This window comes from Vigna unguiculata, chromosome 7 (genome assembly GCF_037176805.1).
Source record: "Vigna unguiculata cultivar grain cowpea cultivar isolate G323 ecotype 2 chromosome 7, ASM3717680v1, whole genome shotgun sequence".
In the NCBI taxonomy this organism is placed as follows: Eukaryota; Viridiplantae; Streptophyta; class Magnoliopsida; order Fabales; family Fabaceae; genus Vigna; species Vigna unguiculata.
In genome coordinates, this window is record NC_140798.1 from 22,454,032 (window position 1) to 22,526,120 (window position 72,089).

At 37.9% G+C, this 72,089-nt stretch overlaps 4 protein-coding genes and 2 pseudogenes across 5 annotated transcripts in view; 5 read left to right on the forward strand and 1 right to left on the reverse strand.

Annotated features, from left to right (window-relative positions):
* Positions 1 to 14,131: 14,131 nt before the first annotated feature.
* LOC146884680 (protein FAR1-RELATED SEQUENCE 6 pseudogene) lies at positions 14,132 to 14,680 on the reverse strand (annotated as a pseudogene).
* Positions 14,681 to 22,699: 8,019 nt separating this feature from the next.
* LOC146884681 (uncharacterized) lies at positions 22,700 to 24,656 on the forward strand (annotated as a pseudogene).
* A 1,942-nt stretch (positions 24,657 to 26,598) lies between these two features.
* On the forward strand, positions 26,599 to 41,189 carry LOC114191572 (dihydroflavonol 4-reductase/flavanone protein). Its single transcript, XM_028080818.2, has 9 exons — positions 26,599 to 26,899; positions 27,666 to 27,786; positions 27,896 to 27,993; positions 33,616 to 33,741; positions 33,840 to 33,960; positions 34,087 to 34,171; positions 34,679 to 34,792; positions 34,908 to 34,947; positions 40,839 to 41,189. Exons 1-9 carry the CDS (start codon positions 26,723 to 26,725, stop codon positions 40,989 to 40,991), a joined length of 1,035 nt encoding a protein of 344 aa, XP_027936619.1. The 5' UTR covers positions 26,599 to 26,722; the 3' UTR covers positions 40,992 to 41,189.
* A 20,558-nt stretch (positions 41,190 to 61,747) lies between these two features.
* On the forward strand, positions 61,748 to 63,109 carry LOC114191222 (uncharacterized). The gene has a single exon (XM_028080398.2). The coding sequence runs from the start codon at positions 61,748 to 61,750 to the stop codon at positions 63,107 to 63,109; it is 1,362 nt and encodes a 453-aa protein (XP_027936199.2).
* Positions 63,110 to 63,186: 77 nt separating this feature from the next.
* LOC146884682 (uncharacterized) lies at positions 63,187 to 63,540 on the forward strand. Its single transcript, XM_085675971.1, has one exon. It carries the CDS (start codon positions 63,187 to 63,189, stop codon positions 63,538 to 63,540), a length of 354 nt encoding a protein of 117 aa, XP_085532097.1.
* Positions 63,541 to 68,192: 4,652 nt separating this feature from the next.
* LOC114190169 (co-chaperone protein p23-2-like) overlaps positions 68,193 to 72,089 on the forward strand; it is a 6,959-nt gene continuing 3,062 nt past the window's right edge. The window contains exons 1-4 of one of the 2 annotated variants that reach the window (XM_028078962.2): positions 68,193 to 68,373; positions 70,452 to 70,610; positions 70,928 to 71,111; positions 71,536 to 71,644. In XM_028078962.2, coding sequence (XP_027934763.1) covers positions 70,606 to 70,610; positions 70,928 to 71,111; positions 71,536 to 71,644 — 298 coding nt within the window. In that variant the 5' untranslated portion in view covers positions 68,193 to 68,373; positions 70,452 to 70,605. Of the gene's footprint in view, positions 68,374 to 70,451; positions 70,611 to 70,927; positions 71,112 to 71,487; positions 71,645 to 72,089 lie in introns of both variants that reach the window. The other variant, XM_028078961.2, reaches the window with a different exon arrangement.

The following is a 72,089-nucleotide window of genomic DNA, read 5'->3' on the forward strand; positions in this document are numbered from 1 at the left end:
ATTGTTTAGGCTTTGCTTTCTAGAATAATAAGTCAAACAATGAGTAGTTCAATTGATAAAATTGGGCTTGACTAAGCCCAATAGGAGATTTGGCCATGAGATATCAAAAAAAGCCAAGGTGGACTAAGTGGAAGTCAACACTTCTTCCTACACCTCATGGATCCAAAGCATCCAAGGGTTAGGAATGCTTCCTCCTTTTCCAAGGCATCATCCAATGGCCAAGATCAAGCCTCCTTCTCCAAGCTTGATCTAAGGGCCAAGATCAAGGCCCACTCCATCCAAAGGCTCTCCTTTCTCATGTGTAAATGGCTTCATATAAAAGCCAAAATTTCACTCATTTGTAGACACTCTTGAAATTTTATGCAATAGATGCAACTTGAGTTGAGAGCACTCCTCCCTCTATTGCCTTTGAGAGTCACCACTTTCTAGAGATTTCCTCTCTCTACCTCTAGCCACCTTCCTTAGGCTAGCATAGATTAGGAAATCCTATCACCTCTTTCACCTTCCATTGCTTGCAAGTGCCTTCCAACTTGCCTCCATTCCTTCATCCATTTCCGCTGCCCATGGAGCTCTTCATGCACCTTTGGAGCTCCACCACCGTCACTGCCAAGCGTCAGACAAGCGCCAGCCAGGCGCCACTGTAGCTCACCGCCTGGCGGGACGTGGACACTATTTGATAGCTAGCGTCTGGCGGTGGGAAGCTTACGGCAAGCGCCAGTTTTCACTGATGTGTCAAGTTGGTCCCTTTTCTTTTGTTTTCGTGAAGGAAAACTCATCTTAGACAGTTTGGAGCTCGAGCAACACGTTTTGGAGCGCTTTGAGGTCTGCTAGGGCTAGTGGGAACTACCCTTTCTTCCTCTTTGTATCTCCTCCCTCTTCCACTTCCATTTTGAAAGCTTGAGCTCTCCATGACAATGGAGAGCTAAACCCTTTTTGTTGGGGTTAGATGTAGCCACTGAACTTTCATGTATTTTTGAATGGTTTGAATATATATATATATATATATATATATATGCTTCTTCCATTGATTTCTAGTTTCTTTGTTTATGTATTTAAAGCTTGCTTTGTTTTAACCATTCATTGCATTATATTTGGGTCATTAGGTATTAGAAAATATCTCTTGAAACCTAGAATTGGAACAAGATACCTAATGGAACTTGTATCTAGGAATAGAACTTGACCCATTAGTTGTCTTAAACCCTAATTTGTAAAGCGGGTTTGTTTATTTAGGGATTCAAGGAATTGGCTCTAAATAAGGAAACCTAGGCTCATTCAACTAAGGGATTAGGGTTTAAGTAGACTTGTGGGTTGACATTAGTAATTAATGGAGAAAAGTTTTATTGTTTAATATACATGAGAGTGAAGTAGGTGAGGTCTAACTCCAACAATATCAATCCATTGCATTTCTAGTCTTTACCATTTTCTAGAGTCTTCAACTATCCAAGTTCAATTTTACTTGTTTATGAAATATTTAAATTCTTAAACAAAAATCCAACTTATGGATTTATTCATTAGTTTAAATTAGTCACTAATTACGCAATTATTTAGTATACTCGAGTCTCTTGGGAAACGATATCCCGGTCTTACCGGTTACTACTTGCGTGACTTGGTGAACTTGCTAAAGTCATAACAGCTGCCAAATAAGAGGGTGCACTTTATGTGCTAACCTGTGCCTTAAGAACTGCTAAGCAGTATTACTTTCTTTTCAGTTATATTAATATTTTCAGGAGGCATGTAATTGTCATTGTACTCCATCCTGCAATATTTAATAGTGATATATGCGCATGGTTTTGTGTATCTTAATTGGTTATGTATGTGCAAAGCAATGACATAGGTAGTGCTAACCAAGGTGAATGACTTTGAAAGAAATGTTCTTTGTGCTGCCAAATAAAAAGGTGTAGTTTATGTGCTAACTTGTGCCTTAATAACTGCTAAGCAGTACTACTTTGTGTTCAGTTATATTGATATTGTGAGGAGGCCTGTAATTGTCATTGTACTGCATCCTGCAATAGTTAGTAGTGATATGTGCGCATGGTTTTATTTATCTTAATTGGTTATGTTTGTGCAAAGCAATGACAAAAGTACTGCTAACAAAGGTGAATGATTTTGAAAGAAATGTTCTTTGTGTCGCCAAATAAGAGGGTGCAATTTATGTGCTAACCTGTGCGTTAATAATTGCTAAGCAGTACTACTTTATTTTCAGTTATTTTGATATTGTGAGGAGGCCTTCAATTGTCATTGTACTCCATCCTGCAATAGTTAACAATGATATGTGTGCATGGTTTCGTCTATCTTAATTAGTTATGTACGTGCAAAGCAATGACATAAGTACTGATAACCCAAGTGAATGATTTTTAAAAAATATTCTATGTGCTGCCAAATAAGAGGGTGCAGTTTATGTGCTAACCCGTGCCTTAATAACTGCTAAGCAGTACTACTTTCTTTTCAGTTATATTTATATTATCAGGAGATCTTTAATATTGTTTACAGTCATATATGCGCATTCGTAAGTTTGTCTTCACTGGTTCAGAAAGTGCAAAGCAATGACATAAGTACTACTAACCTAGGTGACTAATTTTTAAAGAACCGTTATTTGTGCTGCCAATTAACAATATGCAGTTTATGTGCTAACCTGTGAGTCCGTAAATGCGAATTTGTATGTGTTATTTGTTATTGATATCCATATTGGAGTTAAAAAATGAAAGGACACAAAAAAAGCTTAGCCATTTAATGTTGTTTGGAGTTAACGGAATTTTTTTGTTTAACATTGTTTACTTCGTTTAAAATAATTGTGAAGCTATGCATAATGTAGTGCCATCCTGGTCTACAATTATTTAGGTTATGTGAAGTAAAACATAAAAAGTTTTTCTTCAATAACGTTTTTGCCTGTATAGTTTGTACATGTCAGGTATACGACCATACAATGTCAAGATGTTGTAAATCTAAAAGATTCTAACAAAGCGTAGACAAGAAATTATCTGCAAACCTACAACAACGTATGTGCTAAACTATGCTGGAAATAATATTTGTTAATACTGTCTGATACAAAAAAGTGGGCATGACAGCAGAAGCGCAGAAAGAACCTCCATCCACCAAATCAACCTTCATCCACCATTTCGTAATGACAGATATAGAACACGTCCAAAAAGACAATACAAAATAACCCTCCAAATGTTGTCAGTCATTTCTACAAAGAAAATTAAAAGTCATGACATATGTTCAATGGTTTGGATGTTAATAAATAACAGCAGCGTGATATATTACCTAATGTTATCTTCATTTGTAGATATTCGAGTATCGATATTGTGCTCTAGTGACGCTAGGAGAGACATAAAACTTGTGGAAGGTGAGAGTGATAAAAGGTTTTTGAATTACCCATGGTCGTGGGTAGCTAAACTGTGGGCGCTCCACTTTCCATATTAAGGGTAACCTGGTGCAAAATGTAACAGCGTAAATTGGGTGTAATGAATTAATTTTAATTCAATCCGTTTAAATATATTTAGGCTTAAATAGTCATTTGGTCCTAGTTTTGGTCAATTTTTTTCACTGTGGTCCTACTTTTGAAAATGTTTTCAATTTGGTTCTACCTTTCGTAATTTGTTTTCAATGAACTCCTTTTCGTTAACTCTGTCTAAATCGTTAACGGAACAGTGCTAGCATGGTGATTTTGTGTGACGTGGATATTGTTCAGTGACATGTTCGTGCTGTCATAGCCCAAATTTTAAATTGAAATTTAGGGTTTGTGTTCATTGTGGTTTAGAGTTCCATTAAAGTTCAGCTGAAAACGAATGTCTCGTGGGGCATCTTCATCTTCTTGCAATAGCTGGGTTCACCGAACTTGCAATTCCTGCCATGGTGGTTCTAGGGTTTCAGGCTCACCCCCAATTTGCGATTGCAGAGACATTGCAGTGGTACACACAGCTAGAACTACAAAGAACTTGAGTAAACAATTTTGGGGCTGTGCGAACTTTAAGGTTTATTTCCCAGTGTTCGGCTTTGGGTGTTTCTTTCACTTTCAGTGTTTCACTTTCATCTACATGGTTTTTTATGTTGTAGAGATGTGGTGAAGATGTGTTGGGATGCAACTTTTTCAAGTGGTGTTACGAAGAGGGTGCTGATGAGCGAGATGCCATTATCGCTAGGCAAAGGCAGAAGATTGCTTATATTGAAAATGCATTGAATGTTTGGAAGAAACGGATGCAACTGTCATTAGTTGTGATAGGTGTTCTTATTGTAATGAATGTAGTGGTTTTTATGGGTTGTAATTGCCATTGGCAATCTTGAATAATTACTTGAATGAATGAATGATATTCCTTTATCTTTAATTACATATTCTCAGCTGTTTAAAATTGTTTGTTATTTTTTGTGTAATTTGAATGAACTGAAGAACGAACAATTTGAAAATGAAGAAGGCAGATAAAATTCTAAAAAGTGAAAATCATAATGCATTACTAATTAAGGCTTTTAAGCCTTCCATCAAAATATCAGTGATCAAAATCCAGAAATTCTTAAAGTACATCTTGATTTCCAATTATCACATTCATAATACATAACAAAATATTCCCCTCCCCCAAAATACATTCAGTAATCTCATGATGGACATGGTGGCCTTCTTATTTGCATTTTTGGCCTCATCTTCTAATTCCATAAGTTGGTTGGCTGGGTTGTTGTACTATAGTGTTGGGTGGTGGTCCTGCAGGTGGAGTGGGTGCTGCAAGTGGAGTGGGTGTTGCAAGTGGAGTGGGTCCTACAGGTGGTTGACTTGGTGGTGGTTCACTTTGTGTGGGTTGAGTTGGTTGTGGTGCTGTAGCTTCAGTGGGACATTCTTCACAGCCATGGACAAGAAGTGCTGGACAATTGTTCCTCTTGTGCCCAAGTGCGCGACAAACTGAACATCTCTTTCTATGACCACCTGGCCTCATTTGGGTGTTATCTTTTCTAAGTTCCCAAGCTTCCAGCCTTCTCTTCTTCTTTGGTCTCCCTGGCAGCCTTCTTTTAAGTGGTGGTAGAACATCAGGAAAGATAGTTGTTTCCCAGAAAAGGTGACCATTGGCAGGAAGAACTATGGAGTTTTATATCTCTTCATATGTTGTACATCTGAACCAATGTGGAATGCAATCTTCTGCCTTTCAGTTGAGGAAGTTCAGTGCAGCAATTGCATGGAAGCATGGGATCCCGCTAATAAGCTGTAAGACCCGTAGAATTTAATTAATTAATTAATTAATGCGGGTAGTGGTAGCCTTTATGACATTAAATTCTAACTTGTATGATGTAGAAAAGTACTAGCTCAAGTGGTTGAGAGTACTTTAATTATGTGAGAGGACTTGGGTTCGAGTCTTATATATGCCAATTGTGTGTTATTTATTTGTTATTTTTTTAAATATATGTTGATCATGTTTTAGAATAATATAATAATTGAATTATATTAGTTAGTAAGAAACATGAATTGGCATGATGGTTTGGCATTGACTTGGCATTGGTATGGTTATGGGTTCAAGCCTTGGAGAACCCAAATTAAACTTTATTTTTGCTATTTTTGGTTTTGGCTTGAATGTGAAGGATTGAGTAAACCCTAGATGCATTGGCAGCCCAGGGTGGTTGCAAAACGGACCACGAAGAATCAATGAATGGTAATAAACATTATCATTAAACCTTAAATTCGTTTTTGGGTAATTACATAGCTTTAAGGCACCTTTTAAAAGACCAAAGTGAGGTAAGAAGAAGGTTTTAGCAAGCTATGAGTGCACTCAGAAAACAGAGCACAAATTTTGAGAGTAAGCAGCTTGGAGTGAAGCTTTGAAGCTGAATTGGGAGAGAAAGAAAAAGGGAGATCATTTGTGATCAAGAAAGAATTCACAACAATTCTAAATTAAGCTAAGGAGTCCAGGTTAGGGGAGCTAGAAACGCTACTTATTTGTTTTAAGTTTAATTGCATGACGAATATACTGTATACTTATCATTTCGTGCCTGTTATGTTGAATTTCTAAGTTCTGGAAAATTTCCAGGAACCGCCTGGCGGGAATTTAAAGCCGCCAGGCGACCTATGCCTTTTTCGTGTTATTTTTGGGTTCCAGAGGTGGACCCGCCTAACGGTGTGAGCCTAACCGCAAGGCGACGCTTGGTTGTTTACCCAGTTTAGTGGGTTTTGGTTGAAGGATCTGGCGGTGATGAACACCCGCCAGGCGACGCGAACCAATTTTGGTTCGATTTTGATGTTGTGGATGTTTTGGGATGACTCTAATCGGAGGGAAAGCAAACTTTAATGGATAAGGGGTGATTGGATGTCAAACATCATTGCAAGTCATTTAATTAATGGCTAAATTGGATGAAATAGTAGGAATATTATCTTAGGATTGATGAATTGGGAATTTCTATAGTGGCAGCAATCGAAGGGGAAAATGTGAATGAATTCCTGAATGGAAAGTGTTAGGGATGAACCATAATCCCAATAATTGGGATTGTATCCTATGGAGTCAGAAATTGATGGAAATCAGAGTTGTTGTGAAGGGGGTAAGGTTCGCAAGTGTAGGAACCGCTTGGCAGCACCCTTTTGGCCGCCAGGCGCCATACAAGAGAGGCATGGTGTTCTGATTCACGAAAAAGGCTATTTTTCGTATTTTAGCGGACCAGGAACCGCCCGACGCTGGGTTTGTATGCCAGGCGCCACCAATTTTTCTGGTTCGCGTAGTTTCCGTAAAATTGCATTTCCTTATTCGTTAAACGTCTGATTTAGGTGAAATTTTGACATGTGGTCCACAACATGTAGTTCTTCAATTTGAACGGTGGAGATTTGATGTGGAGGTCAGTAGCTAGAGATATGCGTTACTCCATATTGCTGATTTTGGAGCCTGTAAAATACATGAATAAGCCCTTGACTAGTTCAAGTAACTTCCAATAAAGCATGATTGGGTTATGTGGTAAGTCTCTATCAACTTGTTAGTCACATGTGGAGAATTGGTTTGGTGAAGGCATGGGTGTCAATATTAAATTGCATTTGTGTATAAGATCATGTGCTTAAAATTGTTAGAGTGTTGTTGCTTATATTTTGTTTGAGCATGCTTGGGATGGTCAATATGACTGGGGATGAATGCACATGTGAGGTGCTGTAAGGCCTGGAATATTATAGATGACAATGTTTTTCATTAGGGGTACTCTAGAATGAAAGCAAATTAGAGCAACCAGTGTGAAGTGTGCTTGAACCTGAACTTAAACCAGTACTACGCAAGTACTGGTGTAGCGCCTGGCGGTGGTGATCGACCCGCCAAGCGAACACGTAGAAATAAGGGTTCAAGATCACGGTGGTGCCTGGCGATAAGGTGGGGTGCGCCAGGCGGAGTCTACAGTTCAGTAAATACTAGACACGTGGCACCTGACGATAGAGGAAGTTCCGCCAGGCGATAGTTACAGTGGCAGTGAAGACTAAGGCGCTTAGCACTTGGTGCTTGGCGGTACGTGTCCCCCGCCAAGCGATCTGGAAGCGGCAACGCCTAGCGGTACGTGTCTCCCACCAAACGATTTTGTTGCAGTAGATTGGTGTTATGCTTGCTATGATGTGCCTGATCTACAAGGCTTCTTAGATATCTTAAAGGTCGGGTTGCTGGTGTTCCTTGAGTTGTGGCTCGGAACGCATCCCTTGAGTTGTGGCTCAGGATAGGGGTTAAGCACGTGGTATTCCTTGAGTTGTGGCTCGGAATAGCATCTCTTGAGTTGTGGCTCGGGATGGCGGATGACCACGAGGAACCCTTGAGTTGTAGCTCGGGTTGGCGAGTGTTGCCAGTGTGAGTGTGCTAGTTGTGGCCAGTACGGTTGGGTCCAGATAGATTGCCCTCTTCAGTAGTTGGCTGACGAGTTTGGTAGTGTTGGGACGATGCGAACTATGTTCGTATATGGGGACTCCACCTGGCGTTACGGTGTTTCCCGCACGTGCTCTATCGGTTGTGGCCGATAGGTATGGCAGTAAGTCATCTTGAAGTAATCACTAGGAGACGTAGAACACGGTTCACATGGTTGTGGCCATGTGATGTCAAATCAAAGGACGGAACTCCTTTGGTGTGATTGTATTATATATAATTGTACTATATATATATATATATATATATATATATATATGTGTGTGTGTGTGTGTGTGTGTGTTTATTTTGTTAGCTCACCCTATCTGCTTGTGTTTGGCGATGATCGTGTACGCGGTACACGGGAGCAGATGATGTTACAGGTGGATCTGGTGAGGCATAGAGCCGGAGGGGGGCTAGATTGGGATAAAGAGTTTTCTCAGAGTTTTATTGTTTTATGATTTGGAATAATTTTTTAAACATTTTGTGATACTTATGATTTAATCAAGTTTATGATTTGGATTTAGTTTATTTGACTATGTAATGAAGTTTTTAAATTTTCCCGCATTTTGGGAAATGAGATTTATTAAATGATGCTGACGTATTATTTTCTATTTTATTTTATTTAAAATCGTAATATCCGGACGGGATGTTACATAAGTCATTTCCTACCGCTGCATTCCTGGCTTTCTATGTTGACAGTGAACTTGTCTCCAATTAATGAGACATGTCTAACTTCAAACAACTTCTGACCTGACCAACTGCACGAGGACCAAATTGAAAAGTTATAAACCTAAACTAGGACCAAATTGAAAAGTACTAAACCTAAACTAGGGCAGATATCACCCTCGTACTTCTGCACCTTGGATATGTTCTTGGACCACCTATTCATAATGTATAAACGGATCTCTTCCAGCATTGAGATGATTGGCTTGGACCTTGCATCCACAATAACATTGTTGAAGGCTTCACTCATGTTGTTTACCAACGTGTCACATTTGGCTTGCATGGTAAACCTAGACCTGGACCAATATCTGGAGAACCAAACACTAGTGCAGAATAGGATTTCTACCTCGCCTTATAGGCCTCGGTTGGCCAGGAACCGAAGCCTATAATGGCGCGGTGGCAATTTTGCAATTATTGGCAACTTTTATGCCTCGGTTCCCCTACAACCCGAAGCCAAAACCAGTGATAGGCCTCGGTTGTAAAAAACCCGAAGCCAAAAGCCCTGTTAGGCCTTGGTTAAGAAGGCCCGAAGCCAAAAAGGATGCCCAAAATTTCAAAAATGCCATTCTCGTTTTGACTTATAGGCCTCGGTTGTGAGAATACCGGTGCCAAAAGTGGTTTTAGGCCTCGGATGGTGGGGACCCGAGGCAAAAGGTGGTATATGCCTCGGTTCTAAATTGAACCGAGGCCATAGTGTTTAATTAGGTCAAAACTGCAGCCCCTTTCTTCCTCGCGCGCGCAGCTCCTCCATTTCTCTCCTCCATTTCTCTCTGCAGGAGCAAAACCAGCGGCAGCAACAACCAGAACAGCCTTCCATTGCTACCATAGAACAACCTCCAGCAGTTCGAACCACGCACCTGCAACCTGCAAGCTTCCATCATCTTCAACCAACGTCCCTGCACCTGTTCGCAACACCATCTCCATTCACAGTCGCATCTGCACCGCACCACTGTTCGAGCCTCCTTCCACTTCTACGCGAGCCGGCAGCCACCGCACCACCGCGCCACCATCAGCGAGATCTGCACCACGAACTGCAACGCACCATCTTTTTCTCGCCGGAAACCACCGTGAGCAGAACCTCCATGCCTGCGCCATTCACGAACGCAACTGCAGTAGCCATGGCAGCAACTTCACGAACCAGCAGCGGCGCGGCCATCCTCCAGCAGTGTTCACCCTTCACGCCTCCGCAAAGCTTGTTCCGCGCACCACCATGGCCACCGTAGACCTGCAAAACACTGCCGAAAAGGGTTTCGAAAAACACTGCCGAAACCACCAAAAGGGTTTCGAATTTAAAAAAAAAAAAAAGCAGCTCATATGGCCTCGGGTGGCACAAAAAACCGAGGCCAAAAGGTGGGCTCTATGGCCTCGGGTTCGTCTGAACCGAGGCAGAAGGGCACTCTATGGCTTCGGGCCTTAACCGAGGCCAAAAGCTGTGCTCTTTTGGCCTCGCCCCAATATGCTTCGGTTCGCGAACCGGTGCAGAATATGATAAACAACCGCTGCCAAAGGCCCTTCCTGCACTGGTGAAATTTGTTAATATTTTGTTAATTTGGAGAAACCAATATTTGGACCAATGATAACAGAATCAATGATATTGATGACTAACCTTGGTGGTATTGTTATTAGGTATTTAAAGTCCTCCTCGTTCACTTCTTTAATATTATGCATTTCTCTTTCCCATGCTCTTGGGTACGTGCTGGTTGCAGAAGCTTTTAAGTTGCTTGCTTCCAAACTTTTTTCTAAAATTGTTGTATAGATGGCGCATACAAAATCTTTGCTCAACGCCAGGCAATAGCTCTTGTATGGCAGGAAGCAATCCTTGTGTATGTACTAGTGAGTTAGTTTTCATATTAAAAAAATAGAAGTACAATGAACATAAAAAAATATGGAAACATATTACCTTTTGTTGGTTGGACATAAATGTGCAGAACCTACATATATCAGCACCTCCCAGGTCCTCAATCAACAACTCCAGAAACCAGCTCCATGTGTGTTTGTTCTCAACTTCAACTACTGCGTAGGCTACAGGAAGCATCTAGTCATTTGCGTCACGACCTACTACAGTTAGTAGCTCACCCCCATATTGTCCTTTCAAAAAATAACCATCAAAGCCTATGATGGGTCGACAGCTCACAAAACTTTCCTTGCATGCCTTTAGACAAGTGTAAATTCGCATGAAAATCTTCTCATCATTAACATCTTCCACTTTAACTTTAACTGTGGATCCGGGATTTGATCTAATTATCTAATGAGAATAATCATAAATCCTTCTATACTAATCTTTAAAAGATCCTTTAACCACCTTTGCTGCTAGTTGCTTTGCCCTATGAGCCATTGAAACTGACACCTTTGTATTCCATTTCCTTGCAGCTTTATTACGTATATCAACCAAATTCAAATTAGAATTTTCTATTAATGTGTTGTCTAAGGTTTTACTCAACCATTTTGAATTCATCAAATTGATACTAAATTCTCTGCTGCACTTATGACGGTTTTGAACTTTTCTCAGCTGCCATGTTTGACATGAAACCAGAAATCCACAATAAAGGGACCAATCACACTTCCCTTGAGCCCCTAAACATCTCATGCACACTCTTTCCTTGTCATTTTTGTCAAACTTCAAGTTCCTCCCAGCATGAACAACATACGTTCTTACACCATCAACAAATTATTCCTTGTCCACGAAGGTTGTCCCCACCTCCCATCTGTAATCACCCATTGACTTTGGTTTCTTAAATGTACCAAAATAACCACTCATCCCATCATGTTTTGTCTCACTAGCATTGCCGTTAATGCTAAACAACTCTTCTGACTCCCAACTATTATCAGACAGTCTTCTATCTCTACTTATCCTATCATGTTCTGACTCACTTGCATTATCTTCACTATCATGGTTTTGTGAACTTGGACCAACTTCACCTGACCCCAAACCTTGACCATAATTAATATTTATTTCTACATCAACTACGCCTTCACTACCTCCATTACCACAACCCCAGTCCTTTCCATCATTATCTCTTAAATAGTCTGCATCAGAATCAATCCAACTATCAACCTCAACCCTTTCATCATCACAATCCCTTTCATCATCACCTTTATCAACTTCCGGATTACCCACATCCTCAACTCCCACTTCTTCTTCACCTGTACCCACATTCTTAACTCTCACTTCTTCTTCACCTGTACCCACATTCTCAACTCCCACTTCTTCTTCACCTGTACCCACATTCTCAACTCCCACTTCTTCTTCCAAATGCCCAATACCTTCACCCACAACATCATCAGTTACAATTTTAGGAGCAGGAGAAGCGCACCTCCTTAAACTGTCAACCACTTCACCTTCGTCTGATCCAATTTCAGTCTCTTAGTTCCTAGCATCTTCAAGTGGAGCAGACCTTACATCTTCAGGTGGAGCAGACCTGACTACAATCTTAGTTCTTAGTACCTCAAATTCACTAACAGCATGACTGCTTTCACCACTCTCTAAAGGTCTCACAACATCTCCTTCAGGTTCCACTATATTATCCTCTACCTGGGCTTCATCAACTCCATGCACAACAAACATATGCACTTCACCATAATGCCTTGCGATATGAAGCATATTAAGTGCACCCCTGTCATCATCCAAGGGGTGCAACAACATCTCAATACAATAACACAACCCCTTTATGCTATGATACCTCATTTCCTTAAGAGACCCCCAATATTTCGAAATAACTCCAGCGGTTAGGATCGCATGACCAATGAGTAGTTTCTCCACCAACATACTTACACCACTCATTTTCAACAAATTCACCATGGTGGTGGACCACAACCTCAAACCTTTCATCAGACATTGGAAACAGAAAAAAACAGAAAAAAACATGCAAATTGTAAACAATGTTTAAATGGGGAACAAATACTCCATCTACAATTGACAAACCAACAACTAACCATGAAACCCACCCCACCACAGATAGCGACAACACAAGCAATTAAAAATGGTGGGTCACCAACGAAAACAATAAACAATGCACCACCAAAAAAGCAACTACAATTTAAAATATTCCATGGAATGCATAAACAAAACCCTAATCATTAACACTAAACGCAATCAATACTTAGCAAAAATAAAACCCTAAAGTAGGACATACCTCCACGATGAAAACATTTTTCCCTCCGCAACGATTGTACAAAGATGAGTGACGAAATTGGATGCCAGAAATTGATCTCAAAGGCGAAATTCCAGAATTTCAAAGAGCGACGACAAAATCCCCAATTCGACCCCCAAATCCCCAATTTGACATAAATAACCCTAAACCCAATTTAATCCAACTTAAACCCTAAAATGAATCTGCAATTTCAATTAAATGGTCAGCATAGTGCAAACAGACATGTCACTAAACAGTATCCACATCACACAAAATCACTACGCTGGCACTATTTTGTTAACGATTTAGACGGAGTTAACGAAAAGGAGTTGATTGAAAACAAATTACGAAAGGTAGGACCAAATTGAAAACATTTTCAAAAGTAGGACCAAAGTGAAAAAAGTCGACCAAAACTAGGACCAAATGACTATTTAAGCCATATATTTATAATGTGGATGAATTACTTACATCAAGATTCCTTGTCGATTTATTCAATGTTGCCCTCCATTTTCGTTTCTTGGAAACCTTTTCCACTGTTGATTGAAGTCTATTTGTTCGGGGTCGACCCTTCCTCTTAAGATGTGATGGGCTTCGTACCATGTTGTCCATAGTGGGTGTTGGATGTTGGGTTAATTTTTCCTTCCCCTTTTGGGAAGGAAGACTTACTATATTCAATATAGGTAAGTCAAGAGTTGCATACATGGACTCAAGTTGGGTTAACATAGAATTTGTCCCATTCTCAGATTGACATGCAACTTCTGCAATTTCATAAAATCTCTTACACATGAAGTCATACCTTTCCACATGGGGATCGTCCTTATTATGTTTGTATGAAGTTCTTATGTAAGTGTGTCTTCGTCGAATGCGTTTGCTCCACCTCTTTAATAGGTACTTTGGTGATACACTTTTGACCTCTTCTTATGTTAGTACAAGAAAGTTGTGTCGGCATAAAATACCTTTAAATTCAAACAAAAGACAAGTACATCCAATTTGTTGCCTCACTTTATCAAGAACAACTTCATTCATTTTGTCATCACTTTGTCCATTACGTATGCACTCCTCTTTAACCATGTACTTTGAATAGATTACATCACATTCATAACTTTTGATAGTGCAATTGATCTTACTCCTTAACTCTTGCTGAACTTCAGCTAGCTTTGCATGAGTGTATTCTTCTTGGAACTGCCTTTCAACAAATGATTGAGTGACACAAGGTAGGGTGGTATTTAAAGAAGCAAAATCGGCTTCAATTTCGTTCTCGGCCTTCGACCGTAGCGCATTGTCATATTGGACGACAAATTGTTTCAATATTGTGGTTGAATTTACGAAACCATCAAAAAAGGCATTCATACTCTCACTTCTTTGAGTGGTCGACATATCAGCCCAAAATTGAGACTTCAAATAACAAGGAACCCATCTACTTCTTTCGTCGTAAAGTGTAGAAAGTCATTCGTTATGATGTAAGTCGAACCTGGATATGAATTGTTCCCAACCTAGCTCAAAATTAATTGTCGTGGTGGACTCGTACACCAATTGTTTCAAATCATGCTTTATGGTCTTGTACATTGTCAATCCACCAAATTTTCTGGGGACTTTCTTCATGATGTGCCAAAAACACCAACGATGCCTGGTGTTGAAAAATACAACAACAATAGCATTTTTCATTGCTTTACATTGGTCAGTTATGATGCCATCTAGTGCCCTGTTCCCCATGCACCTTAACCAACATTGAAAGAGCCATGTGAAAGTTGATGTATCCTCTGCAAAGAGCAGCCCACATTCAAGTTGAATTGAGTGGCCATGATGGTTAACACCAACGAAGGGTGTGAACGGCATGTCGTATTTGTTGGTGAGGTATGTAGTGTCAAATGATATGACATCACCAAAATCCACTGACGCGGCTCTACTCCTTGCATCTGCCCAAAACACATTAATGATTCTATTTTCAGCATCAGTGTCAATTTCATAATAGAAGGAATTATTCAACTCTCTCATTTTTTATAAATGTTGCATCAAAGCCTGCCCATCTCCCTCCTTGCTAAAAGCTTGTCTTTGTTGCCCGATGTAGTTCCTTGTGTCTCGCTCAAGAAACTGTAAGTTGTCAAAACCTCATGCATGACTAACCAACGACCTAAATGTCTTGTTCAAACGTACATCAGCCTTGTCATTAATATCAAGTGTTCGCTTTGCTTGGAAATTCAATCTTCTATTCCCACGTATTAACCTTGATTTGGTTGGACTAATGTCATGATTGTGATCATGTACCACAATGCTTAGTATCCATGCTTTTGGTTTTTGTACTACTGTTAAGCATGCTGGACATTGTCTTGTTTGGATTGGTGGGTGTTCAATTCTGGCGGGATTTGGGACACGTACTTCCCTTCCCTTGAGCACACTAATTTGAGGTAACACAACTGGTTATCGTCATCATTTTTTGATGTACGAGTTTGAACACCAAAACCACATTTCACAACATGTTGCTTGTAGAAACTCTTAACCTCTTCTACACTTTGAAATCGCATTCCAACAGTGGGCACAACACCCTCCTGATTGTTGTTAATGACTTGAGCACTATCATACATTTCATCCCCATCAGATGTGCCTATACCACAGTCTTCATGAAGTAAAGTTATGTCGTCCAAGCATATTGGGTTATCATGTTCCCCATTTTGCATATGTTCATCAAAGTAAATTCACATTCAGTTTACTTCATTCATAACTCCAACATCCCAATGGGCATTGAATCAGTTAAGGTATTTATTTTTTGGTCATAATTTTAGAACTTTGTTTGTGATTCATGTCAAGGTAGCATTTGATTTCAGAAATAATATTTCAGTTAGCTTAGGATTAGATTTCAGAATGTTTAAGCAAATAAAAAACCTACTAAATAAGTATAACGTAAATGGAAGACAATAAGAAGATTATAACGCACCATTGTAAGTGGTCGAATTGGTTGTTGGTGGCAGTTAAAGCTCATATTAACTTCTTCTCTAATGTCTTCAATGCTAGCCAAAATGTCAGCCCTTGTTACTCGCTCAACATTAATTCCAGCTTCAATCTACTTTTAGTGGCTTTAATGGTGTTTTTGTTTTCTTAATTTTTGTAAGCTGAAAATTCAGACCTTCCCCTTCTTTGCAATGAATGCAATTAAATGTTGATGGTTGACGGGACGGGTGTGTGTGGCTTGTTTAAAAAGTCATAGAAGAAGTGCAACGGGACCGTCTTTAGAGTGGGAAAATGTCACGTCACTTAAATAACTCTGCATCAGATAGACTTAAGTGATTTTCTTCAGCTCCAATTTGGACGTTGTGTCATTGGGTGATATTGCATTAGAGAAAATGGAACAATGGGAGTCTTTGGAGTTAGACAAAGCGGAGCTGCAAAGCTTCATGCGACGGTGCAGTGGAAGCACGTCTTTGATCCCTGGTCCAGTAAGAAATTATCAAGCTGTGATCATGAACCTAAGGCAGGAAGACAGTAGTCCATGTAGCAGTTTATGGAGCACATTGCTACTGCAACTTTTGCTTGTGACTTTGAATCAAATGCTTGGAAATGGACGACCATGTTCATCAAACACCACGGTAATTTATGATTCAAACACCATGTTATACATATATGCTACGAACCTGATTATAAGCTTCATGAGTGATAAAATATGAGTGGATTAAATAATGCCAAATGCAGGTTTGGTGGAAGGGGGTGACATAAAAAATGTTACTCCCATGTACACGAAAAAGTTGTTTAAAAAATTGCCCTTTGTGGCATGTGTTGTGAAGGAGTATAAAGGAAATGGGTTAGGGGTTCTGCTTGTCACTGTTAAGGTTTTTAAAGTTATATTGTGTTCTTAATTTCCTAAATTTTGTCCCACTCAAACTCCTAAACAAACATTATAATTGTGGTTAACTATTTAATCAGGACCCAAAGCACACTGCCTAGGCCAGCGTTCACAATAAAGCAGTTTCACATCCTGAATGTGGTCCACTGTTTGGTATTGGGGCTGTGATTTTACTAAAACAAGTGTATGTATTCAATCCTAAGGCAGATAAGTTGTACTTAAACATCACTCTAAGGAATATTGTTAAGGTCGTATATTTAATACCTTATTCATCATATTGTGTCATACTTAAACACATTATTGATTATGTTGTAAACAAATGCATAGGTCTTCAACCATGATATCAATGATCCAACAATGGAAGAGGTAGGATCTTCAAACAGGGTTGATATAGAAAAGGAACCACCCCCAACAACTTGTTCAGGCATAGATAAACCAAACTAAACCACTTACTGTAAATCCTGATGTTCAAGCAATTGTTCAGCAAAATGTGGAAATGAATGTGGATCCAAAATATGGAGTATCTGGACCAAATCCTTGTGCAGACTGTAGAAGATAGCAATGAAGATGAGGAAATGACCTACATGAGCATTGATGACAGAATTAAAAGGCTAGTTTATCCTTTCAAGAAATTCAAGAACACTCAAGCAGGGCAATCATCAAAGTCACAACCACAATACCAAGTATATGCCGTTATATATTATGGTTTTCGATGAAATCCCCAACTCAATGTTAAGTTTAGTTTTATTCTATCAAACGTTATGTTATGCAAAACATTATGGGTATTTTGATTTTTAATTTGACTATAATGTATGGCATGTAAGGACCCGTTATTTAGTTATGTCATTGCTTAAACTGTGGTTGTGGTACACATATCATGTTCTTTGGCAGTTAGGTTGTGAATGGATTGTGGACCTAAATTTTGCTTTGAAGGAAACTTCAGGTTCGTAGTTACGATAACAGAGCTTTGCACTTAAACTGCAACTCTTTCATATGCAATAAGTTTAAAACAAACTCCAAAACATATAAATATAATTCTTTATGATTTGTTGTGACTCTACCATTTAAACGAAGTCTATAATTTACTCATGCCTCCAAACGGGATACTTATCATGGAAGGGAATATTTCTTAAACATTTATGTTCAAATCATATAAGGGAGGTTAGGTGATATGGAGTATTGGGTTGCCACTTACATTGTGGATCATTTTTTACAGCACCACCTACTAAAATGGGTGCATTTTTTTACCAACCCACCTGATGAACCAAAACAACATGTTAAATTCCCAAATCATAAGGGATACTACTTCTATGTGTGTGAGGCAACGGAGTATTATGCAAAACAGATGAGGTTGGCATTTACGCCAACACAGGTTTGTACTTAAACTGGAAGTTTTTAATATGCAATAACTTTAAAACAATCTCCAAAACATTTAACTAGTATTCCTTATCAATTGGTGTGAGTTAACCTTTTTAATGAAGGTTATAATTTAGTCATGCCACCTAGCAGGATACTTATCATGTAAGCCAAAAAGTGTTAAACAATGTTTCTAAAATCATATAACACAAGTTAGCATAACAGGACACACGGGTTCGCATAAATATGCAGAAGTACTTGTGACACCAGCACATATTGAAATGGTTTCATGTTATACCAACTCAACTTATCGACCAAGAAAAAAATGTTAAATTATAAAAAATTGAGGACATGTAATTGTATGTGGCTGATATAAAAACCATTTTGCAGAGAACTTGAGGTTGGCAGTTATAAGAGAACGGCTTTGCAGTTAATCTGGGAGTTTTTCAAATGCAAAAACTTAAAAACAAAGTGGACAATTTATAATCATTTTCCATTATGACTTTGTGTCAATTAAATTTTATTATTCAAGTGTAAAATTTAATCACAACCCCAAGCGGCAAACTTATCATCCAAGGCAATTTGTGGAAAGAGACACATGGGTTGGCACTTATGCAGTGGATAACTTTTGGACACCGCAACCTACAGAAATGGGTGCATGTTATACCAACACACATTATCCACCAACAAAACATGTTATATTCTCCAATACTTAAGGGCTGGTACTCATATGTTTGTGAAGGAAATCAAGATTCTGCACTGAAGTGCAGGTTGGCAGTTATGATAACTATTCTTTACACTTAATCTAGGACTTGGTCATTTGCAAAAAATTAAGAACAATGTGGAAAACTTATCATTACAGTTGTTCCTTATCAATTCGTGTAAGTCTTAAGGGAGCCAATAATTTAGTCACCCCACCAAACGGGATAGTTATCATCCAACACAACAAGTGTTAAGCATCTTTTTTCCAATCATATAACACAGTTTAGGAGAAGGGGACACGTTAGTTCGCAGTTAAATCCAGAATCACTTCTAACACCACCACCTACTGAAATGGGTTGACATCTAACCAACCCACCTCATCCACCAAATGAACATCATAAATTCACTAAATTTAAGGCCAAAAACTTCTACGTGGGTGTGGGAAATCAAGATTCTGCACTGAAGTGCAAGTTTGCACTTATGATAACTATGCTTTCCACTTAATTTTGGACTTGGTCATTTGCAAAAAATTAAGAACAATGTGGAAAACTTATCATTACAATTATTCCTTATCAATTCGTCTTTGTCTTAAGGGAGTCAATAATTTAGTCACCCCACCAAACGTGATAGTTATCATCCAACCCAACAAGTGTTAAACATTTTTTTCAAATCATATAACACAGGTTTGGAGAAGGGGACACGTTAGTTTGCAGTTAAATCTAGAATCACTTCTAACACCACCATCTACTGGAATGGGTTCACGTCTAACCAACCCACCTCATCCACCAAAAGAACAACATAAATTCACTAAACTTAAGGCCAACAACTTCTACGTGGGTGTGGGAAATCAAGATTCTGCACTGAAGTGCAAGTTTGCACTTATGATAACTATGCCTTACACTTAATCTGGGACTTGGTCATTTGCAAAAAATTAAGAACAATGTGTTATCATTACAATTATTCCTTATCAATTCGTCTCTTTCTTAAGGGAGTCAATAATTTAGTCACCCCACCAAACGGGATAGTTATCATCCAACCTAACAAGTGTTAAACATTTTTTTCTAATCATATAACGCAGGTTAGTAGAAGGGGTGATGAGTGCGTAGTTTTGCCCCCATTCAGTGTTTAATTCTGGGTATTTAATTGAATTTGTGTGTTTAAAGATTGATTTAATTGGGATTTCCTATAATTGGGTTTATTGAGCATGAGATACAAAAACATGTTAAAAATAGCTTTTTAGTTGCATAAATGTCATTTGGATATTTTGAGGTGTGTTAGTGCAGCTGCAGCTAAGTTGAGGTCATGGAGGTGTGGAAATAAATTGATTAAAGCTTCATAACACCTTAAAGATAAATCCAAGAATAAGAAATTATCAAAAGTACAAAAATTCAAGCCAAGCATTGCATGAAGAGGACAAGAAAAACTTGAAAAAGTGAAGAAGTTTGGCTAAACCAAGAAGAGAGGAACAAAAAAATTGGACCTTGCGGTTTTCTTTATCTTTATGATAGAAGATAATTTGGGAAAAATATATCTTTAGATATTTTATTTGATATTTTTAAATAATTATCTTATTTAATTATATCAAAATATTAAAAGATATTAACTACCAAATCTTTTTAAATATGACAAGATCTTCTGGAATCTTTTTAGATCCACAACAAACAAATATATCTTGAAGATATTGGATTATTTAGAAGATAATTTGAGAAGATTGCAAAGGGTTGATTTGGAAAATTAATACAAATATTAATTGGTGATAATTTATCATATATCTTTAAGTAATTAATTAATTTAATTATATTAGATATTGATATTATCAACCAACTATATTTGTCAAATAATATATATATCTCCAAATATTTTTAAATATTTATATTTATCTTTATTTTAAAAGATATTTGAGAGATTTTAGCAACAGAAAAGCCCAATCCAATTCCTATATAAAGAGACCAAGGGAGAAACAGAAGACAAGCTCGGCACGTCGAAATTTAGGAACCCTTAGGGGGACCTAATTTCTTTCTTCTCTCTATTCCTCTCTCTTTATTTTGCATTCATGGAGTTCTAAACTTCTTGGGTTGATACCATTGTAATTTCTTAATTGGATTTTGAGGTTAGATCAATTAATTTCTTTGTTCTTTTTATTATTGTTGAGGTTTTAATTCATCTATGTCTTTTATCTTTGAATCACGTAAAAAGTAATGATTTTAAATCTATATGCATGTTGATCATATGAGTTCAAAGGTTTTTAAATTTAATTGAGACTTTACTTTGATTTTATTTAGAAACTTTCATGTGATTGAATGAGTTTTTACCAATAATTGAGACTTTACTTTGATTAAAGGTATTTACTCTAACTAAAATTAATTGAGACTTTACTTTGATTAATTAAGCTTTTTATTTGGTGAGGAGATAAAAGAATAAACATGATTAGGCATAGTAAATTTGATTGAGACTGTACTTTGGTTGAATTTACTGTGGATAATCTAAAAGTTCTCACTTTTAATTGAGACTGTACTTTGGTTAAAAGTGAGAACGCCAATAAATTAATGGAGACTTTACATTGATTAATTTGTAAATCTATAACAATAATTAATTGAGCAATAATCTTTAGATAACCGATGATGAATCTATTTTGAAAAAAGCAATGGAATCAATCTATTTTCTTTACTATTGTTTTTATCTTTTCTATTTCTTTCTTGTTTATCTTTATCCCTCATATTTTTATTATTTTATTTGATTAACTCTTTTGTATAGTTTTATAAGAACTAATTTGTTAAAAATCAATTCCGTGTTCGTTGGGAGACGACTTTGGGTTACTTTACTTTTTCTATTTTCTTGACTACTATCTTAGCAATACTGAAGTTGCTATAGTTTAGTAGTATTAATTTGATCGCGTCAACGACAGTGTTATCAAATTTGGCGTCGTTGCCGGGGAACACAGTTAGAATTTTTATCATTTTAGTTCTTATTTTTATTTTTATTTTTTTAATTTTATTTTTAATTTTTAATTTTTATTTTTATTTTTATTTTTCGTTTATCACTAACATTTTCTTTTCTCAATTTTTTGTTCTAACATTTTTTTTTTATTTTCTTTAGTTATTTTATTTTATTTTATTTAGTTATTTTTCTTTAAGCATAGTTTTTGTTTGAGGAATTTGTTGGGAAATTTGTGAAACTAGTTGGGAAACACTTTGGCTAAGGAAAGATAAGGTACTTAAGTTGTCCATTGAGACGCACCTCTCTTTCCTGGAAGTCTACTCAACAAGCTTTCAACATATTTCTTTTCAGAAAACCTCTTTCAAAAATGCAAAATAATTTTGCATACGAAAATAATCAACATTGTAGTTTTCAAATGGATTATAATTGCTATCCACAACAACCACGTGATTTTCAGCAACAAATTGTCACACCTACTTTTGCACCCGATATAAGTCGGTTAACTTTACGACAATTTAATGATCTATATCCTAGATCATCTTTTTTGGGATATGAGCAACAACCATATTTTGAGTGTCCACCTCAGCAACCATATGTTCCAAATAGTTTTCAGCAACAATATGTACCACCACAGCAAGTTGAAGCAACCAAAGGACCATCCTACAGGGAAGTTATGATATTAATGAGCGAAGTTATAGAGAAATTAGAGTCCATGGATGAAAGGTTGCGAGTTGATCAACGATGCAGAAATATTGAGCAAGAGTGGTACGAAAATAAGCAAATATTGTCTGATATGTTGAGGGATGCAAGTAAGAACAACTTCATAGAATTACTTGTAACTGTTAATACCACCCCTTCAACCCCATCAGAGATTTCCTGAAAATCCAGATTTTAACGAACTTCGTCATGAAATCAAAGATGTGCTTCTGAAGTTGGCCATCAGAGCTGACTCAAATGAACAAATGTCTGAAGATTTGAGTCAACTAATGAATGATGCAGTGAGAAATGTCACTTTGGAAGATATGATGAAAATGATGACTGAAATGATGAAGATGAATCAGACAAATCAAAAAGAGATGATGAATGCCACCACACAAAGCTTGCAGAGTCAGTCTGAAAAACCAATAGCGGAATCACATCACATTGATATATCTACTGATGGATATAATGATTTTCATAGTAATATGTCTACTGATGGACATATTTTGGATATTGCTGAAGTTGATGAAGAAATTGAAGATTCCCACACTAACATATCTATTGATGGATATGTTGATAATGCTCAATGTGAATATAAAGTTTTATCTGTTGATGATATTTTTGAAGAGTAAAGTTATGAGGACAATACAATAGAGGAACCAAGGGCATTTGAAGAGCCAACAATATTCGAAGATGCAACTGAAGCATCTACTATTGCAACTGACTTGGTTAATGATGAAGCAGCAGATTCAACTACTTCAAGTGCAGATTTTTGCTCACAAGATGAGATTACAAGGATTACTGATGATCCGGTTAACTATCCGAATGCACTTGATGATGCTCAAGTTGAATTGAAGCCACACACTCCACACATCAAGTTTGTTGATGTAAATGATGCAAATAAGTTTTCAGATGTACCGAAGCAAATTGGTACCCAGATGGTATCAAGAGGAGAGTGCTTGAACAGTCATGAAAGAATTCAAAATTCAAAACAAAACATAGCTATAGATAGTATTAAGCCAACAGATAGGATAGGTTAGTTATCGGTGATGTCTATTTTGGGACTCGAGCTAGTAAGGGTATTCAAGGTTGTCTATTTTTGGACTCGAGCTATTAAGGGTATTCAAGGTCCCTTTGATCAATACAATAATAGTAAGAAACATTCCATGTTTGCAAGTAAAACAAACAAGGAAAGTTCAGCAAGAAAAAATCCAATGGCATGGTCTAAGACTGATCAGAATCCGAGGAAAATGAGTTCTGAATCTTCCTATACACAGAAATCAGCTAGATCCAAGACCATTATTGCAAGGAGGGAAAAATCACCACCTCATCAGATGGTAATGAAACCAACCCTATTGGATCTCCAGTGACATTAAGGTAATTTCTCATAAACAGAGACAGGAGAAGGACTCCTAACACTAGTCATGTTGAACCACGGAATACAAGGGTTCTATAACAGCATCTTGAACAGGAGGAGTCAAGCTCAAGCTCTAAGTCTGACTTTGACTCTGACTCTTCTTGTTGGAGTTCTCAGCGAGGTAGTGCCAATAGTAATAGTAGGGACTTTGAGGACTATTCCTTGTCAGATGGAACACAGTGTCCCTCATCAGGAAGGATGCTGGATGCTGCACATGAGGAGGACAGTTCAGAGGAGACCAACAATTCATATCTCGAGATGGATGATGACCCTTCTAGATTTGAAAGTTTCAAATCTTATAGACATCACTATGAAAGATATCATAAGGAAACAACTGGAAGACTAAGGAGGTTTGGACTAATCTTTCACCACCATCATCATCATGATCATGGTAACACTCATTCTAGAGAAGGTCATGGACCTACTACGTGAAATCACTTGCAGAATGTCTTCCACCATATAGACAAGCATGGAGTGCTAACAAAAAAAAAGTTAAGAAGACAAAGGGAGGGGCTGCTGGAAAAGTTTTGTCCGAAAGAAACCAGGTTGGGCAGTTTAATCGACTTGCGGAAGGGGTACTGAGGCACATCCGGCATTCAAAGAAACCAAAGCATCCCAAGCTTGATGTGGTGAAACAGTCTAGGTATAAGCCACATGGACACAATCAGAAGAACTTGCTTTGGTTGCAAATCCTTCGAAAACAACGGGCAGTGAAGATGAAAAACCAAGGCAGAGCTAAAATGGAGTTTATCAGCCAAAACTCACTAAAGAATTATTGATTGATTTTGGTTGTGTCTTAGAATTTCTCATCTCACAGCTGTTGCCTTTCAGCTCGTGGCATTAAAGCTCCTATCAGATTGGCAGAACAGGTATATCCTCTGGTTTTCTTCTATTTTGGCTATGTTGAATGGAAACTTTTGTGACACTTGAAATTCATAGCTATGGATCCGATCATGCAGCATTTTGTTAGTAATTTCATGGTGCTAAGTATGTTCTTTGCTTGTTATTCTGCTTACTCAAAGCAGGTCCTTGCATTCTCTGTTTATTTGTTTTGAGTACTTTTAGAACTTCTTTACATATTAACTTAGCTTTCAACAAAAAATAGATTGAGTATTTTAAGTTATTTACGTGTTTCTCTGAATCATTGTGTAGTAGTACATATTTCACTAAATATTTCAAAATGCAAAATGTCTTTTAAGTTGACAATATCAACTTCAAATGTGGTCTAGACCATTCTTTCCAAGTTCATTTAATTGGTGATAGGATCTCGCTAATTTATCTTATTATGGCCAAAATCATAGAGAATAGTAACAAAAAGCATGACACCTTTATTTTTTCTTCAGCTGCTACAATTAGGTTCTACTTCCCCAAGTTGCAATCAAATTTGAATTGAATGAACAGAAACAATTGTGAAATTCTCTAATTCCGTGTTGGTTAATTCCTTAATGAAATTATTGGGTACCCTAGTTTCTTAAGGTGTCAACTTTGACCTCTGAGACATTGAAAAGATTGATACGGTATGTATCCATATGCTTTTTAATATATAATTTTTCTTTATGCTAAATGGCTAATAAACCAAACCTGTTATTAGAATAATATAACAGTCTCTGTCTAGACATATAATACAAGAGATACACACTTTGGAATGGAATGTAGAGAAAAAAATGTTCAGGATTATTAACTCCAATAATTTACTCATCATTTGTGACAAAAAGTTGTAATTCTATTTCAAACAGCAAAAGGTAACTCAGGCGCACTTCAATTTTACAAACATGTAGAGTGCAGCTGGTGGAGAAAGGAATAAAGGTGCACATGCTTAATTTTGAGGACCATCTGTACAATGTTACTTGTATCTTATGCTTTGTAATTCATGGCTACTTTTGATAGGAGGCAGTGAGTCTATCGAGGTCGGTCGGTCAAGGACAAATGTTCCAATCCCATGTAGTCTGAGTTAAGTATGTGATTGTAATATAGGCTAACTGGTTGTATGTTTGGTCATAGTGTCACTATTATTATTAAATTGATTAAGAGAAATATTAATATACTAATTTTACCATGTGTTCTTTAATCATTTTCTGAGTTAAAATCTTAGTTAGTTTTAGTACGAAATAAATTATTTTAAAAAAATAATAATTTGAGTTAAATGTATTTAGGATATTCGTGTTATCGTTTGTTATGATATCGTTTGTTATGATAAAAAATATTAACAAATTTTTTAATTTTTTTATCGCTAAAAATTTACTATGTATATTTATGTGCACGGGTAAATATGCTTAAATATTAAATAAAAATTGAAATATAAATTAAAACAGGTGGTTCAGATTCCAATTCATGCTTAATTTCTTTGATTAGTATTTGATATTACAAATATTATTAGTGTTATTTTAATAAACATTAATATTTTATATTTTATTACTATAAATGATGTTGACATACAGATAAAGATTATTTAAAAACAGAAATACATAAAAGTTCTTGTTAAACAAAATTGAAAGTACATAAAGTTGTAAAACGAATAATTCAAAATTATAAAACATCATAACATTTAAAATATTTATAAATATGAATTATATGATTATAACTTACAAAATAAATATAAATAATAAAAAAATATAATTATACTCTGACCATTGAATGATAAACAATAGGAACAAAAATATAATTATACTCGGCCAATAGGAAAAAAATATTTTACACTAATAATTTCTAAATTATAATAATTGACAAATAATAAAATCTGCTTTTAAAAGAGGACAAATTAAATATACTTATTCCAATATTATTTTAATTGTTAATGGAGATTAAAATACACCTCAATTCATTTTGAAAAAGAATTGTCTAAATAAAATATAATTTATAGATGTCTTATAATAAATATATATATATATATATATATATATATATATATATATATATATATATATATATATATATATATATATATATATTAGTTAGTGTACATTTTAAATGAAACCCAGACTACATCACACTGTTGTATCCGCGTTTACCATAAGAAAATCACCAAATATATCCAAGGGAGTACATAGTGTGTGGTGTTGAAACAGAATCAGCCGAAGAAGAGTGTGGAAAAATGGGAGAAGAGAGAGAAGATCCCCAGAGGCTGAAGCGAATAGCGGCGGATTCGTACGACTACGACAAGGATTCTCGATGGCCTGATTACTGGAGCAACGTTCTCATCCCTCCGCACATGGCATCTCGTAACGACGTTGTTTCTCACTTCAAGCGCAAGTTCTACCAGCGCTATGTTGTGCGTTTTTTTTTTTCTCCTTTTATTCTTCTCTCCCTCCGTACTTAATATCATTGGTTCCCTAATTTCCCGTCAAGTTTCGATTTTTAAGCCCTTTGGCCAATTGGGTCGTTCTCTTTTCTTCCAATAGGGGTTTTGGGGTTTCTGCAAAATAAAATACTTCATGCATTTTTTAAATTGTTACTTCATCATTAATGAGTATTTATGCCTTATAATTTGTTTAAGTTCACAATATTCATCAGAATGTTCTTTTGTGTTTATTTGCGAATTGTTCACAATATTCATGGGGATGTTACTGAGCCATTTGTAGGTGTGAGTGATGGTTGAAGAGCTCATATTGACTAGTGCTATGACCAAAATAGTGTATTTAACCGAGGGGCGGCTCTCATCCATGAGTTATTTTTTGGAGTTGAGTGAGACTTAAATCCAAACTCTAATGTTTATATATCTGAGTGGGCTTGGATTGGGAGAATGTGTGTTATTTTCATTTAAGTGGTAAGTCGGTTGTGATTGTAAGATTTGTGATTGTAAGATTTTGAAGTGTGATGGAGATCTCATATTGACTACTATCCTGATATAATAAAAATAGTTCATATAAGTTAGGGACATTCCTTTTTGTGAGCTAATATATGTGTGTGTGTGGGTGTAAGTGTGTGTGTGTGGGTGTAAGTGTGTGTTATCATGTTATATCATCATGTTGTAACGGTAGAATTTCTGGTATTTTAATTGATTTAGTAAATTGTTGTAACTGTTGGATTCCGAACAGGATTCTGATCTGGTGGTGGAACCAATGTCTCTCGGTGGCAGTTCATCCCAGCCTGCTCGTTCATCAACAACCTCAACAACGACACCCGCAACAAATAATCAACCTCGTGCAAGAAGTTCTGGTAAATATTAGAATACCTAACACAGTGATGCTTGTCTTGGTTTTGTGTTTCTTAGTTCTTTGTTGCATGCCTGCCCATGTCTTATTGTATGTGTTGAATTTTTCTGCAGCATCAACTAATAGAACATCAGGGACGACATCCTCAACTGCAGGTGCAGCACCTTTGCGCTGGGATCGACAAACTATTATGTTTTCTGTCAATGCTTGGGTATGCTCTCTTTATCAGTCAAGGCATTAATCTATCCTCCGGTTAACATATGCCCCACTACCTCCACTTTTGTATGACTGTTGACCATTGTGATACCACATTTGACTTTTTGATTAACTTAGTTCTCTTTCTTACTTATGTCTGTGAATAGTTTATGTTGAACTACTTCCAGACTCAAATGTATGCAAAAAAGACCTAATTTTACACTGATTAAGTTAGTTCATTTCATTCAATTTTATTGATTTTATAAAAAGAAGTACATTTCCTAAATTACCCTTTATTATATTTATTGGAGACTGATGTGATGATCCTAATCATAAAAAATTATGTATCTTTTTTTTAGCCTGGCTTGAATGTTCCTATTATTAGTTTATTTCTATGCTTTGTTTGGACATAGGATTAGGAAAGGGAGCATAACCCCTTCCCACCACAATCTTTATATAAGGAGAGCTCATTTGATCATTTTGTGGTCAAGAGTCTACATTTCTGCAATCATGGCTTGTCGCCGTCCAAGATGATCAAGTGCTTCATTCACATTTTCGAGAATGACAACAAATGACACTGAGGATAAAAGGGAGCAATAGGAAGGTGACAATATGTGATAGCTAAGAAAGTTATAAATCGGATATGGGTTTCGAGTGGAACGAGTACCTTTTTTGAGAGCAATGGATCATCCTGAATCACCTTCACCCGAAGTCATGATATTAAGTGAGAGGGAGAAGAATTTGAAGTAGGGGATTCACCATGTTCTTGGAAAACTGGACTATCCATTGGGTCTTGTGTTGGAGAGTATCAATATGTGGAGATGATGGTTAAAGGGGACTTTGATCAAGACTTGGATTGACAGAGACATTGGAAATATTGAACTCAGCCACAAGAATAGAGAGGACCTGCTATATGACATGAACATCTTGAACAAATGGAGAGAAGTAAGGAGTTTGTTCAAAGAATGTAACATTGGCAGACATGTGATGTACTTTTTGGTTTCAGGAGAGTAACACCAGTACCCTTTCTAAAGTCGTGAATAACCCAAGAAGATACATTTGATAGCACGAGTAGAAAGCTTGTCTAATCTTGGAGACAGTCATGAACAAAACATACACAACCAAAAACTTGAGGAGAAAATTGATAAAGAGGATTATTCTCCTCCTGTTAATAAGAAAACATGTTGGTAAGATGGCATCCCCTAATGATGGACGAGAAGATGGGCACCAAGCAAAAGGGTATGAACAGTTTCAACCAAGTGTCTATTTTTCCTTTCTGCTATACCATTTTGCTGTGGTGTATGAGGACAAGTGGACTAGTGTAATATACCATGTGAACTCGAAAGTGCAAAAAAGTGGATGAGAAGTACTCTTTTACATTGTCACTTCTTAAGATTTTGATTACTTGACCAAATTGATTATTGATTTCACGGAAAAAAGATGTGAAGATGGGTAACAATTTAGAACTATCTTTCATAAAATAAATCTAAGTACATCTTAAATATTCATCAATGAATGTAACAAAATACCTAAAACCAAAAGATAAGACGCGACTAGGTCTTCAGATATCAGAATGGATAATAGAGAAACTAGAATTACACTGTCATTGAGACCTTTTAGGAAAGGTAGATCTAACATGTTTTCCTAGTTGACATGACTCACATTTTAAGGTTTGGGGACCACTAAGTTCAAGACACTTTTTTTTAATTTTGTTAGATGAGGATGGCCAAATGTAACATTTTAGGACTAGGACTTGCAACATAGGACACACGTGGACGAGATCCTAAATGGTATAATCCTCCATCTTCATATACTTCTCCAATCCATCTCCCCGAACCACGCTCCTATATAAGAAAAGATTTGTTATCAAAGGTTATCGAAAAATTCAACGTTTTGGTTAACTGGCTTAAGGAAATTAAATTTAAAGGACAATTAGGTACAAAAAAAACAAACTTTAAATTTAGGGAGGGAGACAGGGAGACTTGATCAACTCCCTTTGAGGAACTTTTAGAGCCATTTGCAAGGATTATGAAATGATGTTTTTCTTGAAAGGAAATGGTTGAGAACAAAGGTATTACTAGATATGTGATTAGATCACCTGAGTCAATTATCTATGAATTTTGACCTTCCATGAATTGAGAGATGCAAGTTGTTGATGTACTTGGAGTTTTAGATGTCTGTGTTAAGTTGTTAGCATTGAGTCGTAAATACTCTTAATATTCGTCCTTAGTGAACTTGGATTCAGCAGTCTCAACCTTAGAGACATTGGCTGTTTTGGAAGGAAAATCGTGCAAGGAGTAACAGTTTTCTTGGGTGTGACCCGTCCTTTCACAGTATGTGCTTTGATGATGCCCACGACCTCCATGTCCGCCTCCTCTAGTTCCACATCCTCCTCTTCCTCATGTGGCAACCTTGATAGAATGTTCCACTAGTTCATGAGCTTCCTGATGGGACACGAAGAAGGCATGTGGTCAAGGTATCCATGGAAGGGACCTCATGATTGGTCAGAAGTTCTTCTCTGATATGATGGAAGTTTGGATGTAGAGCACAAAGGATCATTACCATATAATATTTGTCAAGTTTTTTCTTGATATCCTCTGAAGACTCGACCTCCAAGAACATTATCAGTTCTTCCACAACTGCTTGGGCTTTAGTCATGAAGGACACCATATCATGGTCTATCATTTTAAGAGATGCAAGCTTATTTGCAGAGTCATAAAGATGTTAGATATCGTTGGCATAGATGGTTTGAGCTTTCTTCCAAAAGAAGTGACACGTTTTGAAAGCTCTAAGGGACATTAGAAGCCTTGGTTCCACATATTGTCACACCAGGGCACAAACTTGGAAATCTGCCTGTTTCCATTGTTCAGCATTTTCAGCAGGCACATGGCTTCCATCTTTCTCAAGGTAATCTTGATGTCATTGGCCAAGAAACCACATTTTGACAGCAGCAGACCAAGATAGATAATTTTGTCCATTTAGCTTTTCAGAAGTAATGGAAGGACTTCCAGAAAATGAATTAACACTTCCAGTAGCCATTTCTGATCAAGGGAACAAAAAAACAGTGAGGAGATGCTACAACAGCACGGGAAAACCGAAACCCTAGGGTGAATTTCATAATGGTGGCTTCCGGACTTCACCAAAATGAAGTTTCAAAGGTCAGAGCCAATAGAGGGGGCTCCGGCGACAGCTACGGAGGTGGTGCGGCGGCATGTGGGCAGCATGCTCTTGGCTGCAATAGATTGAAATGGTGCACTCGACGGTGCATGGAAACGAATTAGCCTTCGACACTAGTAGGGTTGGCCGTCGCTTGGTTGACAGCGTTGGACAGTTTCAAAAAGGCCGTGGACAACTATATATAGAGATGGACTAGTGTGGACAGCAGTGACTACGTCCGACGACAAACAACCAGAGCGTGTTCGACCCGCTCTATTACCAACTTGAGATTTAACACAGATACATATTTCTAGAGAGCTTAAAGGACCCTTCTCATGTTTTTCTGTTTATATTGATTAACAGTTGATACAATATAAAGATGGAAGGTCAAGGGACTATCCTAGACACATAGCTACGGAACTAGGAACAATAATTAGAGATAACCCAACACATAGCTACGGAACTAGTAACAATAATTAGAGATAACCCAACACATGACTCTCTACTTTAGGCCTACTGACTGCACTAACATAAGTAGACCTAATAATTATTGCAACATTTTTCATAAGCACTTTCCTTCATGTTTAGTACCAGGGGCTTATCAAAGCAGATTGAATAGGAGAATCAACATGGTGTAATTCAAAGCAGCTACACTGCACACTGTTTATTTTGTTTCAATTCAATGAGTATTCAGTTAGTGATTTTGAATTTGGCACTGGCAATAGAAATTGATTGAAGCGCTTCATCAAACAATTTGGGTGCCTTCTTTGAATTCACGTGAATAAAGCATAGTAGTGCAGGTTTTGTTGATTCAATTTGGAGAATTCATATTATCGGTGGCCTTTGAATTAAAAATTGAAAGAAGATTTATTAATTCTAGCTGCTGGCACTAGTGTGATTAAATTGGAGAGTTGGAATGAGTTTTAGATGTGCAAAATTGACATGATTTAAAATCTTAGCAAGTTAGTGTGTTTAAGGTTTTAGTAATGGGTTCTTTTGTTGTTTGTGAATCAAAGTATGAATCATAAGCAACTTGGTTGATTGAAGAATTGTTTTAACTTGGTGATCATCTGGAGTAATTCAAGAAGGTAAGTTGGTGTGAGGAGAAATTTGAAGCAAGTAGAGAATTCAAAATTTGGGACAAATTTTCGTGAACAAGGGCAAGATTATGTGATCTTAGCTTATGTTTGGGGATCAAGGTATATGCATAGATGGATGTGGAGGGATGAATGTTGTTTGGATCAATGTATTTGAGAGAGAGAGGGTTGATGGATGGAGAGGGATGTACTGTTTCAAATTCAACATCCTCGCATATGGAAGGGATGGGGAGGGATGTACAATTGAACATCATGCAAAGATGAAAATAACCTTGGATGGCCTCTTCCTTATGGTTGTTTCCTTGTGGTTGGAGTGGTGGTGTGTACTATAATGGACAGGATATTCGGGATGGGGAATAAGGATATTCGGGAAGGGGAATAATAATAATAAGTTATATTTTTTTTAATTTTAAATAATAAATTTTATTTTATTTTAATATAATTTTCACTAATTGTATTTAAATTTATATCATTTTTTCTTCAAGAATTAAATGGTAATCATCTAATTTTATTCATTAAAACATTTTTTTAATCTATCATATTCATCAAATTTTACACGAACTTTCATTTCATATCTATTCAAATCATACTATCTTTTCCTTAATCCAAAGACCACAATCTCTTCTCCATACCTTCAATTCCATCTGCCCACTCACCCTAAAATCCTCTCCCCAATCCAAACACACCCTTAGGGTTTCTTATCTTGTGAACCAGGTCACAAGTCACGATTCTTCATACTTGCTTATCTATCTCATACGCTTGGGTGATGCAAGGTTTTTCCGAATCCCTAGCACTATCTTCATTTTTTGTATATTCTCAATTTTTTTTTTCAAAAAAATTGTAGATAACTTTTCAACTAAAAATCCTTGAAAGATTTGATTCAAGATCCAACCTAGAGTTTCTTCCTGGAAGTGGAAAGATCCTCCAACTCAAGCAAGCCTCCCTTGGGTTCTCATATGAGATGGTGCTCGAGTTTGGGTATAAGGGTATTTTTTAAGTAATAGTATTAAATAAGATTGAGTTAGTTGGAATATGCTTATATTTAAGTCCACTAGACATGAGCAGTTTTTTTTTTTTTGCTTATATTTGAGTCTTGAGGAAGTGATTATATTCTAATGGATCTTTCTTTTTAAGAATTATACACAATTGTGAATTAAATTCTACTATACTAATGCTGATCAGAATTGCTTTAATCACCATTTCAAATTTTGTTCTTGAGCATCTGTGAAGAAAAGACAAAAGGGTATTAAATGAGGAATAGATGCATGGAAATTGTGAACTTGCCAAGTTATACAATGGCTAACTCTTTATATACCCTGAATAGTATACTTGCAGATCTGCATCAGTTCTGTTGCTGATCCTTTAGTTTATATATTTTCTTGTAGGTGTTTGTTGTTGGTTTCCTTGCAACCATTCCACTGGTACCGAAGCATCTTTCTCATAGGGCTTATCGACTTTCTTTTCTGGGCACTGCATGCTCATCTTTGTACTCTATGTACTCGCAATATGGAGTAAGTTTTTGCTGTGATATTACAGTTAGCATTATGTTCTGAATGTTCTGATTCTTCTATCTCTAATATGTTGTGACTTTGTAATTGTACCATTGCAGAAGCCAAGAGCGTGGAATATGCAGGCTTTGCAAATTTACTTTCAATCGATAATTGCTTCAAACGATTTTATATACTTCATCTTCTGCCTTACATTTGTTACATCTCATCTTTGCCTTAAATGTGGGTTCCTTTGTCAGCTAATCCCTTTTTGCTCTTCTTTGCTTCTTCTTGAAGGAATTGATGTTACCATTCCTTTATGCCACATTCATGTCCTTCTCTTTATAATCTGTTTTTATTATGCTGCAGTTGCTTTGATACCTATCTTATGTTGGTCGCTTGAACATGTTGCCAAGTTCCTTAGACGGAATTTCAGTCGCTCGACGTTATACCGGTAAATTATCTTTGAAAATATTTTACTAGTAACGTAGATAGAAAATAATGCTCCTAAATGGGACAGCATCGCTCAGTAAGCAAGGAACTGACCCTGTTCTCTATCTCATATTTTCATTAAATTACTGTCAAACCCAAGAGCTTAAATACTCTGCCATCCCTAGTGTGCATTTTTTAAATGAACAGTTTGGCCTTTTGCACAAAGAACTTATTGTTAATCTTTATTGTTGTGAAGCCAAGCATAGAATTTCTTATATAATTTCAACGTTATTTTGTGATATTTCTGTTTGAACTGTTTGAATCATTTTTCTAGAATTAGATTTGATCTCTGAAAGGCCTAAACGAGTACTTTCTTTATACCATTGTCTGAATAATTATCTAAACATCTGTATGCATAATTGTTTATTGTATGTAAAATGAATCTCTGAATTCTCACTTAAGGACTATTTCTTTTATATACATCGACATCTAACTAATATTTTTTTTCCTCGCAATTTTGCTTATATAGGAAGTACTTGGAAGAGCCCTGTGTTTGGGTGGAGTCAAACAACACTACCCTCAATATACTGACATCGCATGCTGAGATTGGACTTGGATTCCTGCTTATCATCTCATTGTTCTCGTCAGTTTCTGCAGTTTTTTCTTTCTTCTCCCTAATATTTCTGTGGCACATATTCCTTCTGCATTACAAGGTATTATTTGACTCACTCCACTGTATTTCTTACCCACACATGCAGGTGGCAGCGGAACATAATACAAACATTCATGTACTGGCAGGTTTGTTTTCTGTCACAACACTGGTTCAGAATAAATGGGAAAACTTGTTAAATATATTTAGGACAATACTCAGCTCTAGCACAAATGCACAATCTCAGATTCGTACTCGAACTGAGTTAGAGATGATGAATACAGGATAAGACACAACTCTTAGGCATTGACTTGCGACGCACTTCTTAATTAATTATTCACCGGATCACTGTTATTAATAACTCCATGTTGCTACAATACTGTTACTACTTTTCCTCTTGCTGTAAACTTTTGTGATGAGGGGTTTACTGAAACATTGCTAGCTACATATATTGTCTTGAACATTTTTGGGGAAAATGTTGGTTTGAGCCAATGTTTTAAATCCTAGATAGCAGCATGTAGTGGAAGACTCGGCAACAGCTATATCACAACCGTTATTTTTATTTTTTTAGTTTATATAATGTATACTATATGCATATTGTAAAATAAGATGAAAAAGGGGTTTTGGGATTAATCTCCCTTGTGTAAACCCTACACAAAGGATAGTTTATTTATAATGATAATGGGCCAAACCCAGAAATACATAATGGGCTGAGCCCAACTACTAAACAAAATACTATATCATCTAACACTCCCCCTCAAGCTGGTGCATACAAATTGTATGTACCAAGCTTGTTACAAAGATAATCAATTTTAGGTCTTCGAAGAGATTTAGTGAAAATATCTGTTAATTGATCACTTGAGTTGACAAACTCGGTCTTGATGTCCCTGGATAGGATTTTTCTCGAATGAAGTGACAGTCAATTTCAATGTGTTGAGTCCTCTCATGAAAGACAAGATTAGAGCTAATGTGAAGAGCAGCCTGATTGTCACATATGAGTGTCATTTGAGTAATATCTCCAAATTACAATTCTTGAAGCAATTGCTTTAGCCAAACAAGTTCACAAGTGGCTAAAGCCAAAGCTCTATATTCCACTTCTGCACTAGATCTTGACCCAACACTTCGTTTCTTGCTCTTCCAAGAGATCAAATTACCACCAATCGAGACACAATATCCGGAAGTGGATCTTTTGTCGGAAGGAAATCCTGTCCAGTCAGCATCTGAATAACATACAACTTTTGTATCAGAGTTGGAATCATATAGTAAACCTTTTCTAGGAGAGCTTTTGATATACTTTAATATGCGAATGATTGCATTCCAATGTTCTTCACATGGGGCATTAAGGAATTGACTCACCACGCTAACAGCAAAGAAAATATCAGGACAAGTAATAGTAACATAATTCAACTTTCCAAGTAATCGTCTATACTGTTCAAGATCTGAGAAAGGCTCCCCATGTTTAGGTAGAAGTTTAATATTAGGATCCATGGGTGTTTCTACAGCTTTAGAATTCATTAACCTAGTTTCTTCCAAAATATCCGATGCATATTTCCTCTACCACTATTGGATTGTGCTACTTCAATACCCAAGAAATGCTTGAGTTTTCCAAGATCTTTGGTCTGAAAATGACGACAAAGATGTTGCTTTAAGAGGGAAATGCCAAGGTTTTCGCTTCTTGTGAAAACAATGTCGTCAACATATACTATTAAGTAGATACATCTAGCATTGGAGTGACGATAAAAAACTGAATGATCCACTTCACTGCGAGACATGCCAAATTGTTGAACAACACTACTACATTTTCCAAACCAGGATCGAGGAGACTGTTTTAGGCCATATAAAGATTTGTGAAGATGACATACCAATCCAGCTGAGCAACAAAACTCGGAGGTTGGTCCATATAAATTTCTTCATTCAAATCGCCATTGATGAATGCATTTTTGACATCAAGTTGGTGAAGAGGCCATTGGCGAAGAGCAGCCATGGCAATGAATAAGCGAATAGAGTCCATCTTGGCCATTGGAGAAAAGGTATGACCATAATCCAAACCAAAGATTTGTGTGTAACCTTTGGCAACAAGGCGAGCTTTGAGACGGTCAACAGTACCATCAAGGCCAACTTTGATAGCATAGACCCACTTGCAACCAACAACAGATTTCCCAAATGGTAATCGGACAAGATCCCACCTTCCATTATGCCTGAGAGCACTCAATTCATCAAGCATGGCCTGACGCCAACCAGGGTGGGCTAATGCATCACCTAAAGATTTTGGAATTGACAAAGAGGAAATAGACGAAAGGCATGTATAGAAAGATGGAAAGATTCTATGATAACTCAAAGCAGCATAATGAGGGGAATGATTACGAGTAGAACACATACCTTTACGAAGGGCAATGGGAAGATCAGACTCAGTTGTTGGAACCGGAGGAGACAAATAACTCGGCACTTGATGTGAGTCATGTGGTGGTGGTTGGCAATGGTGTCTTCTACTATAAACCTGAAGAGGTGGTCTATCCACAATAGGTACACTTGGAGGTGGCTGAGGAGAATCCGAGGTGGCACTGAAGTGGGCACACTAGGAGGATCACACACAACAGGGATATCTATAGTAGTAGATGGTGGTTCACAACTAGAAGAGGGGTGTGTGAAGTAAAAAGAAGACTCGTCAAAGGTAACATCAGCAGAGATAAAATGACGGTTGAAGGAAGGAGAGAAACACTTATACCCTTTTTGTGAGCGTGGGAATCCTAAGACATATTTGTGTGCTCTCGGAGACAACTTATCCAGGCCAGGACTAAAATCATGAACAAAACATGTGGACCCAAAGACTTTAAGAGGTAAAGGGTGAAGAGGGTCGTGAGGAAATAAAATAGAATGAGGAACTTGGTTATGCAAGACTGAAGAAGGGATGCGATTAATAAGATAACAAGCAGTAAAAACCGCATCACCCCAAAAATGTGAAGGAACTGCACCATGAATTAAAAGAGTGTGAGTTGTTTCAATAAGGTGCCTATTCTTGCGCTCAGCCATTCCATTTTGTTGGGGTGTATAAGTGCATGATGTTTGATGAAGAATGCCCTCAGAAGCCATAAAATGTTTGAAGGATTGAGAGAGATATTCATGACCATTATCACTCCGCAAATTTCGAATAGAAATCTCAAATTGAGTTTTAATTTCATGAAAGAATGATTGAAAAATAGAGAACAACTCAGAACGATTTTTCATTAAATATAACCAAGTACATCTTGAATAATCATCAATAAAAGTAACAATACTGAAAACCTAAAGTAGACTTAACACGACTAGGTCTCCAAATGTCAAAATGAACTAATGCAAAAGGGGACAAAGCTCGTTGTGAGACACTACAAGGAAAAGAACTACAACTATGTTTTTCTAATTGCCAAGACTCACACGACAAACTAGATAACTTGGACAAGCTGGGGACAAGTTGTTGCAGTTTGGCAAGGCTGGGATGACCAAATTCTGCATGAAGAAGGGATGGTGATTCCATAGCTACGCCAACAAACCATGAGACTCACATCCGGTGCCAATCATGTGTCTTGAACTTCGGTCCTGTAAACAAACATAATCTTTGGTAAAGAAAATAATAAAATCAAGAGAACGAATGAGACAACTAACGGATAATAAATTGAAAGGAGACCTAGGGACATAAAGAACATAATCAATGGATAAATGATTAACAGTACCAACACCATGAGATGAGACTCTAGACCCATCAGCCATTGTAACTGAGGGTAAATGATCCAGACAAGACAAAGAAGAAAACAAAGATTTGTTACCAGTAATATGATCTGTGGCGCCTGAGTCAAGAACCCAAGGGCCAAGAGAATCAGAGTGAGTCAGGCCAACAAATGATGTACCTGTGCGTGCAACATAGGCATATGTAGTGGAACTAGAACTCTGACGTTCCTCATACCATTTGAGAAAGTCAGAAAATTGCAGGGTGCCCTGCGGTATCAGACGAAGCAAGATCCATAGTCGCTGATCAGGGAGGAGGATCAAAGTGAACCACTGCAGTAGACCAAGGAAGACGTCCATGAAGAGCATAACACTTGTCAATCTTGTGGCCTAACTTGCCATAATGGTCACACTTGGGTCGTCCCTTTCCCGGCTTGCAAGAATGATTGCGATCATCCCGCTAAGAGGCCAAGACTGAGGAATCATCAACACAAGTAGATGTATCCATGACTTGTTTTCTTGGCACACGTAAAAGGGCAGAACTAGTAGCAGTGAAGTTGGGCACAACAGGAGACCCTAAATCTAGTCGCGAACATGGGAATATTCATCGGAAAGACCATGTAATGCCAACAACATAAAGAACTTTAATCGTTGTTCAAGTTCTTCGGTTGGAGTGGAGGCAAGAGGCAATAACTCATTAAACTCATGAAGAAGGGCATGAATTTTGCCCAAATATTCAGCCATGGGACCAGGACTCCGCGGAGCAACAACCGTGAGAAGATCCTGACAAGCACTATAAAGACGCTGAGTGTCATTGGTGGACTTAATGACGATGCATAATTGGGCATCAATTTTCGTCCAGTGGGAAACTTCATCTGCAGCAACTGTAGGTACACTCTGGGTGAGATGATCTTCATATCCTTGACTCTTGAGCCAAAGTCTGATATCGGATGCCTATGTCGCGTAATTTGTGCCATCCAACTTGTCAATGGATAAATGCACCAAGACGTAGTTGGTATAAACAAAGGGTTCAGACAGAGGGGTGCTTGAAGACGACACACACGAAGTGGTAGCGGAAGAAGCCATAGAGGGGGAAACCCTAAAAATTCAAGGTCCTCTAATTGAAACAACAACCACAAATCCAGAAAGAGTTCAAGAAGGCGACTCAGGCGAAGGTGATGGGCGTGGCAAACGACCAGCGACGCGTCGTCACGTGTGGCGGAGAAGTGGCGGCTGCCGGAGCTTGTGGCGGCACGTAAGAGCTCCGATGGCGGCGATCTCTACGGCCTTGGAGTCGCTTGGCCGAGACTAACAAAACTGTTTGGTCGTCGGTCGAAACTGCAACTTCGGTGACGGTGCTAGCGGAGGCTGCGGCGAGGGCGACGGTGGCGAGGGCGATGGAGGTGACGATGGCGACAGAGGCAACAGTGACAACGGTAGAAGCGGCGGCAATGAGCGGCAAGACAGAACGGCATGCAGTGGCTACAGTAAACTAACTTAAGCTCTAGATACCATGTAAAATAAGATGAAAAAGGGGTTTTGGGATTAATCTCCCTTATGTAAACCCTACACAAAGGATAGTTTATTTATAATGATAATGGGCAAAATCCAAAAATACATAATAGGCTCAGTCCAACTACTAAACAAAATACTATATCATCTAATACATTAATTATAAGAAATGATTAAATTTACTCCAAATTATTAACATTCATAACCAATAATTTAACGTCATAGCTGTGTTAAATAAAATATACAAGTAAATTCCAAAAAAAGCCAAAAACAAGTTTGCTCAATAGGAATTATCGATCATCGTCTTCTAAAGCCAAGTCTTACTAATCATTTTCTCTATTTTCAATCTTAGAAATTAAAACCCCGAAAATAGCACTTCAGTATAGCCATAAGGTCTTATTCAAAGGTGTTTTTGGAATCATATCAAATAGCACTTGTATTCCACTACATCTGCTATCCTAAACCGCTATGCCACCTACCATCGCCTTTAGCAGGCAGGCCCCCTCTATTTCAAAGAAGGGGACTGTGTATAACCAAACACTGTTTAATGTGTTTATCATATGAGGCAAAAGATATCAGTGATCTGATTAATGATTAATTTATTAAAAGATACACATTATTGAGAAAAGTTGTACAGTTATCATTCTTTCTTCAACAGAAAAGGATTGGAAAAAAAAGAAGAAATGGGGTTGTGGTACTTTTGAATCAATCCTCTTCCTTCTCCGGTTTTTTGTAACAAATATTGCATTGAACAATGCAACAAATGAATGGAACAAAATGTTATTGCTGGCATATATTAATTTTTATGTTTTTCCTTATCTTACCGCAGCTTTTGAAGCTTATGTATCATGTTCCTGTTACCGCCCCTTACCATCAGAGTGTTTGGGCTCAAATTGGGAGGACGGTTAATCCTGTCATCCAACGTCACCTGCCGTTCCTGAAGACTCCTGTAACTGCAATTCAAAGATGGTGGTTAAGATAGAATTGGCTAAAAATGGTTTTATATCAAGACCAAGTAAACATTTTTTGTTCCTTTTTCTTTAAACAGTTTGATTTCACATCAAGTGACCTGTTGGTCATATTACAAAGGACTGAAGTAGATTGAGTTGAATAATTGATCTAATCCTGAATGTTAGATTGTTTGAGCTGTGTGTTTATATACATTTTAGCATTATTCGTATATGTTAATGTTTTAAATCCCAGATATCGGTGTGCAGAAAATTAATGACATTCATAACTAACAAAAGTTAAATACAAGTTTCCTGGACAGAAATCATCAACCATTAATTATTATTATAATAAACTAAAATGTTCATTTTTACTATTCTTACAACTATGGATTTAAGTTTTTGAAATTAAACTTTTAAAGTAGACCCTAAAAGAATCGCCTAGTGACTGTGCAGGGGCATTTACTATGTTGTCTTTTAGTCTTTGCTCGAGAAAGATTATTTTAGATCTCCTTAAAGGACGCTTGCTAGAATAGAACAAGAAAGTGAAACAATTAGTATAGAAATTTCACGGGTTTTGTAATTAGTTGATATTGGTTTTTATGGAAGATCCTTGACGGTTTTGTAATTAGTTGATATTGGTTTTTATGGGAGATCCTTGACGTTAAATCGTAACATATAGGTAGATGTAGATCTTATTTTACTAAGTTTACTAAGTTGCTTGTGTAAGGTTGACAAATACAAACTTATTTAGTAAGATCCTATTCAAATTTATTGGCGTTACTGTGCCACCACTGTGGTTGAACTATTCACAAATATTTATTTGCAAGCTTAAGATATTTATATAATTTCTCGATATTAAAGAGTGTAAGTCAGATCCTAGATCAACTAGGAATCAAGTTAAATTGTAATATTTAAGTAGGGTGTAAATTTCACCTTTTAGGTAGATTTTGTGATATTAAATTAGATTTAAAGATTATTTTCTTAAAAACAAACATAGTGATTATAATTTACTATATAATTTACTATGGTTGAATTGTTTGTCACCGTTAATTGGGTTCTTGTTAGATCACAACAAATATTGAATCCTATGTTCGACTATATTCAAAATATTCATTCTTTAGCATGAGAGAGCGTCTTTGGAGATCTTATATCAAGTAGGAATATGACCAAAACATAATATATAAGTATCATTTTATTAAGTCAGTTTTGTAAGATTGAATTAAACCTGCTTACTCAGATGATGTAAGGAGTTATTCAAAGCTTATTCTAGTTCGTTTTATTGGAGTTGTGCCATTGGGCTTTGATTAGATCACTCAAATATTTTTAATCTCATGATTTAGATATTATCATTCCTAAGAGTAAAAATGTGGACCAAAGATCCCACATTAATAAAGTCAAGTAATAATATATAAGTAGGGTGTAAATCTTAATTTAAAGTCAGTTTTATAAAATTGAGTTATACATAAACTTACTTACAACGAGTTTTCATATAAGATTTGATGGGTTTATTATTTTGATTGCTATCATATCATTTTCAAACCATTCATAATTATATATTTTCATATAATTATTAGTGAGTGTAAAGTGTAACGTCCCATTCAATTAATATACGTAATTAAAAGAAACGCCACACGTAAATAGTATAACAACGCAATCATGGGGTCCTTAACGCCACCCTTACAAAACTAGGCACACCACGATGCCAACAGAAACAGTTGAAAAGTCTAACAGACGAAGTACAGTAATAAAACATGGAGCAATACATGGGTCATAGCCCTAAGGAAAAACCCATCAAGAAATAAGGTCCAGCCTATGTGGACTATGCAGCGGAACTATCACCTCCCTGTTGTCCACGGGTGTTCTTCGCATCTGCTCACACCAACAAATTGATGATCATCGCAAAAGAGAGTACCACACAGCAGAACACAAAACAATGAAAGTAGGGTAAACTAAAGTACAAAAGATTTCATCCATACAATCAAATATATATATCAAATATATATTCACCATACCATACCCACATATCAACCAAGCATGTTATGACTTCTCAAACAATACACTAAGACATGACTCGACTCATCCAGATACATATAACTTGGTCGGATTCAGCGGATGCTCGCACTTGTGGTGGATACCTCTGCTCACCCCCGAGTTGCTCACCCCCAAGCTGTGTGTTACAAGTGTTACAATGAATCAATTTCCCTCACCACAAGGTTAGCCCTTAATGAATTTCAGGCCTCCTACTACTCTCATCACAGGAGTCAGTCCGCTCTAGGTGAGACTAACTGACCCCTTAGAGCGTGAGGATGCAACCTTACCTTGAATCCTTACCTAGTTATACAGATGAGGCACAACCATGGATACCCACTAACAGGGGCCATGGGATTATGTCCCGACCACTGAAGCACGACCCTGAGAATCTCACCTAGAGATCCCAAGGAATTACACACTGACACGGACCAAACATTCTTAATCAATCAAACGGATACAACATGCATACACACATATATACATATACATCACATACAGTTCCTCATAATTCACCTCTTTCGCATTCCCAGCCAAACAATACCAACTCATTATTCTCGAACCATGAACATGGAACTCCGTCTCATATCATTATCATGCCACATTGATACCAACCCTTTCGCGTCTCATGTCGAACTCATACCAAACTCATCATTTTAATTCCATGAATCATCTCATACATATATCATGCTCATCTCATGTTAAAACTCATAAATCACAACTCATACACCATCTCATTCATAAAGGTCATTCAATTCATATTTTTAGAGGTAATAGCCATACAAGCATATTGTCAATATTTGGAATCAAGGAAAGCATCAAGGCTAACCACCTTCTCGCCCAGCTTCTCGCTTAGGCAAAAGGGTCTCGCTCAGGCAAGAGACTCTCACTCAGTCGAGCCCCCTTCACTTAGGCGAGGGCTCGAAAAAGGAAGCAGGAGCTCATGCGGGATCTCGCTTAGGCGAGGCCTCTCTCGCCTGGGCGAGTCCCTAAGACGCGAATGGGATCAATCTTTTGTGTTTTAGTTCATAATTTTTTATCAATGGTTTGGGTTGGAAATCGGAGGGCATTTCCAAGGAGGGAATCATAATAGTATGTGTAATTTCTTTAATGTATGTATTGGTGTATGGATTCAAGTAAGGAAATATCTTGACAATCTAATAACCATTCATACTCACATAAAGTACAATGGGGTGTATGGTGAGAGTAGCCAAAGGTCCTAGTCTTGGGTTTTTCCTTGGCCTAAGACGCGAATGGGATTAACCCTTTGTGTGGTAGGGTGAAACTCATTAACAATGGCTTTGCAGAGCAATAAAGGCTAGCACAAGTGCATGTCTCTAGTGAATCCAATATTGATGAAGGATTATCTTGTTCCTTTTTAAGATTATTGAATATGGTGTGAGTTGATTAAGAAAGCTAAGTGAAATCCCCACCGGACATTAAGATAGCAAGCTATCTAGATGTGAAGGTTCCTTTCACAAAGCTCAAGAGAAGAAGATGATGAATTGATTCAAAATGAAAAGGAAATGGAAAGCACATAAATCATAGAAAACCAAGAACAATTAAAGGAAGAAGAAAACATAAAATGGAAAGGAAAGAAATGGTACAAATGTGATAAGCATGCCACTACAAGGCTAGGCTAGAAGCCATGACAACCTTGAAGATGAGTGGATGTGTGCCGCCACTTGCTATGCAAGATAAGGCTTAAAAGTATTCACTCCCAAGGGAGGAAACTCTCACAAATGATTGAGACACAAGAGTGTTTTTACTTCAAAATGTCCAACTCTTTTACATGTTTAGGAGCACCCCTTATATAGAAGAGTTTAGAGGACTCTAAGCAAATAAAAGATACATAAGGATGTCTCTACAAAAACCTAACCCTTGCTTCTAGAAACTAGGTTAAACAAGGTTACAAAAAAATGAGAGACAAAAGAGCTAACTATGGTGTATGCAAGGCTAATTTCGTTCTAGCACAAAAGGGGACAAAGAATGTGTCTCATATGTCTCCAAAAAGTGGCCAAAGTGTGCTAAAAATAAAGGAGACCAAAGGTACATAGGTACACTTGCTTCATGTCTTTTACTTTATGCTTTATACATTTGCTTTACTCTCTCTTCCACATCATTTATGCTCTCCAATCACCATGTGCCACCTAGCATTGCTTTCTTACTCCTAACTAACCTACAAAGCAAATAAACATAGATTAGCATGTTGGCTTAAGTCAAGTCAACTCTAGTCAACAAGTAAAACCTAGTCAAAGGTCAACAAGTCAACTAAGGTTGATTCAACTAAGTCAACTTAGGGAATCAAAAATAACAAACACAAATGAAAGGGATGAAGGATTAGTGAACTTCCTTTCTAAATATGCTTAGTCTTCTTAAACATGTGCCTCCATCCTTGGTTGGTGTCAATCCTTCATCATCCTCTCCTCCTTGGAGAGAATTTGACCACAAATTCTTTAAGCCTTTGTAGATGGAGCTCGACTTGATATGGGGGAGGATTTGCACCTCTCTTTTACGAGCTCTTGTTCCATCATTTCTAAGGGTATTACCCCTAGCTTTGGTTAGGTCATCCCTCTTCTCTATCCTTATTTCTATCCTTATTAACTTCTTGAGGTGATAGAGGTAGTAAAGTGGTCTTTTTCCCATTTGTAAAGAAAATGTATTGGTTGGTATGGCCATCATGTAAAGTTTGTTTATCAAATTGTCATGGCCTACCTAGTAAGATATGTGTGACTTCCATGGGAACAACATCACATAGGACCTCATCTTTGTAGCTTCCTATAGAGAAGTTAATTAGGACTTGTTTATTGACATCTATTTCTCCCTCATTACTTATCTAAGCAAGTTTGTAGGGCTTAGCATGAGGAATGGTCTCTAAGCTAAGCTTTTCCACCAACCTTGTGCTAGCTACATTGGTACTACTTCCTCCATCAATAATTAGAGAACAAACCCAATTGTTAATTTTGAATCTAGATTGAAAAATGTTTTCTCTTTGAGTTGGCTCAAGCTCACTTTGATCTTGACCTATCATGCGCCTTAATAACATAGGGTCTTTCTAAAAAATTTTAGTTTTACTAGAGGAAAAAGATTCTTTTGAAAGGGAATGGGGAGATGAGTGTCCACTTTCAACATCATTACTCTTCTTTAAGATCATGGTCCTTTTGGTTGGGCAATTTAAAGCAATGTGATTATAACCCAAACATTTAAAACATTTAATGGAACTTGATCTTTGAGAAGTGGAATGGTGAATGTGATCACTTGGTGACTTACTTTTACTTGGTGGTTCTTGATGAGAGTTAGAAGGGAACTTATCATGTTTCTTTTTATCCTTTCCTTTTCATGAGTGACTAAAGTAGTGGTTGGTTGAGTAACTTTTCTTTGCCCTTCTTTTTCTTTTCAATTGAATTTCAATCCCAAGGGCAAGTGTGAAAACATTTTCAAGAGTGGAGTACTCATACAACTCTACTTGGTCTTGTATGTCTCTCCTAAGACCACTCACAAATCTTTTTATTTTCTCTTTGTTAGTTTCTTTTATTTCAACCCTATGCATTTGAGACTCTAATTCTTTAAAGTACTTACTCACACTCGTAGAACCTTGGTGAAGCCTTTGGCGCTTCAAAAGAAGTTCCTTCCTATAGGAGGGAGGAACAAATCTAGCGTGCATAAGAGTTTTAATGTCCATCCAAGAAGCCACGGGTGGCCCTTGGTCATAATTCTTACAAACTTTATGCCACCAAGTATTGGCATACTCCAAAAATCCTAAAACTACTAGATCAACTTGTGCTTGATTCTTTACATGATTTTCATTGAAAATTTGATCAACTTTAGCTTCCCAATCAAGGAAGATTTTGGGATCACTTCCTCCATAGAACTTAGGAATCTTTGGAGTTTGCTTCTCTTGTGATGGGTTGCACCTAGAATGCCCTCTTTTCCTAGCCTCTCTTTATTGCTCTTTAGCTTCAAGCCTTTAAATGTGCTCTTGGATTCTTAGGTCACTTTGCTCCTTTTCTTTTCTCAATTGTTCAAAGGACTCCTTCCTAGACAACTCCAAATCTCGAAGCAATCTCATCAATGTATTGTTTTTGTTTGGAGTAGGTGCATTTGATGAACTTGCCATGATTCCTACAACAAAACACTCAAAGCCAAGACAAAATAAATGAATTAGGAGTTAGACAACATGAAAATCGAGACCAATTCCAACCCAAGTGTTTATATCACACTCCCAAAGTAACAAGGCAAGACTAGCACTCAAAATCCACCAAAGGATTGAAGAAAACACTTTTAAAAACTTGTGCTAAACCTTTCAAATGCAAGACAAGTGATTCGGCTACAACACCCCAAGAGTTTCAAGAAAAGAAAACTTGTAAGACAAAACAAAGAACACCTAGTGACAAGCAAGAAAAACACAAAAACAAGGAAAGCTAAACTCTAAAGAAGAAATGTTTGAGACAAGACTTTTAACAAGACTAAAACAAGAAAAGCACATTTTAAAGACTCTATGGAAAGTACTTGACAAGCATCTTCAAGTCTTAAATCATGCATACACCAAGAAAGATCATAACCAAGTTAAAGCATGGAACTAATTAGCCAATATCACCCAATTCTCAAGTATGAAAACTAGTAGCATAACACCTAGTGAAAAACACATTTTTAGTTCACCAAGGAGCAAGGTTGCTCTCGGTTTTTAGACAAAAATTGGTGCAGAATTTTCTTCTTTCACAACTAGTTTCATAAAATGGTGAGAAAGAGTTTTAGGTGGCTTGGACACGTAGTTCCTCAAGTTTTAGGCCAAAATCAATTTCATGGAGCATACATCAAGCAAGACATAAAGTGAAAGCAAGATTCAAATACTTGGAAAAACAAGTTAACATATGACATATGACTTAAGCAAAAGTTAGACACATTTAAAGACTCAACATGACATACACAAAGACACAAACATGTAGCTATCATGCATTTAAACTCATGGATTTGAGGCTCAAAGACTAAGCATCCAAAGACATGTTATCCAACCACATTTAGGAGCTTAAAGAGGTGAAAAAACCGTAGCCAAACTGCCACAACAGAACCTGAAAACGTTGATTCACGTATTCTTGGCAGATCTGACCTTTGCTCACTCATTTGATCATAACTTTCTCCACAGAACTCCAAATGCGTTGGTTTTTTTTTTTCTGGAAACTAGACTCAGAGAGCTTTCTTTTAACACCAAAAACTTAATTTTTGGACGGCTGAGATGGTGCAGTTTAATGTTTTAAAATCGTCACATTTTTTTCCAGCACTATTTTTGTGTGTAATGGAAGTGGATTTGAACCATACAAAGATAGCTACAACAAGACAAGGTTAGCACATGAAAAACACCATATTCAAGATAACCTAGGCTCTAGATACGAAATGATGAAGGATTATGTTGATTTATTTTAAGATTATAGAATATGGTGTGAGTTGATTAAGAAAGTTAAGTGAAATCCCCACTGGACATTAAGATAGCAAGCTATCTAGATGTGAAGGTTCCTTTCACAAAGCTCAAGAGAAGAAGATGGTGAATTGATTCAAAATGAAAAGGAAATGGAAAGCACATAAATCATAGAAAACCAAGAACAATTAAAGGAAGAAGAAAACATAAAATGGAAAGGAAAGAAATGGTAAAAATGTGAGAAGCACGCCACTACAAGGCTAGGCTAGAAGCCATGGCAGCCTTGAAGATGAGTGGATGTGTGCCGCCACTTGCTATGCAAGATAAGGCTTAAAAGTATTCACTCCCAAGGGAGGAAACTCTCACAAATGATTGAGACACAAGAGTGTTTATACTTCAAAATGTTCAACCCTTTTACATGTCTAGGAGCACCCCTTATATAGAAGAGTTTAGAGGCCTCTAAGCAAATAAAAGATACCTAAGGATGTCTCTACAAAAACCTAACCCTTGCTTCTAGAAACTAGGTCAAACAAGGTTACAAAAAAATGAGAGACAAAAGAGCTAACTATGGTGTGTGCAAGACTAATTTCGTTCTAGCACAAAAGGGGACAAAGAATGTGTCTCATATGTCTCCAAAAAGTGGCCAAAGTGTGCTAAAAACAAAGGAGACCAAAGGTACATAGGTACACTTGCTTCATGCCTTTTACTTTATGCTTTATGTCTTTGTTTTACTCTCTCTTGCGCGTCATTTATGCTCCCCAATCACTATGCACCACCTAGCATTGCTTTCTTACTCCTAATTAACCTAAAAAGCAAATAAACATAGATTAGCATGTTGGCTTAAGTCAAGTCAGCTCAAGTCAGCAATTCAAACTAGTCAAAGGTCAACAAGTCAACTAAGGTTGATTCAACTAAGTCAACTTAGGAAATCAAAAATAACAAACACAAATGAAAGGGATGAAGGATTAGTGAACTTTCTTTCTAAATATGTTTAGTCTTCTTAAACATGTGCCTCCATCCTTGGTTGGTGTCAATCCTTCATCAAATATCAATACATGTATACAGATAATCGAGTTTAGAAATTGCCTATGTTGTGAAATGTATGTCTTTATGTATGCTTGGTGGGAAAGGTTGGATGCATTCTAATAATTTGACTTTCTCTTTGAGCTTACCCTCACTTTGGTTGTGATTTTTGTTGTTTTGTGTCCCTTCTCTTACAATGATCATTAAATGGTGTGAGCAGATGAGGATACAAGATTGGAGACATCTTAAGAGGGAGATGATGAAACGACTATATAGACCTTAGTTTAGAAGTTCTTGTTCTTGTAATTTTTTTGAAAAATTATTGAATTATGTTATGTCATATCCTAATTCCCGAAGTTGTAGTTTAGTACTTGTCATGTTATTTTGATTGTATGTTGGGATGATTGTAATAGGTTTTCTCTAGTGCATGATTTATCTATTTGAATTATTAAATCTATGATGTTTTATTTTAGTAGACTTATGCTATTAAGATGGAACGTTACATATAAAATTATAAAATAAAAAATGACAAAATTATAAATTTATAAAAGGTTTAATCATGTCCTTGGTTCTCATTTTAGAGACAAAATCTCAATTTGGTACTCGTATTTCTAAAAGTCTCAATTTGGTCCCATTTTTTGTTAAAACATCTAAAATCTGCCTTTTCTGTTAAGTTTGGCTAGACGACATTAACTGAACAGTGACATGGCAAAGTTGACCAATGGTGGAATAGTGACGAGGCACAGAGAACAATGTAGTGTTTTTCTAAATCTAATTAATGATTCCCATCTCTCCCTTTCTCTCTCTCTGAGAAGCATCATGTTATTCTGAATCTAATTAACGAATTTGTTGTATGGTGTAATAGTCCTTGAAGGGGTTCTTCCCAGGATTTATATCCGGCAAGTTTTGGTGAGACACCGACACAGGATTTCCTTAGAGAGAAAAATGAGGGTTCGTCGGTGATCCCTTCTTTTTTTTGTTTTTGTTTTTTATCCCTGCCAAACATGGAATATGTAAACAGTCATGTGATCATGGGACATGAATATTAGTAATATTAAATATGAATAAATGAGTAGATAGTGGAATACATTTTTGTTTTTGATTGTTGTGTCTGAAACATTTATGAAGATGTGAATTGGATGAATATTTAGTTTAGGAGGCAGGACAGAACTCATAACTCAGAATTTTACTCCTCACCAACTGCTATGCTCGTAACATTAATTTTACATGATCCCTTTAGGAAAGTTTTGTTGGCATCTACGTGATCTCCTCCATCAAACTTTGAAAGTTTTGTACCTGGTTCCATTGGGGTTGAAACCGGGCTGCACCTCGCCATTTTGAATTTACTCAGAATGTCCTCGACATACCTTTCTTGTGACACAAAGATGTCTGTCTCAAGTTGTTTGACTTCCAGCCCGAGAAAGTATCCCATGTGTCCCAAGTCCGTCATTTCAAACTCTTTCTCCATGGTTCTTTTGAACTTCTTGATTAATTCTGCATCATTACCCATGAACACAAGGTCATCAACATAAAGAGCTATAAACATTATCCTACCTCCATGCTTCTTTACATATAGTGCGTGTTCAACCGGACATTGTTCATATTTATTTTCCACGAAATAAGTGTGGATTCGGTCATTCCACGCCCTTCGAGCTTTTTTCAGGCCATAAAGAGCCTTCTTCAACCTCAACACCTTTTTTTCTTCACCTCTCCTCATGTAGCTGTGTGGTTGCTCAATGTAGACCTCTTCCTTTAACACACCATTTAGAAAAGCCGACTTTACGTCCATTTGAAAAATAGGCCATTTGTTTTGAGCTGCTATAGAAATTAGTAGACGAACAGTCTCCATCCTAATAACAGGTGCAAACATCTCGACATACTCAACTCCTTCCCTCTGTCTATAGCCTTTTGCCACCAATCAAGCTTTATATCGCTCTATATCACCTTGTGCGTTCATTTTCTTCTAGAAAACCCACTTTACTCCAATGGGCCGAGCTCCTTGTGGTAACTCAGATAGTTCCCACGTGTTGTTACGTTCTATAGCAGCAATCTCCTCGTCCATTGCCTTCTTCCATTTCTCATCCACCACGGCTTTTTCAAATCTAACATCTTCCGATTCTGCCAAAAGACACACAACATGTACCTCGTTAGTTGTTTTATATATGTCTTGTAGGCTCCGAGTTCTGGGCTGCAATGGTTCTTCTTCCTCGTCAAAGACCTCCTGTTGTCTTGTTGGTACATTGTCCAAATTTCTTCTTTCACTTGTCGGGCTTCCAAAGGTAGTTTCTGAGCTTCCACTTATCATTGCTATGCTCTTAACTGTCACTGTCGAGTTGTTCCATTCATTCTCCTCATCTATTACAACATCTCGACTCACAAGAACTTTGTTTGTTACTGGATTAAACAATTTATAGCCCTTTGTTTTTCCATCATATCCAATAAAAACAAGTTTCTTACTCCTGTCCTCGAGCTTGGTTCTTTGTTGTGCTGGAACATGAGCATATGCTACACTACCGAATATCTTCAAGTGAGATACACATGGTTTCTTTCCACTCCATGCTTCATGTGGTGTCTGTCCATTGAGTTTTGCATTAGGACACCTGTTCTGCACATATACTGCACACTCCACTGCTTCAGCCCAAAATTATTTTGACATATTCTTACCTTTCAACATTGCTCGAACCATGTTAAGAATTGTCTGATTCTTCCTTTCAGCAACTCCATTCTGTTGTGGTGAGTATGAAGCTGTAAAAAATCTTCTAATGCCAAGCTCCTCATAGTACCTCATGAACTCGGCTGATGTGTATTCACCTCCTCTATATGACCAAATAGCTTTAATTTTTTGTGCCCGTTTCATCCTTAATCATTACTTTAAATTTCTTAAACACTCCAAATACTTCAGATTTCTCCTTTAAAAAATAAACCCATGTCTTCCGAGAGAAATCATCAATAAATGTTAAAAAGTACCTCTTACCACTGAAAGATACAAGCGTAATTGGTCCACAAACATCTGTATGCACAAGGCCGAGTTGTTCCTTCACCTGATACTCAGTTGTCTTTGGAAACGAGGCTCTCTGGTGCTTGCCAACTACACAATCTTCACAAAAATTATTCTTAAATTCTATGTTTGGCAATCCACGAACCATTTCTTTTTGTACTAGCTCGGTCAACCCTCCAAAGTGTAAATGGTCGAATCGAAAATGCCACTTCATTGTTTCATCCTCGACGTCGAGTTTCAAACACCTCAGCTCCAGTTTATACATTTTGTTTTGTTTCATTTCTACTCGGGTAATAAGGTGTCCGAGTTTATCCCTCAACTCGAGCACTCGATCTTTCATGATGACTGAGTACCCTTTTTCCATTAACTGCCCCACACTCAATATGTTGGTTTTGAGGTCGGGTACGTAGTACACATCCTGAATTGTCCCAATTCGTTCATTCTTTTGAGAAAAACATATCGTACCTCGTCCTTTTACCATCACCTTGGAAGCGTCTCCAAATGACACATGTCCAGCTTCAATTTTGGAGAGCTCATCAAACATATTTTCATCTTCGCACATATGGTTACTAGCTCCAGTGTCTAGATACCAGATCGAGTTGTTTTGGACTCGCAAACCAAACTCAGTGTTTGTGCTAGAGTTCGGACCAAGCTCGATATCCGAGCTCCTTGTCAACAACATCTTATCCTCATCAGTTTCCTCCCTTTCCAAATTCTTCATATCATGTGCCGAGCTCGCTTCGCTACTAGCCATCAACAATATTCCAGCTTGTTCTTCAACCTCTTCTGTAAGAAGATTGGTTGATTCATTTCTCCTATTTTGGGACTGGCAATCCTTTGCAAAATGACCGGTCTTACCACAGTTATAACACTTGACCGATCTACAGTCATTTACATAGTGACCGGGCTTGTCGCACTTGTAGCACTCACCATTGTTGCCTGACCGACCTCCTCGGCCTCCACCTCGACCTCGGCCTCTCCAATTTTGCAGACTAGGAGCGCCGTCTTCGTAATCATCTCGACCTTGACCACTACGTCCTCGACCTCTACCTCCAGGACCTCGGTTTTGATTCCCGTGATCTCTTCCTCCTCTGCCCCGAATGTTCTGAGTTCCAAATGCCTTTTTCTCCTTGAAATTTGTCCTTGCTTGGAGAGCTTGGCAAAGGTAGTTCTCCTTCGTCTTTCTTCTTCTTTGTTCATAGGCTTCTAGAGACCCAACAAGTTCCTCCACTGTGAGCTTTGAGAGGTCTTTGGATTCCTCTATAGCACACATAATGTTGTCGAAGTCAATTGTCATTGACCTCAAAATTTTCTCCACAACTCGGTTTGCAGGCAACGACTCCCCATTTTTGCCAAGTTGGTTTGCCACAGTCTCCACCCGAGATATGAACTCGGTTACCCCTTCGTTCTCCTTCATCAGCAACCTCTCAAACTCTCCTCTGAGAGCTTGAAGACGAACATATTTCACACGGTCATCTCCCTTATATGTTTTCTCCAAGATCTCCCACGCCTCTTTTGAAGTCGTAGCGTTTGCTAACTTCTCAAGGCCTGCATCGTCCATAGCTTGGTACAATGCATACATAGCTTTCCTATCTTTGACTCGTGTTTTTTTTAACACAGCAATCTGGGCAACTGTCTGTTCATCAAAATCCTCTGGCTCTTCGAAGCCACCTTGAACCACATCCCACACGTCTTGGGATCCGAGGTAGGCCTTCATCTGCATGCTCCACTTATCGTAGTCGGATTTTTGTGTCAGTTGGGGTAAGGACATATTGTTGGCCATCACTCACACTTTTTCCACTCTCAAACACTCAGGTTAACTGGCTCTGATACTTGTCAACACCCAATTTTGTCCGGTTATAATGTATTTTGTTTTTTCTTTTCATCTTATTTTACTTTTATTTTATTTTATTTTATTTTTTTATTATTCTATTTTTATTTATTTTTATTTTTTATATTTTTATTTTGTTTTTTTATATTTTTTTTATTTATTTTTATTTATTTTTATTCTTTTTGGTTTTAATCTTATTTTATTTATTTTTATTTTATTTACAATTTTCTTTATTTTCCTTTTTTTAAGTTTTATTATTTAAGAAAAAAATTGAAATGGAAAAAAAAAAAGACCAAGAGGTTAATGTAAGGTCTCTGATGGCTAGCTGGCCATGGTCATGATGGCTAAAGAAGGAAGGAGCAGGAAGCAACATCTGCTTTCAGCCTTATCCCATGTGTCGAGATGGGAAAGGAACAGAGTAGAGACACAACAAATATCATCAGAGTCCCTTCATTCAGGGAGACATCTTCTTCATTCATTGAGGCTTTTTCTTATGGTGTTCTCTGTAAAACAAAAAACCACACCTTCATCCTCAGGATTCCTACTAAAACACATGGTCATGATGGCTGAAGAAGGAAGGAGCAGGAAGCAACATCTGCTTTCAGCCTTATCCCATGTGTCAAGGTGGGAAAGGAACAGAGTAGAGACACAACAAATATCATCAGAGTCCCTTCATTCAGGGAGGCATCTTCTTCATTCATTGGGGCTTTTTCTTATGGTGTTCTCTGCAAAACAAAAAACCACACCTTCATCGTCATGATTCCTACTAAAACACCATAACCCATGGTTGCACCTTGATTCACTCAACAGATTCACCATCTCCCAATCCCTCCATTATCACTTTCATTTTGAACCTGCACAAAACCAATATAACAGATTCATACCACCATCCTTCACCCTCAATTCCTTTCACCATTTGGGGGTCGGGTTCTCGTCGGCGACGACTCCGGTGGTGGCTGGCGTCGACGATGTGGCATTGCGGTGTGGTGGCATAGCGTGGTGGTGCAGCTGCAGACCGTGCAAGGAAGAAGACAGCGTGTAAGCGTGTGAGAGGGAGAGAAATAAACCCTTTTAGGGTTTCTGTTTTTAAAAAAAAAAATAAGAAGTTGGGTTTTGGCTAGCAGATCCCTCTTTACTCCACCCACCCCGTCTTTAATCTATGCAAACCCCTTTTTTTATCTCTACGCACCCCATCTTTAATATTTGCACCTCCCCTGTTTGCAGATTTGAATTGTTTTGTGTTTTTGGTTTTTATTTGCTAACTCCACCCCAGTTTTCATTGTTTACACCTCTCCTGCATACAGTTTTTACTCATCACATCCCCATTGTTTATGTTTACACCCTTCATGCCTTTGCTGATTACACCTATTTTTCTTAGTTCACACCCTCTGTTTATTTTCACTTATTTTCAGATTTTTACTTATTGCACCCTACTTTGTTTTGTGCTTACACCCTCCATGCTTTTCTATTTGTTACTCCTTTTTTTCAATTTTAACCATCATTTTCTTTTTGTCTCCATTTTCGTATACATTTTTTTTAACATTTAAAAATCATGAAAATTCACAAAAATAGAAAAAATCTTAAAAAAAGAAAAATGTTCTTTTTGCTTTATTGTGTCTGTCCGGTCGCCCGCACTGCGTGACACTCATTTTCAAAAATAATAAAATAGTTTTCTTTCTCTTTTAGTGTCTTTACGATCGCTCACGTTGTATGACACATTTTCAAGTAATTCAAAAAACACCAAAAAAATACAAAATTTTCAAAATATAAAAATATGAATTTTTTCAAACAAAAATGTCTTTTAGAACTACGTGATCCTTGATTCTCCACCATGAGATACGTAGGAGCAAGGCCAGTCCTTGTCAGGTTCACCTCCAAAAAAATTAAATCTCTTTTTTTTTCAAATAGTTTTCCAAATCGTTTTTTTAAAGAACTACATAACCCTGATTTCTCATTTTTAATGAGAATACGTAGGACCAAGGTCAATCCTTGTCGAGCCCAAAAAAATTAAAAAATATATATTTGTTTCTTTTTAATATTTTTGTCTTATTATTTTTGGGGGAAAATTAATATTTTGAAAATCACATCAACTTTGCATTTTTAATTAAAGGTACCGCCCTCGGGCGGGCGCGGTAGGGTGTTAACACCTTCCCTACGCGTAACCGACTCCCGGATTCAAAATCTGGTTTTTTGCAGACTTGCTTTATTTTTATGGTGGCGACTCCGATCTCTTTTTAACCCCATCTTTTTTCGGTTCGCCTTCCCGTCGCGATTCTGGTTGCGATAGATGGCGACTCCACTAGGGACGCTAGAGAGTCAAGCCTTTTAATTACATATGCAAACTTGATGTGGTTTTCCTAATGTTTTCTTTCCCCATTTCTTTCATTTGTGTATTCTTGTCTTTATATGTGTTTGTATATATTTTCTTTTTGGATTAATTGTGTGTGAATTACTTTGCTTATTTTGATATATATGGAATTGCTCTACTTGCCTGGGAAATTTTCTGGTTGTTTTGTAGGTGGGGGGTTTGGGTATGCATCATTCTCCCTTCACACACACATTGTGCATATCATGAGTGGGGCCTTATACCCGGGTCTGTGTAACTTATAATTAGAGGGGATTGTGTAGCAGTGCCATAGTGGATGAACTTCCCAAGTGGTCATTGTGAGAACCCCAACTAGAGTTTACTTGTTTCCTTGGTACTCTCACTCCTTGTTGTATACCAACTGTTGTGGGAAATATCATGAAGTGAGCCATAACTCTAGTGACCTTGATCCTTAAGTTTAGGGAACCATCCCGGTGAGCGCATGTACTTCACCCTAGACCTTAAGTGCCAAACCCTCTATTAAGCACAAAGGGAGATTGCTTGTTTTAATCATCATATGTTTGTGTGCTTAATGTACATGTGAATAAGTGCCTATTTAGGCGCAATTACGCATGGCCTTTTTATATCATACATCACATCTCATGAAAATAAGTGCCTCTTGAGGCATAAACATGCATTTCATTATGTCACTCTACATTCATGCATTTCATTATGTCACTCTACATATCATGCATGATGTTTCCAAATACTTGTATCACATTTCATCATCATATCATGGGAATAAATGCCTCTTGAGGCACATGCATTACATCTCATGTAGGTTTTTTCAATTAGTTGCATATTATGCATGGTACTCTTTAATCGCATCGACATACAAGTGAGTAAGTGCCTCTTGGGCACAAACTTGCGTTGCAATTATTGTTTTTAGTCATAGTGGCATGTACATAGTTTTTTTTAATCCATATCATGCATCTCACCTCATATGAATAAACAGACTCTGCAAAAGAGAGGAAGGAAATAAAAAATGTTGTTACATTTTGAGTCACTTGTTTTTCTCGCAAATCATCAAATTCACTTCTTGAAAAAAAAAGAATAATGGGGTGTCACGCTTTTCTGGGGTCAAATGTTTAATCAAGAATAACGACTTGACTTTTTCTTTTGAGACGTTCGTGTGCGCATGGTTTGAAACAGTCCATCCTTCGGCTTCCCTACAATGAAGGATTTGCCCTATCAACATTGGTATTACCCAAGTTGATAAACATAAACCCTTAGAGTTGGTAGATTTTCTAAGTTTATCCTTGTCTACACTTGTTGGGTGGTCCTTGAATCCATCGAGACAAAAAAAAATTCATTAAAAAAAAGGAAAATGAGAAAAGAAGAAAATAAAGTTTGCTAGACTGAAAACCAAAAAAGGCAGTTTTGGCAAAAAAAAAACATGCTTTGGTCAAATTAGTAGGTTGAATGAATAGATAATGTTTGATATCATATCTTTTGAAGCATTTGTATAATCTGTATAACATGAGATTTTCAAACTCATCCCTTTTTTTTTCATTACATTTTCGCCATAAAGCCTACATTTTGAATTTCATGGAGGATCAACATAAAAGGGGCACACTGGCCTGGATAGACTGCGAGCAAATCTCTTAGCATGAAAATAAAAATAAAAGTGTCTGCTAGACTGAAAACCTGAAAGGGTGGTTTAGGCAAAAAAAAAAAGAATAAAAGCAAGGGACAAACTTTAACATGAACCAATTTTTTTTTCTTGAGTTAAAATTTCTTGAAAGAGAAAATAATCATGTTTTGGAAATGATGTGTGGCCATGTTTCTTTATCATAAAACACAAAATGTGATCCTTTGTTACCCCTTTGAGACTTAAAAGAGCAAATATTTTTCTTTCAAATTACCTTGAACAAGGGTCATCTCACATTGATGGTTTTCACTTTTGTTTGACAGACGGTTCACCAATAAAAAACTCCATCAGAATCAAAAAATTTGAAAAAGGCAAAAAAATGATGATGATGATTTGGTTACATCAAGAAGAAACAAAAAAAAGAGAATCGATGTTTAGAGAAAAAAAAGAGAAATGGTGAACACATAAGGGGCAAATGAATTTATGATGCAACATTATTTAAAGATCATTGTTCCAAAATACCATCACATCTTTTTGAGTTTTTACTATCCACATTTGCTTTCATACCCATAGCCTTGACCATGATACAAGCATAATAAAGCCCACACAGATCCAAGACTGATTGTCGGTACCTTTCAAAAAGTTTAATTCATGAAAATCATATTGACGTGCTGAAAGGTTTGTCCAAAATTCAAAAAAAAGGGGAAAAATAAAAATTGAAAAATATGTTTTGAGATTTGCTTTCAGTGATTCAGACAGTTTTTCATTCACATGTGCCTAAAGCTGCTTAAAATAAGTCTGGTTAATCAATTAGATAAGGGGCATCCTCCTTCATTGTTTCATTCTCACCCTCTTCATGGATTTCATCTTCATTTCCTACAATATCCTCTACTCTCATACCAAACTTATCCAACAATTTCATACAATTGTCCAACCTTTTTCTCTAAAATCCAAACTATACAGTTGCTTCATTTCACCATTCATATGACTTGTCATTTATTCCAAGATAGGGCACTTTCACCCTAACCATCATGGTTACACTAGAGGTAACGTCTATAGTCCCTACCACATTTCAACCTCTTCATGCCTTACTATAACTAGGGCAGATCAAACACAATCTGTGTGTCAATCCAGGTCCTCAAATCAGAGAAATCTTTGAAGTCCTCTTAATTTGTCTAACCCTTTCATCAATAAATGGGGAAGTCAAACACATTTTGTACCTTGAAGCCAATCCATACTCTCAAGTTGGGCCAACTTTTGAAGTCCATATCATTTTCTTCATGTCATCAATAGTTGGGGCAAGCCCAAACATACTTGGTGCCCTGAGACTAAATCAAATTGGGTCAGCTCCCTAGTCGGTCCTTGTCATCTCACCCAACCCCTTCCAAGCCATCGGAAATTTCATACATGTTGTTTAGATAATGCTTCAAAAGAAATAAAATAAAAAGTTTTTCAATAAATTGATCAGACCAAAGAATTGATTTCAAAAGTGAAGAAAAAGTGAAAGAAAAATAATGTCTCATGAAGAAGGGAGTTCCCTATTATCTGACCGAAGGCAAGTGAAAGAAAAATAAACCAACTAGGGCAATCCTTTTCACCCAATCCTTCATTTCCGCTACCCCTTTTGAAACAACATCCCTCGTTCATTCAAATTCTTCTCCAAACACCAAAACTGGGTAGTTTCATGGGTTTCACATGAATATCTCACCCTCACATTCATTGATCAATATCCTTGTACCTTTTTTCTCATACACCATAACTGGGGCAATTTTTGGGATTCTTGTGTTTTTCAACCTCATATTCACATATTGCTTCTCCTTTGAAGGGTGTGTGGAGACAACGTGCCCGCACGACTATCTCAGTCTCCTTCAAACTCTTCCCAAACATTTCTAGCTTTCACTCACTTGTGAATTCAAACATGCGTGCACTAATATCATAAAAAAGAAAGTCAAAGATATACTCATTTCAGATGTTAGACCTCGATAAATGTGACATTCCTCACTTTCATGAAACATTGAAAATAAATATGAGTTTGATGATTGCAAATGAAACAGTTGGCTCATACTTGCATAGAATAATCAAAGGAAAAAACACAACCAACATTGTCTTCATCAGGCATTCATCTTTACATGCATATCTGGGTTTCGACACCCTCATCCTTGCATCAAGGTTTTGACATCTTGTTTCTCTTGCATATCGGGGTTACAACACCCTGATCCCTGCACTAAGGTTTTGACACCTTGTTTCTCTTGCATATCGGGGTTACGACACCCTAATCCCTACACCAAGGTTTTGACACCTTGTTTCTCCTACATATCGAGGTTACAACACCCTGATCCCTGCACTAAGGTTACAACACCCTAATCCCTGCACTAAGGTTTCAACATCCTGTCCCTCTTGTCTAAGTTAGGGTTCCTACGCTTTGCCAAGGTTCTACATCTTGTTTTTCTCCTTATTAAGTTGGGGTTTCAACATTCTGTCAAGGTTTCAACACAGTGTTTCTTCTCTTTAAGAACATGGCTACCAAAGTTTGAATACCTTGTCAACTCTCTCTTGCAATCATTACTCCATTTCAAAATACATCGAATTTCATTCTACATATTTCTATAACAATGAGTCTGATGATTAAAAAGAGAACAATTGACTTTAGCAAAAATTTTCAAAATGCAGAGCATAACAAGTTTTTCATCATGCATTCATGCATTTCATGATCTTGATCTCTACAATAATGTTTTGATCCCTTGTGCTTAAAAATAAGAAAACATGCTTTCTATCATGCATAACCATTTGCATAATATATCATCGTTCATGTATTGACACCAGATTCGAAAAGCACAAATATCTTGACATCATAACATGAGTGAGCATTTTCATGCATCATACATCTTCAACCATTGTTTCTTCTGAAGGAGATCTTTCACCAAGTGCGCAAGTACAACATGCGTCTCAACCCTGAGAAGTGTGTTTTCGGAGTGCCGACCGAAAAATTTCTAGGATTCATGTTGACCGCCCGAGGCATAGAGGCCAACCCGGACAAGTGCGCCGCTATTGCCGAAATGAGGAGCCCCAAGAATCTGAAGGAGATCCAGCGGTTGGTCGGGCGGCTAACCTCTCTTGCGCGTTTTCTGCCCAGGCTCACTGAAAAGATTAAGCTGATTTTAAAAATCATGAAGAAGCAAACCGCGGATAAGTGGGACGATCAGTGCGAAGCGATATTCCAGCAGATAAAAGAGATGATCAACAGTCCCTCGATTATGAGCCGACCGGTAGAGGAGTTGCCTCTGCAGTTATACCTATCGATCTCGGACGACACGATTAGCGCGGCTTTAATACAAGAAAATCCAGAGCAACGACCTGTATATTTCATTAGTCGGGTGTTGCAAAACGCAGAAACAAGGTATTAGTTAATTGAAAAGATAGCCTTAGCGCTATTGACAGCCGCGCGCCGATTGCGCCAGTACTTCTAGAGCCATCAGGTGATCGTCCGAACCGATCACCCCATAGCCAAAATACTCCGAAAGCCCGACCTGGCCGGAAGGATGATTGCCTGGTCGGTCGAATTATCTGAGTTCGGCCTCAAGTATGAACCAAGAGGATCTGTCAAAGGACAGCATTTGGCAGATTTCGCAGCCGAACTCAATAGACTGACCCATCCGTCGGGGCAAACGTGGGTTCTCTTCGTTGACGGGTCATCGGACAAACGCAATGCTGGAGCAGGAATCGTCATTGAAGGACCGGGCGGCTTCACGGTTGAGCACTCCCTACAGTTCAAGTTTAAAGCATCGAACAACCAAGCAGAGTATGAAGCGCTAATTGTTAGGCTAAGGCTAGCGAAGGACTTGGGCGCAATGAGATTAAAGTGCAACACAGATTCGAAGCTCGTGGTCGGGCAGGTGCAGGGGGAATATCAGGATAAGGATGACCTGTTGCTGCAGTACTATCACAAGGTGGTTGAGGCCATGAAGGAGTTTGAAGAAATTACCATCCACCATATCCCCCGAGCGGAAAATGCCAAAGCCGATAGGCTATCCAAACTAGCAGAAGGAAAAGAGAAGGGACAGCTGAAAACCGTCATAAGGCAAATCCTGATGAGACCCTCAGCAGGAGAATGCGCAGCAGCAGACCGGTCGGCAGATTGGATGTGGGAGGTGCGAGAACTCCTGAGAAGGTGTGACGCGGGAGAAGAAGTAAAACCGATGGAGAGACAACGAGCACTCCGATTTGTTGTCATTGGAGAAGATCTATATAAGAGGGGCTTCACAGCGCCGCTCCTCAATTGCCTATCGGGAGAAGAAGCCGAGTATGTCATGAACGAAGTCCACAATGGCATTTGCGGTATGCACACCGGTCGGAGAACGATGGAAGCAAGGATACTCCGGGCGGGTTATTATTGGCCGACCATGGAACAGGACTGCGAAGTCATGATATGCAAATGCGAAGGTTGTCAAGCCCATGGAAACGACATTAAGAGGGCTCCGACCGAGCTACATAGCCTGACAGCCCCTTGGCCGTTCGCACAGTGGGGTATGGACATCGTTGGGCCTTTCCCTGTCGGCCGAGCGCAAAAGAAGTTCATACTGGTCGCGGTGGACTATTTCACCAAATGGGTCGAAGTAGAGGCCCTGGCCAACATCACCGCTCGGCAGGTGCATTCGTTCGTTTGGCAAAACATTGTCTGCCGCTTCGGCCTTCCCCACACCATCATCACCGACAACGGCCGTCAGTTTATCGACAAGAAGCTAAAGGACTTTTATAAGCAAGTGGGGATACGCCACGTAACCAGCTCGATCGAGCATCCCCAGACCAATGGCCAGGCGGAGGCCATGAACAAGGTCATAGTGGCGGAGTTGAAGAAAAGGTTGGGGGAAGCCAAGGGAGCATGGGTGGATGAACTGCCGTAGGTCCTTTGGGCCTATCGGTGCACCCCGCACGAACGACAGGAGAATCACCCTTCAACTTAACGTACGGAACGGATGCTATGCTGCCAGTTGAAGTGGGGGAGCCAACTCTTCAGCGGGACATGCAAGATCTTGAGGTAAACTGTGGACGCTTGCGTGAAGAGTTGGACTGGACGACCGAGCGAAGAGAAAGAGCGGTCGTACGAGCTGAAGCGTGTAGGAGGATGGTGGCAAGGAGGTATAATGCGAAGGTCAAACCGAGGAGCTTTATCCGAGGAGACTTAGTGTGGAGGAAAACCAACGAAGCGCGCAAAAAGTCAGCACAAGGAAAGCTAGCACCGAATTGGGAAGGCCCCTTCCGCGTGACCGAAAGCCTGCAGAATGGAGCCTATCGGCTGGAATACTTGAGCGGCAGAGAAATACCGAACACATGAAACGCGTCGCACCTAAAAATGTACTACAGTTGACATTATAAATAAAATGAGCGTTTCGTGCAACTTCGTCTAACTGACTGACCGACAGGGCTCCCTACAGGACCCGAGCAAAGCCTGACCAGTCAAGGCGCGGACTTCCAAGAGGAAGTCCCGCTCGGTCAGCACCGATCCAAGCGATCTAATTAACCCAATGGGTATATAAGTGACACGAGCTGTCCGAAGCGATCGAGGTACTACGCATACGATCTAAACAATTAAAATTGAACGCGCAAACAAGGGTCAACCGTTCGGGTCAAATAAACAAGAAAACATCGCAAGAAACAAGCCGAAAATTGTGGGCCGATCGCCCGACTGAAAGTCGACATTAAGCGCAGCTGACCGATGAAAATAACATTGTTAGAAGTGAAATGGCCAATCGCCCGCGAGAAACAATAAAAGAAAATGGCCGACCGCCAGCGAGAAACAATAAAAGAAAATGGCTGATCGCCAATACCAACAACGAAAGAAAAGCAAACCAACAAGATAAGGAGAAAAAGGCGCTTAACATTTACATATAAGTGTTTATCAAAAAATGGCCTAATAATTGATCGAACGCGATCGACCGCGCGACCGATCGGACGCGATCGGTTATGTCAAAATATACAATCAAATTAAAAATTAATTGTCAGTAGGAGAATCATTCACCTCGTCCAGCCGATCGAAGACCCTCTCCAGTTTCCCATCGACCACTCCCAAGTGTACATCAAACCGGTTGGGGGAGCAGTGATAGTAGAAGACGGCTTGATCGACAGCATTCTGGAAGCCCGTCTCGTACTGAGCGAAAACTTGCTCATCGGCCACCCACAGCTCGACTTGATATTCCTTGGCCTTCTTTTGCCAATCTGCGGCCGATCCGGCAACGACCAGATGCTCCAGCGTCAAATCATCGAAGCGTCGTTGAAGCTTGCGAAGTTCCTCGGCCGCCTCCTTGGCCTTCGTCTGCTCTTCCTTCGCCCGATCATCGGCGGCCTTGAGTAGACCGGCGCACTTGGCGTGCTCAGCCTTTATGCCATTTAGCCGGTCGAACTGGGTCTTTAGGTTCGACGCGGAGGCCTTCACCTCTCGGAGCTCCGTCTTCACCGCTGCAAGCTCCTGCTCCAAGCTTTCCATCCTGCTGCGATCGGGGCATGGAAACTTGGTATAAATCGCAGCAAGCCGGAAAGTCAACTCCCTGGTTGTTCGAAGGGCCTCCTCTTCGGACACGTCCTTTAGCATGTCCTTCACACGAGGCCCCAAATGGAAGGAAACCTCCTCGTCGAGCCGAACGTCGCTGCCGAGGAGAGCATTAGCCAGCGATCCGGAAGCCTCCCCCTTTTTACTTTTCTTGGACGACCGGCCAGTGGGGGAGTCGTCCCGCTTGGATTTTTTCCCTTTGTCCGCCACGACACTAGCAGCACCGGAGCTGGAAAGCTTCACAACGAAGCGGGGCCCAGTGACGACGCTCGAGGCACCGGTCGGAGCGGTGGTTGCAGGAGCAGGAACCGTCGAGGCAGTAGCGAGAACGCTCTGGAGGGGCGCGACCTCCTCAGCAACATCCTCTTCCCTTCGTCGAGTCTTAGCGCGAGCCAAGAACTCAGCGTTTGAAACGGTCGTCCGAGCCATGATATCTGCGAAGCAAGAACAAAACATGTAAGTTAATTGCGACCAATAGGACGATCAGAAAGATCAGAACAACTAACCATAAACCGCCCTCAGCAAGTCCGGAGAGTGGAGGCTTTGGATCAGCGGCCTCGGGGGGATCTTGTCGGGCAAGGTCTTGAGGACGGTCAGGTCGGCCCGCTCGGCGGGAGTCAAGCATTCTTCAGCCCAAGGATCGGTAGGTGGAGGAAAGGCTGTCCAGTATAAAGGGAACTTCGGCCGATCCTGCTCATCGAAGATGTATTTTCTCCCTCGACCGGGAATCGCGACCTTAAAAAAGCCGGTCTTGAAACCCTTGTAAGAGGCGAGGTAGAGGGTGAACAAGCTCTTGTTCGCCTCAAGGAAGGAAACCCAGTCTTTCGACGCTGTCGGTCGGGTCTTGTAGAAATGTAGGAACAGGGGCATGGTGGCCGTCAAGCCGGCCACCCGGCATAGAACATCGAACGCCTGCATCGACGCCCAGGCGTTCGGATGTATCTAGGTCGGCGCACACTGAATCTGACGAAGGACTGCCATCTGCCAGTCGGCGAACGGCACTGTCAGACCCAAATCATTGAAGAGGCAAGCGTAGACATAGAAGAACTTTAGCTTCGCCGCCCCTTTTTCGTGGTAGACCCTCTCATTGCTGGCGCACACCTTGACCCGAAGAAGTCCATCCTCCACTTTATCGCCAAAAACCTTGGTTCGCTCGACTAGGTCCCCAAGGTCGTTACCCCAACGGAACCTCGTCGCATGCGTCCGTGGCTCATAGGGTGCCCAATCGTATCCCTACACCTCTGGCAGATTGGCTTGTTCCCCCTCATCGCGAACGTCGATACTAATGAGGTCCCCGCTCTCCTCCGACGCAATGACCTGCTCCACCGCTTCGGTGACCGGTTGCTCGGCCTTTGGGCTGCCGCTGAGAAGGATGGGAGAATCCGCAGAACTTGACACTCCCCCGAGCGAGGTCCATGCATCAGAAGAGCTGAACAAAGCTGAGATCGACCCGCCGCCCCTGGACACCTCGACCGCCCCACCCGAAGAACCGTCTGAACTTGATGCGCTGGAAGACATTTTTTACTTGTAGAAAGAAGAAATCGATCGGCGGCTCGGGTAGAAAGAGAGAGGAAAACGTGAAAATAACAATAGCCACACATACCTATTTATAGGAGGACCCAACGACACGTGGCAGCCTCAGAACCACACAATCACGCACAGATCAATGACCCATACTTCGCGACGCTTCAAATCATAACTGACAGGCACGATCTACGATGCAAGATAACCGTCGAGAAACACCGGCGGTCAATCGGCACTACGGTCTTGGTAAACCTTCTCGCTTCACTTACACCATCGCTCAAGGCTGGGGGGCTCGTGTACTGTATGTCCCATCGGTCAATCGGCCAAAGCCAGTCCTCAAGTCCATCGGACAAGGTCGGAAAAACTTGTATATAATACATAGCCATCGGTCGAACGGCCTGGTGTATAAGTTGTATAGGACCATCGGTCAATCGGTTCTACAAACAAACCACATCGCATCGTTAAGAAACCGTAGGTCGAACGACCTGGTGAATAAATTGTATTGGACCATCGGTGTCGACAGAAGCAATTGGTTGATCGGTCTCACAATCAAACCACGTTCAGGCCAATCGGTCAATCGGTAACGCACAAACGAGTGACATTCTGATCCCCAACGGGACATCGGTCGATCGGCCCCACACGAATAGCACCTTAACCTAATAAAGGACAATCAGTTGATCAACCATCGGGTCGATCGGTCGATCAATCTCTTTAGAGTCGCGTAGTCCTTTGCATGCGTCCATCGGTCGATCAGCCATACACGAATCATTCACTTGTTAAAAACAAGGCATAACTAACCCAATCAAGCGGCCATCGGTCGCACGGTCAAACAACTAGTCAATCGGATTAATTAACGTTAAACGAGTCAGTAATCTTGATTAGAGGATCATTGGGCCGTGATTAAGGAACCCTAATCACAGGCCCACACCGAAAACTATAAATAGGGCCCAAAGGTAGGTTGGTGAGGATCTTTAATTCGCATTTATTACGGCAGTTACACTGATACACCGATCGGTTCATTACTGACTTAAGCATCGGAGCCCTTTAGACAGGTATCCCGATCGTCAGCCCAGCCGATCGAGTAAAGGAGTAGATTTTCTTGGAGAAGAAGTTATCGTTGTAGTGAGAAGTGGAGTAAGCTTGAAGAGGTTCTTTAGTAGGCTCTTGGCCTCTACACCCAAAACAACTCCTAATTTAAGTTTATCCTAACAGGAACAACTATGTGGTAAGTTGCCTTTTGAACTGCGAATACAAAACTAAAATTTATTTACTTGGGGTTAAATTTGTATGCTATGGGCTGAGGATCCTGTGCATGGAGGTTTGTGAGGACAGACTAAAATCTAGTTGAATTGTTTGTTTGTGGGACAAGAAAGAGAAAGAGAGAGAGGGAGGAAGAAGTTAAGCAGTAGCAGAGGCGACTTTTGAAGAATACAAAGAGGCGTAGAAAGAAAGAAGGAGAAGGAATCAAGGAAGCACATATAGAAACTCTATTACTTCACGTAAAGTGTAGCATAATGTGAAGGAGGCATTTGTGATATGCAACACGGACGGTTGATGAAATTTGGCTAAAAAAAACGATGTGATGGGGTTGATGATGATGCTCTTTGGTTGGTTGTGAAGCAATGAAATCATTCCTTTCCAGTGATGAAGAAACATAAGAGAAGAAAGAAGGAGCGAAAGTTTACAATGAGGGGTAAGTGGTCCTACGGAAGGGACTAGATAAGGGTTAGGTGGGGGTCAAGTGAAGCTACATTCACGATTATGTATTAAAGCAAGTCTAAGTCAAGCTACCATGAAAGTGGGACAGTATTAAAAGAAGTTCCTTGAACTTCTGATTTTGTTGAGTGGATCTGTGTGAGATAATATTGCCCACAACAAATGGCTCTGTCTGGTCCAAGATTGGTGGTGGCCATAGACTTGAAGAAGAAAGCGTGGGAGCAGAAAACCCCTCTTCACAACTGATGGCACTCAAATATACCCCCAAATGCAGAGGTCACTGTTGGGGAAGTTTTTAGAGTTGAGATGGTAAACTTGAGTGGAGGTGCCATCACCAACAATCTCACTGCCCACGATGTCAAGCATCTTAATCTTTTAACTGTGAGTTCTTAATTCATCATCATATTCCACGTTTAAGTGTAGTCTTGCCACGTCACTGGTCAACCTTGTCATGTCACTGTTTAGTTAATGTCGTCTAACCAGACTTAACAGAAAGGACAATTTTGAGACGTTTTAATAAAAAAGGAACCAAATTAAGACTTTTAAAAATACGAGTATCAAATTGAGATTTTGCATCCAAAATGGAGATCAAGGACATGATTAAACCTTTATAAAATTATAAAATCATGATATTATTATAAAATTATAAAATTGTAAAATATAAAAATTTTAAATTTTAAATTTTGAAATTATAAAATATTAAAGTTATTATATTATAAAACTATAAATTATAAAATTATAAAATTATATGATAAATTTAAAATTATAAAATAAATTATAAAATTAAAAATTAATTAAAAAATTATATATAACGAGAAATAAAAAAGACGACGAGATAAGATAACAATATATTGCTTAATTAATAATCATGTCATCTAGTAAACACAAAAATCTAAAAACATAATTAACAAAGAAAAATCTAAGTAGAAATCCCTAATTGAAAAATGTTAAATTTTTAAAAATTTTAGTACATTACAAAAATTTAATAGATCTAATTAAAAATTTCTAATTTTATCTTAAAATTTATTAAGTCTTTATATTTATTTATTTATTAATTTTAGATTAAAAAATTTAAAAGTCATTATTATTTATTAAAAAATAAAAGGCAAATATCTCCTGGAAATGAATAAAAGATTAAAATACTTCGTTGGTCCTCGTTTTTGTAGCAAAATCTCAATTTGGTTCTTGTATTTTTATTAGTCTCAATTAAGTCCTCATTTTTGTAAATTAGTATCAATTAGGTCCTTTCCGTTAGTAGAGAACTAACACCGTTAAGTAGGTGTCACGTGTCAGCTTCTCTTTTTTTTTTTTTGATTTTTTTTTTGAACTTTTTAAAATTTTTTAAAAAAATATTTATGCCACGTGTCAAGTTTGTAGTGTGCCACGTGTCAATCTAATATGTTGACACATGTCAAATTATTGTATGAATCTCAATTTGGTCCTCATATTTTATTAATTTGATTTGATTTCAGTCCCAAATTTTTTTAAAAATTTTCAATTCCAAGCACTCCAAATTTAGACCAAATTTCACTTTTATATAATGTTATGATTATTTTTATTAAAATTGATATTTTTATTAAATATTTTAATAATATTAATTGTATTTAATATTAAAATTTTAAATATATTTATTTTAATTTGTTATAAAATTAATTTAAAATTTTACACTTGAATTTATAAAATTGTTATTTTTAAGCCAATTCTAAAATATTGTTGATATAGAATGTTATACAAATATTTTGAATATAAATTTTTAATCTATATATTTATAATTTTAAAATAAAATTTAAATAAAGTTTAATGTAAAATATAAATTTAAATAAATTAAACATTGTTAAAAATATGTAATAGAAATATCATTTGTAATAAAAGTATCATCATTACATTTATATAAAAATTAAATTTGTTCTAAATTTAGAGCACATGAAATTAAAATTTTTAAAAAAAATGTAGGGCTGAAATCAAATCAAATTAACAAATATGATGACGAAATTGAGATTCAGACAATAATTTGACACGTGTTATCATATTAGATTGACACGTAGCACACTACAAACCTTACACGTGGCATAAATATTTTTTTAAAAAAAATTTAAAAAATTTAAAAAAAAAATGTTAAAAAAATTAGAAAAAGTTAAAAAAAATTCAAAAAATTAAAAAAATGAGAAGTTAACATTGTTAGTTTTCTACTAATGGAAAAGACCTAATTGATACTAATTTACAAAAATGAAGACCTAATTAAAACTAATAAAATTATGAGAACTAAATTGAAATTTTGTTACAGAAACGGGACCTTCGGAAGATTTTGCTACAAATTAAAATTTATTAAGTCTTTATATTTATTTATTTATTAATCTTGGATTAAAAAATTTAAAAGTCATTATTATTTATTAAAAAATAAAAGGCAAATATCTCCTGGAAATGAATAAAAAAATGACGCTGGGAAGGAATGTTTGTAGGTTGTAGGTTGAGAATCCTTTGACAAGGAAGGTGAGATCAAAGAATCAAGAACGAAGTTCAGGTTGTCTTGAAGTCATTACCATATCGTAATCATACCCACATTTCTTTCTCTTCTGGAGACTTTCTTTCGCATTCGTCCTTCTCACTCAACAAATGAGGTTCTTTCTTTGCTTCTTTTTCTGTTCTCATTTCATTGTTTGACTTACTAGTAATTTTCTAAAGCTTTTTCTAATTTCTGATGCGACACGAAGAGAGAAAACTTAATCACTTGTAAAATAACTTAATTTTACCAGTACCCCATTTCTATATTACCTTTGCGGCTTCTGTTTCACATCTTTTGTGGGAAAAACATTGTAATACAGTTGATCCATTTGGTTGTGACTTTTAACAGTTTAATATTCTGAGCAATTTACCCATTTATTTGTAATGTCGTTGAAAAGTTGTGTCTTTTTTTTTTTTTTTTTTGTGAGATTAGTCGCCATCCTGAAGTTTTGTGGGCTCAACGTTCTGATAAGGTTTACCTTACTGTTGCTCTGCCTGATGCCAAGGATGTTTCTGTGAAGTGTGAGCCTCAGGGTTTGTTTAGTTTCTCTGCCTCGGGGATTCAAGATGAATCCTACAGCTTTAGCTTGGAACTTTATGGATCCATTGAACCTGAGGTGAGGGAGATTATGGTTTTGTTTTATCACATTCTTCACATTAGAAAAATGCCACACTGTTATTTGATTCTGTGCATGCTTTTTTATGATATATGGAACAGCTTGTGGAATTTTTTTTCATATGCATATGTGAACATGCAATGTTTTTATGTTTACATAAACAGTGTTTTTGTTTAAGGTTCTATTGAAGATGAATGAATATGAAGCTTCTCAATTATGCTAAAAGTTAGAGATCTGGTGGTGAAATAAATTTCTCAAGAGAATCTGACTCAATAGTTTTTGTTTTTGCCTCTTATTTTTTTTCTTTTCCATGTCAAACTTTTTAAAAGAAAAGGTCTGGTAGTCATATACTTAAATTTTTCATTATGGTGTGTAGGGTTGTAAAACTAAATCTGGCTTAAGAAACATACTATGCTTAATTCAGAAAGGAGAAAAAGGTTGGTGGAAGAGGCTATTGAAGTCTGAAGAGAAACCTGCTCCGTACCTGAAGGTTGATTGGAACAGATGGTGTGATGAAGATGAAGAGTCAATTTGTAAGCTTCTATAAATCATAACTTCCCTTGGAAGCTAGATTTTTATATCTAAAAATTTTACTCTGTAATTAAATGTGCGGATTCATATTTTCGTGGCCATCAATGCATTTAGTGTGAAGAATGATCCCTCCTGCAATTTTGCTCTAGCTTTCATTTGGAAGAGAAACCTTTTCACCATGTTTATACTTAAGAGTTACATAGTGATAGTTTTTGTTTTCACCTTTTATGCCACAAGAGCGATTGACATAATCTTTTATTCATCATCTTCATCATCATCATCTTGAAATTGCTAACATTTTCTTTTTTTTTTTGTCTGGATCTTCCTTTTATGGAAGGATATTTGCATGAACGGTTCAATAATTGCGACCTTAGCATCTTCCATTAATTCTTTTCTTTCTTAGTACATTGTACACACTTCCAATTCTAAGTTGTTTAGACTTGAAGT

Coding starts and splice junctions, on each gene's coding strand:
- LOC114191572 (XM_028080818.2), top strand. CDS start 26,723: ATGGGAGAAGAGAGAGAAGATCCCCAGAGGCTGAAGCGAATAGCGGCG. Junction 26,900..27,665: donor AGTTCTACCAGCGCTATGTT/GTGCGTTTTTTT, acceptor GATTCCGAACAG/GATTCTGATCTGGTGGTGGA. Junction 27,994..33,615: donor TGTTTTCTGTCAATGCTTGG/GTATGCTCTCTT, acceptor ATTTTCTTGTAG/GTGTTTGTTGTTGGTTTCCT.
- LOC114191222 (XM_028080398.2), top strand. CDS start 61,748: ATGATTGCCTGGTCGGTCGAATTATCTGAGTTCGGCCTCAAGTATGAA.
- LOC146884682 (XM_085675971.1), top strand. CDS start 63,187: ATGCTGCCAGTTGAAGTGGGGGAGCCAACTCTTCAGCGGGACATGCAA.